General features: G+C 30.9%; 3 protein-coding genes and 2 non-coding genes across 5 annotated transcripts; 3 read left to right on the top strand and 2 right to left on the bottom strand.

Moving 5' to 3' along the window:
* The first annotated feature begins 7,540 nt into the window (after positions 1-7,540).
* LOC108904100 lies at positions 7,541-29,080 on the top strand. Its single transcript, XM_023454423.1, has 12 exons — positions 7,541-7,557; positions 17,179-17,227; positions 17,592-17,783; positions 20,333-20,489; positions 21,541-21,624; positions 23,702-23,835; positions 24,651-24,787; positions 25,043-25,197; positions 25,392-25,470; positions 25,598-25,760; positions 25,816-25,996; positions 28,878-29,080. Exons 1-12 carry the CDS (start codon positions 7,541-7,543, stop codon positions 29,078-29,080), a joined length of 1,551 nt encoding a protein of 516 aa, XP_023310191.1.
* Positions 12,438-12,509, bottom strand: Trnat-ugu. Its single transcript has one exon. It is a non-coding gene; the product is annotated as a tRNA-Thr (tRNA).
* Positions 20,583-20,654, bottom strand: Trnad-guc. The gene has a single exon. It is a non-coding gene; the product is annotated as a tRNA-Asp (tRNA).
* Positions 29,081-33,267: 4,187 nt separating the features above from the next.
* On the top strand, positions 33,268-34,276 carry LOC108904102 (vacuolar protein sorting-associated protein 28 homolog). Its single transcript, XM_018706520.1, has 4 exons — positions 33,268-33,391; positions 33,451-33,511; positions 33,584-33,779; positions 33,832-34,276. The coding sequence occupies exons 1-4, from the start codon at positions 33,376-33,378 to the stop codon at positions 34,201-34,203; spliced, it is 645 nt and encodes a 214-aa protein (XP_018562036.1). The 5' UTR covers positions 33,268-33,375; the 3' UTR covers positions 34,204-34,276.
* Positions 34,277-35,224: 948 nt separating this feature from the next.
* On the top strand, positions 35,225-61,130 carry LOC108904114. The gene is made up of 8 exons (XM_018706548.2): positions 35,225-35,563; positions 35,715-35,960; positions 38,565-38,757; positions 43,010-43,208; positions 48,446-48,555; positions 48,629-48,904; positions 53,894-54,248; positions 57,192-61,130. Exons 1-8 carry the CDS (start codon positions 35,358-35,360, stop codon positions 58,754-58,756), a joined length of 3,150 nt encoding a protein of 1,049 aa, XP_018562064.1. The 5' UTR covers positions 35,225-35,357; the 3' UTR covers positions 58,757-61,130.
* The last annotated feature ends 6,197 nt before the right edge of the window (positions 61,131-67,327 follow it).

Raw genomic sequence — 67,327 nt, 5'->3', positions numbered from 1 at the left:
GCTGAAATAAAGAAAATAAAGAATATTAGTACAAAAAAAAGGTGGCTAAGTGACTTGTACAGGCTTTTTGCTTGTAAAGCAATTATTGTTCATTTCTACACAGAAATCTAAAAATCTATTGCACTTTTGCGTATGTAATTTTGAATTAGTGAATATCAGTAAGATATACTTACCAAAAAAATAACGAAATCTAACATGTCTTACAATTGTTAGGTATTTTAAACTGCATTTATCTATGATGTAATTGATTTTTTTTTCAGAAAATCAAAAATTAAATTTTAGATTCATGTCAAAAAATGTTCATTATAGAATGATCTTCGAATAAATTCTGACAAATTGAACTTTACTTCTTAAAATAATAATGCAAAAGTGAGAAAATGAGATAGCACACTCTTCTGTAAATAAATTAAAAGCTATTAATTTTTTGCTAATTTAATCTGACGGATGGTTGCAAGATACCGGCGCGGCGTTTCATACTTTAAATAAAAATAATAAATCATCATTATTTTATGTGATTGTTGCCATTTTCCAGCTTTTAAATCAAAATTTCTTAACAAAATGTAATTTATAGTCGACTTTTCACACAATGTTTTAAATTTTCTGCTGTTCTATGATACCCAAGTTGCTAGGTGTCCAGTGTTTGATCAACAAGAGTAACAAAAACAACACCGTTCTTGATTACTATTACTAGACAGTGGCTATTCATTTAAAAATTTTATGTTGTTTCTTAAAACAATTCTTTTTTTACTAATGTTATATCATTATCATAAACGCCAGAATTTATTACATTACTGATCTGTAACCAATATGTTTTTATATATTTATTTATTTATTAAAATACACAGGGTGTCCGTGAAAAGGATGGACAACGCTTGACCACAGATTCCTTGGATGAAAATAAGACTATTTAACCTAACTTACCTATATACTAAAGTGCACGCTTACTGTGATATAGGCTTCTAAATATAAAATAGATAACCTAGTTTTTTTCCAATAATTTGAAAACTATTTTTCTTAGAAACTGAAATTTGGTGCACATATTTTTTTATATAAGGGCAATCTAAATAAAGAATTGGCTATCCCGTAACTTTTTTGTGTGTACGCCAGTGACGACAGAATTTATATTTTTAAACATAAATACTATTTTAAAAGATTTTTTGCCTCTTACATTTCGATATCGTTTATGGATTTCGAGTAAAATTGGCATTTTTTATACATTAAATATAGGCAAAAATACCGATTACCAAAAAATTATTTATAACTGCAGCCTCAAAGCAGTAAATAATAATGAAAAAACTTCACATTAAAAAAACAAAATTAACTACACATTATTGGTCTTAGTACTATCAATCAATAAAATAAAAAATCAACACTAATAATTTAAATAAACAATATCAACTAATAATATAAGAAAGTCAACATTAACATTTTAAATAAACCTAAATTAATATTTGTAATAATATTACAGTAAATGCTTAAAATTACTTCCTTGTTCTTGAACGCAGGTATTAATTCTTCTCAGGAAATTAAAATGAATTTTATCCAGTAATAGTGCATTACCTCTCATAACATTAATTTTATTTTGCATTCTTTCCCATAATCTGTATTTACTTAAAAGCTATAAATTGTGGTCCTCAATGCTCCCCAAAAGGAAATAATTGCATGAGTTTAAGTCCGGGGATCGAGGAGGCCATTTTAAAAGGGCATTATTTCCTCTACCTATCCACCTAGGATAGTGCTCATCTAAGTATTGCCTTGCCGATAAAGTAAAATGGGCAGGGTCCCATCGCATGCATGAAAATAAAGGGTAATCTTGTTTGGAGAAATTTTAAATAATTTTCTGCGTTCAATGTAACGAGTAATATAACAGGACCAATTAAAATACTACCAATAATATCAGCCCAAATATTAATCTTAAATTCATGTTGGAACCGGCTTTTACTGATTAGTGATTCCATGTGGAGTGTCATCACAATAAACATGTTCATTATGTGAATTAAAAATACCGCTTCTAGTAAAGCGGTTTCGTATGTAAATAGGATTTTCTTGTGGATATTATCGTCTCTATTTCTGAGTTCCTGAATACATTACCTGAACGCAAGACATAACGGAGGATCTCTTGGTAGGTAAAAGTTCTTAAACTGATTGAAGGTGGAATGTATGTAGGTAATAACTGGTCTTTTAATACTCTATTAAGGAAACTTTTTGAAAGCCAACCTCTCCGGCTAAATGCCTTGCGGAATTTCTTCGCTCCTTTCCAAAATTTGTTCCTCCAGCTGAATAGTTCTAGCCGTACTTTGTCCACGATTTAATGTTACGGATAAAAAACGTCCTGTTTCCCGAAGGCGTCTCTCCACATTAGCAAATGTTTTGTAATTTAGAATTGTTCGATTAGGAAATCTTTCAGCATATGTTCGAACACTAGCACAACAATTTCCTTCACAATAACCCAAAACTAGTAACATATCAGTTTGTTCAGCAAAAGTGTAAATTGCAGCCACAGTAAAGAAGATATTAAAAAACAAAGTAAGCTAAAGTTAAATGACACCTAGCTTGACATTGAAACTTTTAATTAATTATTGTTATGAATTTGTTTCTTTATTATGTGTCACCTCGTACTATACTGATCTAATTATCTTAAAATGATTTTATATGATTTAATGTGTAAAATATGCCAATTTTACTCGAAATCCATAAACGATATAAAAATTTTATAAGAGGCAAAAAATCTTCTAAAATAGCGCTTATTTTTACAAATATAAATTCTGTCGTCACTGACGTACACACAAAAAAGTTACGGGATAGCCAAAAATACACTTCTGCACGGCACTGGAAACTGGTCCACTGTAAAACCTGACCTCGCACAATGCGACCGGTATGGCGGCGTGAAAAAAACGGACAAAAACTTTCGCAAGGAAAGAAATATATGTAAATAGAATTTTATCGCACCTATTTTATATCGGCAAATTCAAATGCTTTTGCCTTTATTAATTATTAATAAAATTAATTTGTGTTTTTAAATAATAAAATCATTTGACATACCCGATGCTGCAACAGCAATTGTTCAAAATTTTATCCACTCACGTGTAAACACATTTGGGTCCGTCTTACTCACTTTCTACGAACTAACACAAATGANAAAAACTTCTAAAATAGTGCTGTCGTCATTGGCGTACATACAAAAAGTTACAGGATAGCCAGTGGCGCACAGGCACTAGAAAGAGAACATCCTGTATATGTATTCTCACCAAATTCTATATTTACATTGCCCTTATATAAAAAAATATGTGTACCAAATTTGAAGTTTCTAAGAAAAACAGTTTTCAAATTATTTGAAAAAAAAACTAGGTTATCTGTTCTATATTGAGAAGGCGTGCACTTTTGTATATACGTAAGTTAGGCTAAACAGTCTTATTTTCATCCAAGGAACCTGTGGTCAAGCGTTGTCCATCATTTTCAGGGACACCCTGTAAAATAGGAATACCAACAAAAATTGTCATTAGAAACACAATATAAGAATTTGATTTCTGAATAAAAATATGTATGCTACATTATTATTTATTATATTTATTACTTTTATTCGGCGACTTCTAAAACTGTGGGCAATGTCAACAATTAGACGGACTTGAAAATTTCACACTTTCATTTTATAGCCAACCAAATATGTCATTTTGAAACCGCGACGCAAAGAAAAGATTTGCAAAATTTTTGCTAGATTCCTTCGAAAAAATTACAGTTGGGAATTTTTTTTGACAAGAAAGATAATATAACTTTTCATTACAGAAGTCAAGAAACTATTTCCATATACTAATTTTAAAGTTTGAATATCAAATATTGGACTCATTTTCTAATTTGATTTTGTTTACCGAAATATATGTCAATGTGACAACAATAACAAATCAGCATTTCTGAGTCGGTGCATAGAGTAGAGCAAATTCGTTAAGATTTCTCTCGATTGGTTAAGAAATAAATAAAAAGTAATTAATTGTGTCTAGAATTTTACTAAAAAATTAATTGCTAAATTTCTGTATCCCTGTTGTTTGCTTAGCAGCTTTAATAGCAATAAAGTTTTTATGGACCTGTTAACAAAACTAATGAACAACATTATATTGTGGTTTAAGTATATGACGAATTATACAAATAATTATCTTGTTCATTTTAATCTTCTCCCCTACACAAAATAAAGTACGTGTTACCACTACAAATTAGGCTCCATTGTGGTACGATATAAACAATTATTTTCAACTGTAAATTATTTGCAGTTACATATGTCAGATTACGGTCAAAGCAAATATAATCGCATGAATGAATACTAACCTACACCTACCTAATAAAATTATTAAATATACAGGCTGTTACGAATTCGCTTCTCATTATAGGGATCTCGGAAACGGTAAGAGATACGAACTAGCTTAAATAGGGGCAAAATTGTGTAATCAGGGGACCAAGTTGTGCCTGTAAAAAATCAAAGCTAACATGATTAGAATAAATTCAGATTAGAATAAATAAATCATATTACGCTTATCTTCACTTTCAACATATGCCAAATCGGAAATGTTTTTGAAAATTACTGTAATTTTTGGAAATATATTCATTTGGTGTTTTGGTTGTTCGTATACATTTTTAAGAATTAATTTGTCATAATAAACACTTAGAGTGTATATATGATAATTAATTCAATAAACATAAAAATCTAAATAAAAAATTTAGATAAATTTGGAACTAATACATTGAATATGATTGGGGGTCATGAAGCCTTGCAAATGTAATAAAATTTCAAGGGCCGTATTTAAAAAAAATAAGTTGTTGATGGTTCTAGAAAGACGAAACTTTACATATAAAAATAAATTATGTCATTCGATAGAGGGCAAAAAGTTGCCATGAGAAAGTGTCTTTTTTCAATATCATTTCGGTTTTTTTTTTCAAATATTTTGAAAACTAATCATGTTAGCTTTGATATTTAAAGACATAATGTTGGTCCCCTGATATACGCAACTTTGCCCGCATTTAAGCTAGTTCGTATCTCTTACTGTTTCCCAGATCTCTGTAGTGAGAACCAAATTTGTAACAGCCTCTATAGACAGGTAGAAACACACACATGCACAAAAAAGCTTAGACATATTTTGAATAATTTTTCATGTTTCAAAAAATTTTTTAAAATATGCAGTTTGTTCTTTATATACCTACTTAGTACATACAGGGTGGTCTCGAGGTAATGGGCCAAAATTCATGGGTAGATTCTCCATGCAAAAATATTGCAATTTAGCCGAACTTACCTTAGTCCAAAAGTTGATAGTTAAAAAAATACAGGGTGTTAAATGTAAAATATTATTTCAGTTTTTTTTTCATTTATTCCTTAACAAATGCAAATATCTTCAACAAAATTTTGGGGTTTGGAGTTTTTTGGTTAGAGGAATTGAAGTATGTTCAGACTTTGGTTAAAGTTCATAGAGGGCGCTAGCTGCAGTAGATTGAATGTATTAAAACCGACATAACTTTTTTGTACTTTAAGGTATCTCATCTTTGGTATCAAATTCTTATTTTCCAACTTTTTTTACACAAAAAGTATACTTTATAAAAGTAGCTATCTCGCACTGCTTTCGAGATATTTGGCTTTGAAACTTTCAATGATGTTGCATTAAGTGACAATTAAGTACCTACAGGTATTATTAATTTACCGGTAAAGTTTCTTAAGTAGGATTTGGACGAAAATCAAATAATTGACGTTTTCCACTTGTCTTATTGCTGTCATTTATATGCTAATTTCTATGAAGTATTTTTCGTACCTAATTAATATTACATCTTAGCTCACAATTTAAATTGTATACTCGTATACATAAATCTGAGATAGAATGCCGAGATTTTCGTTTTTGGAGTTACATGAAATCAATTGTCTATGGAGAAACTATAAACACCCGAGAAGAACTTTAGCAGCAGATTTTAAATGCTGCAAAGTCATTTCGCGTTAAGGATTTATACTTTAAAATAAGACAATCTTTTAATAAGCGCTCTGATAAATGTATTGAAATTAGAATTTTGAGCAATTATTGTCAAAAGGCATATTTTTTACTAATCTTTACTATTTTTCTGTTCATTGCAATTTTTAATTATAAATAGACCCTTGTTTTTGACATTTCTAAATTATTTTAATTATTTCAATTACTAGCATTGGAGGTTGCAAAGCCAAATATCTCGGAAACGGTGCGAGACAGCTACTTTCAAAGTTTACCTTTTTTGTGTAAAAATAGTTGGAAAATAAGAAAGATGAGATACCTTAAAGTACAAAAAAGTTATGTCGTTTTCAACACATTCAATCTACGGCAATTGGCGCCCTCTATGAAGTATAACCAAAATGCGAACAAATTTCAATTCTTCTACCCAATAAACCCCAAACCCCAAAATTTTGTGTAGATATTTGCATTTATTAAGAAATAAATGAAAAGAAACTAAAATAATATTTTACATTTAACATGCTGTACCTATCTCTTTTCAACTTTTGGACTAAGGTAAGTTCAGCTAAATCGCAATATTTTTGCTTCGGGAATCTACCCATGAATTTTGGCCCATTACCTCGGGACCACCCTGTATATTATGACAAATTATGTATTGAAATACACCTAAAAATTGATTCAAAACTATGATCTCTCATTCCAAAAATATTTTCTGACAATGAAATTGCAAAATATGTGCTGCAAAAAAGGAAGAAAAGAGTTTGAAAATACTATGAAAATAAGCATTTTGAAACCTTTGGTATACTCAGGTAGTCATACTTATGGATTATATTTAATATAACAAAATAGTAAGTAGTAAATTCTTCAATTAAATAGAATAATTTAAAAATTTATCACTACCCCTTTTGAGTTTATCAATACTCAAACATGTTATCACCGCCCCATAGAATATGCACTGCATTTTGTTGTACTATAAAAGAATAGTATTCGCAAATTGTCGAAATATTCGAACATTAAGAAATACAAATTTATTACATAAAGGAAATATAAAATACCCTGTATACAAATAACTATGTAAATGGTCGTTTAAGTTACCACCTCCATTGACGGAGGAGAAAAAGCTTCATAATTTTTATCAAGCTCGGAAGAGTTGGAGGGGATCTAATATGTATCTCCCGGAAATTTGGGACCCACTATTGCCAGCCTCAGGAGTGCTCTTGCAAGAAGCACCATAACAGTTTCTTGCAGCAGTCCAGTACACAACGCGGTAAATAAATATTTGAGTACAGTGACTTTTCGTGTGTCGCACCAACCATAATTATTTTAATTGTTCGTCGGCAAGAGTGCGCACTGGAAAAGGAAGGAAAAGTGCGGACACGCAATTAACGAGGCAGGAACGTGCAAAAAAGTAAAATTTCGAAAATGTGTCGATAGCGCCAGAAACTCCATGTAAAGGATTCGCATTTATCTCGCATCAGATTACATGTTGTGTTGCTCTGTGTTGAAAACGGATATACAGCAAGAGGAAATATTAAAAACAATTTTGTAATTTTCCGACCAATGTCTTGTTGATATAACTGTTTGAAAACATGGATATTCTCATTAGGTAAGAAATGAGACATTTTTTACATAAAGTTAATTACATAAAATAGTTTATTGTAAACACCAACAATAAGTACTGTATGATATATAGTTTTATGAAAGGACTTCGAGAAATAGTCAGCAAACACTAAGCCTCTATTACACTTTTATATTTTTAGTAACTTTTCACTTAACAAATTCGGACTAATTTTGTTAATTCAAATATTTTCTTTTTAATAATGAGTGAACTTCAAGAAGTTACAGTTATTGATTTTTTTAGTGATCTATAATAAATTAAGTATAGTCTAGGGTCTAGGAACAATAAAATTGTCTTCAATTTCAGGATATTTTATGTTATAGGCGGTATTTTTTTTTTCATTTGGTATTTATTTAAATTTGCAAATAGAGCTTTTTTGTGATAATCTTCGACCTGACACATATATTTTGCCCATTTCACATGTACAAAATTTTTTAAAATAGATATCTTGAACCTTCTAGTTTGCTTCCTTTTTTATCGCATTTTTATTTTGAACTAAGAAATTTATCAACAAATGTGTCATCATTTAGTTTTTTGCCTTAGTTACCTTGTGACATTAATATTTTTTATAAAAACTCGGGTACCTATATTAAAATAATACAAAATATTCATTTGTATAAGTTATAAAATCAAAATCAAAAAGTAGGATTGTCTTAAGTTCTATAGAAAACACGTAAAATAAAAGTTTGTTGCATATGAAAATTAATTAATTTTATGTTCAATTGGAAATATAATAAATATCCCCTGACATTTAAAAAAGTAAAATTCAATTGTAAATTTGTGGAGGAAGGTGGTCTAATTTAATATACACGACACACAGTGGGAAATATTGGACAAAATTCTCGCCACTCGCTAATTTTCATCGTCTCATCGTGATTTTTTTTTAATAATCTCGTGATAATCTGAATTTTCATATTTCGGGATGTTCAGTTGTAGAAAAAAATGCTTAAAAAGTATCTGCTATTAATAAAATTGATGATTATGACCCTTGATGATATATCTGACGTTTTTTCTTCAAAAACTTAACCTCAAAATTATTAATCCTAACCTAAAAGCCTTACACGAAATTTACATTGGAAAAAAACAAACAAAAACAAAAACAAAAAAAAACAAAAAACAAAGCGGTAAAGGGGCTTCATTTTTAAAGATAACTAAAGCAGTCATTTTACTGTATAGGGTTTGAGGTTCTAGGATTTGAGAATCTAGTATTTGGTAGCATAGGGTTTAAGGGTCTAGAGTTTGCGAGTATAGGGTTTAAGAGTATGGTTTGGGAGTATAGGTATAAGAGTCTAGGGGAGTAAAGGGTTTGATGTTCTAGGCCTCTAGGCTTTAGGAATATTGAAGCCACAGGCCTACTAAAAAACTCTTTAACTTTATTTGCTGAAGCCGCTGAGGCTATAGCCTAAACGGACTATGGTGTAGTGTTCAAAAGTGTAGGGTATATAGTGCAGGTACGAGGGTATTGGGTTTGAGAGTATAGGGTTTCAAAGATCTAGGGTTCGGGTGTATTTGGCTTAGGGGTGTTTAGGTTCAGGAATGTGTGCATTTAGAATGACTGCATATCAAATCTATTGAATTTTTTTATTTTTTTTAGATAATATTTGATTCTTCTAACTCCTGAATTTGAGGTTAGGTTAGTCTATCAGGCTTCATTGCAAATTTAAATAATGGTTAGTAATAATAAGCCACAATAATGTTTTACAAACGTTTTATTGCTATGTAGATGTTTTTATGGAATTTCTTCTTCTTGAGTTACAAGTAATCCCTTCAATTTTTTCCGGATTTGTTATGATTATATAATACAAAATGATAAGAAAGGTATAAGCCAATAAAGTTCTGTTATCGGAACTACTTTAACAATTTACCGCGGCAGGGGCGTGCCTTGAAATTTTCCGTCAATATCTTTCTACCTCGGGTGTGGTATGTGGTTAATTCCAAGCGACGCAGAGGTATTCTTGGAATTCTATCTCATCAAATATCGTACTGACCGTTCTTGATTTTGTTTCTTTTGTAGAACATTAAATCATACAGTGCGTCTTATATATTTATGGCAAAGTGTAATAAATTAACTATTTAATACTCATGCTTAATTTAAAAAATTAAAGAGAAATGTATGGGTAGACACATTATAGGATAATTTGCAAAAACTGTGGCAGATATTATAAGAAGCACATTTTAAATGGTACTGGCAGTATTTTACCTATTATTCTTATTCCTTCTTATTCTTTAACCTATTTTCAAATCCTGGTGAAAGAAATTTCAAAATATATTTATATTTCAAGTCCTACGTTAAAAATTTGAGGTCAAAAGTCACTAGGTTGCCCCATAACAAAATCTATCGAATAATGAGCATTAAAAGAGAACATAACGTTTCTTAAGTAATGCATTGTTTCCATAATTGCAAATTTTAAACCCACAGCTGAATATAATAACCTGTAACATATAAGAAATTTATTATTAATTTAGTTGATTTAGATATCAGTAAGTCAACTGTAGTTCAAATTGTCTTACTGTATTCTTACAGTTACAAAGAAATTAAACTTTAATTTCGATTGTCATAAATCCAAATAAAACGTTTTATAGATGTTATAAAATAATGATAATTAATTTTATATGTGACTACCGTTCTACATCAGATATCATTAAAATATTATTATTGATGGATTACGTATGAAACAATGAAATATTGCATTTTTCTGTTGAAAATGTGGATTCTACACTGTATCGTACTTACCTAAGGTTATGAGCGCCCAGAGCAAGATTTCAATCAATGTTTAAGGAATAGTTAATATTATTTTATATGTTTTCTTTAATTGTAACTCTTAAACCTATTGCCACACTCTGTTAATTGTATTAACAATATCAATCAGAGCTAAAAATTAAAAAAGTTATAAAAGTAGTGAGATTTAAAGAAAATAAATAATTATATGTCGTATCTAAGTAAGCTTTACTATACCGTGACAAAAATAAAACAGATTTTAAAGGCTGATGGATACTGGTCACAATAAGAAAAATTACTAACTCATTTACTTATTCATTTGGCTGTAAGGTTTATTTCAGATTTTATATATGTATAAGAATATAATTTCTTTTTCTTTTCATGTGGTAAAATTCTAAGAGAACAGAACTTTTCTAAATGAAATTTTGCCAGATCTGTGCTACGCCTTGGATTGGATCTTTCGACACAAACAACTTTCTTTATCCAAAATATTTTAAAAAGTTTAAAAGATTAAAGTTCTATTTAAACACTTTTTACTTCCGCAAGACTTTCTCAATCATGTGTTCCATTTTTTTTATTAATCCAGCATCACCCAATATTAGATAAAAGTATTTACTTTTTAAATATGGCATTTTGTTGACAATTAAAACGAAATAAAAATTATTTTTTTTAATTATGCATCTAATGCGAGTTTATATCTCTACACATTAATTTTCATCTTCCTGTTCAAGCAACAATGATATTAAAGATATAAGTAATTATTGAAATTGGAATCACAATATCAACAACCAGACAAATCTCTTTGAATATCCATTTCTGATAAGTAAGCATTTAAAGATATACATATGTACAAAACACTTTCCTTTATTTAAAACAGTGTAGAGTTAAAAAGTGTAACGATATACTATAATGATCCACTAAGGAATTGAACATAATAATAGTATTTAAAATTGGAAATTTATACATAACATTAACTCACTCTCACTTTGTATGTTATTTTGTACTGCACACACAGCACATGTAAATTTACTACTACGCGTCATTAAACCGATATTGCAAATTTTACTATTAATATGTAATGTAATAATCGCATTGCTATAGGTAAAAGATTCTGATGCAAAAAATGTTTAGAAAATAAGAAAACTTGAAATAGTTGAAGTGGCTTCATTTTTAATATTACAAATTAGGAAACTAGGAACTTTAAAATTTAACCCTCATATTAATAATTATATCTTTAAGCAACAAATAAATTATTCAAACATCTTTACTTCTACACATAGGATTACCCAGAAGCTTTAAAATTACGAATTTCATATTTAAACTTTGATTACAATTCAAAAATATAAATCTTCTCCATTCCGGGCAATAATCTATGGATTTACTGCATGGATAAAAATACGGGCGTGTTTTCATGTGCCATAAGTCTCTTAGAAACCGAATTTTACCCGAAAATAAAATAATGATATTAACAATAATAGAAAATTAAAGGAAAGTATAATAAATTAAACAGTAAATAAATTTAGACTTACTACAAAATGACAAAATACAAGTACCTATCTTGAAATTAGATTTCGAGACAAATAAATAGCATAATACTCGTATATACAAAGGGACTAAACTTAACTTTGCACAATGACTGAACACAATATAGTAGAAATGTTAGTTCCAGTTATCATGTAATAATTAATAATTGGGGTAGTAAATATATTCGTTTGTTTTTGACAGGCACCAAAATACCTCTTTTACATAAAGGACATTTTGGTTTAAAGCATATACGCTACTTTTTTGCACTCTTGGCCTGAAGCAATCAGAATGAATTGTTAAATAAAATTTTTACGTACTGATTTGTCAAAACAAAGAAATGTCAAATCTAGACGTCATATCATAATACTTTGTAGGGCAGAGTACGTTGACAGTCATTTTATTCTCCTTTATAAACGTTCAATTGTTTTTGTTAGAGGTGTAAAAACACTTTACTCCGTGAATTAAGGTACAAAAAAGTACTTTAATTCACGGAGAATAAGTTTAAATGCCTCAAAAATTAAAACCGATATTCTACTCCTTGAAACTATAGAAGTACTAAAACAGCATATCTACTTCAAAAATATTTATCTTTGAAAAATAAAAATAAAAAATGCCCACACTATTCTGCCTCCTGTGAGGATTGAACTCACGACCCCTGGTTTACAAGACCAGTGCTCTGCCACTGAGCTAAAGAGGCTTCCGTTCGAAGCGTTACTTAATATGATTCTTAATTATCAGCCATTAAAACTGATCCGTATGCAAATAATTTAAAATAAATTGATATATCATTATGTAAATACTTTTTATACAAGGTAAATCAATTAATTGCCGCCAAAATGTTCCAGATGTATAATCAGTGTGGCAAAAATTCAACAAAATACTCAAAATATTCGGATTCTTGATTAATAAGTAGGTACTGAAAAATTCATAAAAATGCATTTGATTAAAATTTACATACATTCAGATCGGATATTAAGCTAGTGCAAACAAATTCAAAATATTTTTTTGTAAATCTTATCAAATGAAGTCAAATAATATTCTTCGATACCAGAAATTTAAATGTCTTTGTAATGCTCAACTAATACTGAATTATGATTTAATTTTCTTTTTTTAATTTAAGTTTGAAGCGAAAAAATATAAATAAGTGTAAGTTTTTTAATGGCCTCTTGAAATGATATTTCTTAATTAAAGATGTTTTCTGAAAAATACACGTTTAAATTACAGAGGAGAATAAAAATAATAACTTTGACACGTTCAATACTTTTACCTATCAATATTTCATTAGAAATAATTATTAATTAGCTATAAATATTGATAGTGTTACTCCTACTACCCACAGATAATTGACCATTACTTATTATTTACTATTATGTATCTACTTTCGTTAATTGTTTTATTTTCTGCATGTTATGTGTAATATTCTTCCCGTCTGGCTTATTCTTTTTCGAAACAAGAGCCTGTTGAATAACATCAGATCTACCTATATTCTTTCAGCGCCTGCAATGTCGTTAATTACCTATTAACAACAATAATAATTGTTAATGGTAACACAGTAACCGAATGAGGATTTTACCGGAATTTACTCCCGCGACCATAGATAACGGCTTTTTCAAAACTGTAAATTATATTAATGAAGTACCAACACGTGTAAATTTTATGGTAAATTAGCGATTCTTCTCGATGAAATTCAGAAATGACCATGCACTATTATTAGCAGTTGTTACAGTGTCAGAAAAAATATAAGAAAAAGACAGACATGGATAATTATATTTGCAGTATTTATTAGAGAATTATTCTATTTTCATAATATCTGGAATTTCAGGTACAACCGGAAATTTTCCCAGCTTTACATTTCCTTGTAAACAATTTTTTAACTTATGACGTTTTTGTGTCAAACATTTTATTTTTCTCCCAAATTCATCTATTTATTTATTTTTATTTGATTACCAAACAGACAACAAATTACAAGGTAAATAATTCAATATAAATAAGTACAAAGGAGAAATTAGTAGTAATACAGTAAAAAGTAAACAAAAGACAAAATGTAACGAATTCAGTAAAGAAAACATACACACAATACACAACAAATTAAAAAAGCGTCGAATGTTATAAAAGCAGCCAAAAAGTAAAAATTATTACCACATCGCCATCGGTCTGATATGTCATTGTATTTTCACTTTCACAGACAATATAGCTTATCGGTTCAAACCGCGCGTTAAATGCTGGAAATTGGCAACCCGAAAAAGATGCAGGCTCTTCTGAGCTGACATTCAACAATAAAATTTAGCGTGGTAACTCTTCTACTCGGAAATAGGTGGCAGCTCTAGCGGTTCCCAGATGTGCCAGTGTTACCCAGTAATAACTGGGCATACATATAAATTTAATGCAGATTGAAGAGTTGTATGAAACTTATCTTATGTTTGGTAATGACATTATTTGTGTTAAATGCTAAATAAAATAAATCAAGTTAGAATTAAAACTATAAATTTACCTAATTAATTACCTATATATTATGTTTTATATTTATATAAATATATGTTATATGAATCCGCCTTGGAATGGGAAAATACAAAAACTTAAAATTAACGTTTTTAAATTTGTACGTCGACGTCCAATTTGGTACGATACTGACGCCTATGTTAAAAATTGCATTATACAGGTTGTGTAAAAATGTAGCAAATCAAATATTTTTTATTGAATATTTTGTATTTTATCACGTAAAAGATTGCAGTCAACGTACCGGTAAATAAATATGGCTAACCAATAAATATACCGTGTATCCTTACATGGGTACTGCTCTCTTATTGTTCATCATGGATGCTTTGTAGGTACATACCACGACTTCATTGTAGAATTTGAACAGAGTATATTAATATTAATTTATATGTCTTGTTACGTAATAAATTTAATAAAAATGTATACAGACATTCTCCAGTGTTTAAAAGACTGGATATTATGATAAGATTCTTTGATCGTAACTTCTTACTGGATATTCTCCATAAAATTTGAAGTGAAATATTTTTAAAAATTTCACTGCACAAATTCCAAAGACGTCGAATGCGTTTTATATAATTGGAAAGAATATTAATCGAACCGGTGAGTAATATAGACTCTGAACGGTGTTTAAGTGTTTTTAAAGCATATTTAAGTGCATTTGAAATGTGAACTGCGTCAGCTGCATTATTTATTTACAGTTTACGTCTCAAATGTAGTTAAAGATATTTTAATCAAACCAAAGTCCTAGATCCTTAATAACTTTTTGTTTTGTTTTGTTAATAATTGTCAGTCATACACAAATAAAATTCTTTCGCAATCGATGTCTTTGATGTGATAAATGGCCAGGATTAGAGCCTTAGCATCAGCTTTAAAACCATTCCTAATATGCATATATGATCTGAAAAATTGCATTAATAAATAACTTATTATAATAGATTATTGTGATGTACCTATACGATTAAACGCTTTTGCGAAATTAGTTAATTAGAAATATATTGAATCATTGTTAATAAATTTGTTGTTGTGGATCTTTCTGACACAAAACTATGTTGATAATGCGATTTCATATTGTGTATTGGAAACTTTTGCTAAAGAAATAATTGTAATTGATTTATAAAACTCTAAAAAATTTCACTTAAATTTCACTAAATTTTAATCAGTAATGTATCAATTTCTGTCCACACCCGATTGAGTGAAATTTTCACTCTATTAGTATGAGTACAACTGAGTGAAACTATGGCATCAGAAATGAGTGAGTTTTATTCAAATCCGAGTTACTGCTATCAATTAAGCGACTTTTGACTCTATTCTGAGTATATAAAGACCTGTTTAGAGTTGACCCTTTCTCTAATATGATTTAAATTTAACTATTATTGAGTCATTTTTTACTCAGACTTAGTTTTTAATTAACTAAATATTGAGTGCAAAAATAAATCACTCATAAATGATTAATTAGGATATACAGTGTTGAAATTAATCCACTTTGCGGGGCCTCCTCCTGTCCTGGCTGAGACTTTCCAGTTGAGACCCGTCGGTGCTATCTTCACGGCGCCACTCAAATTACTCGAAATTAATATACATTTAAACTCACTCAGTATCGCATTTTGTTCAATATTATAAACATATTGCAGGCATGAGCAGCTTTGGTTTAATTAAAGCACATAAAATTGAAAATGTTGAAAATAAACATGTTAAGTATGCTATTACTACAGATAGCTATTACTTATACCTATAATTACATGTCTTTCATTCGTTACAATTATATTATACAGTGTGTTCCTGGGGTAAGCCGTGTTCCTTCAGATGGATACTAGTGGACATGAAAATAAACAATATTCATTTTATCTCTTGTAAACCAGCATTCATCAGTGAAGAATAATTTAATATCCGGACTTAACTTGACCTAGTCACTGCATTGTAAAAAGACGATTAGTTGATTAAGTGGGGTCGATGCAGGGTCGGCCTAAGTTTCGCGTAATAATTATGGATTAATTTTGAGGAATACATAAAAATTTAGACCACAGGTCGCTTATTGTTTACTTTCACGTCCTCTACCACCTTTTTAAATAAATACCACTTATAGCAAAAGTGAGAGTGTATTATTATATTGGATATTTAGTCCATGGATATTTTTTGGATACATACATCTTTGAGTAGGATTCTTAGAACCATTTTTTAATTTAGTTGAATTAACTTAATACGTAAGAATTAATTTAATTATTTTCCCAGAGAAAAATGGATAAACATTAACTTTTACACTACCCGTCCCGCCCATTTAAACTTTTCTGTGTATTCAATAGTTTCCAAGGTTCCTTAATAACACTGGAATCGTAATAATGAATTTACTTTCTCCTACATTCAGTTCTATTCATGTAGTATGTAGTCAAAATATATTCTACTATTTTTTGTATCACATGAGTAAGTACATAATTTTGAGATATTTTTTTGTGACTAATGGTGTATAAAACTACTGTTTTTTCTTATCATACCATACCTTGTCTCATCAAATATCTGCTTAGTTTCCCAAGTCTTTCTAACATCTTCAACATTGGAACAGACAGCTATTTACGAAACAGTAAAATCATTAATTTCTGAATACAAGCTCTACTTCTGAACACTGACATAAGTGTAAGTGTTATTAACGGATCCATACAATTTGCAAAATGGTTACAAACTACCAATTGACTCTTTCTCCATGGTGCTTCAGTGTCGGATTATAACGGATACAAATAAACAGCACTGTAAATGATGATTATATTATAGTTAACTAAGTATGAAGTCACAACTTAATGTTTCTAGTTCTATATAATTGTTTAGCGATGCAGAAAAGACATTTACTTTCAAACACTAACAAAAATATTCTATTTCAGGTGGCGGTACACGATAATCACAGGGATCCTCATTTTAACAGTGCCAGAAGTAAGTGTATTTTGTATACTGTGGATATAGTGTTACTCGTTTTAAGTGAATCAACCTCCGTATAAAGTTTATGTATGATCGAATTTCAGCAAGATCAATTAAAGATAATGCAAACATGACCTAGCACGATTTGAGTACGTTTTTTGAATTTAAAAAAGAAGAATTAATTAAAAAAAAGCCTCAACTTGGAAACATGATATTTGCCCAATTTAGGTAAAATCTTTTTTAAATGGAAATTGGGATTCAGTCAACTGATTTAAAAAATTATTGTGCTTATATCAATATAGTTTTATGGTGGTAATTTACATAAACCTTGATATGAAAGATATTATTTAGTACTTAACAAAATGTAATTTCTTTGTAGAATTGTCAAAGTCTCGATGTAGAAGAGACAACTTCGTCAATAGAATATAGCGTTAGTAGTAGTACTAGTATAATCACCAATCATGGTTCAACGGAGACTAGCGACAAAGGTTATCCTGAAGCGGCAGCTTTATTAGAAAATTCAAATCATACCAGGGAAGCTCTAACTCGCGATACCAGCGAAGTAGATTCGGTGAGTATTATAATTTCTAATTATAGTCCATTTATAGAAACTAAAGTATGTAGATATGTTCAGTTAATCAATCAACAATTGTCATAAACGCATAAAAAAATGGATACTGGATATTTGAAAATGTGTATTTGTCCAAATTGCTGAAGACAAGCAACACGAACTTATACCAAATTAGAAAGAGTACAACAATAGTCTATTTTTATCTTCAGCAGATACAATAATTCTGACGATGAAAAAAAAACACAATATTTACGGCTTCGTTTCAGGTAATTTAGTTTAATATGTATTTATGATACACTACCTTCATAAATGATTACAAGCCACGTTACCAGTAGGTAATTTTGTTTGGAACAGTGATTCTATTTCATTCTTGTAGGCAATTAAATTTCGTTAAAATTAAAAATTATTAAAACGATAAGATCATGATTACATTAAAACACAATGTTCTGTTTCTATTCAACTAATCAGTGATTGCATTATCTCGAGCGTAGGCGTAACGGTTTGTTACTGTTAACTGTAAACGAATTATTCATATTGGGCCAAGATTTAGGAATTTTTCGTTACCAGCACCAGTCATGCAATGTTCGGTTGCCTAAGTACGAGGGTCACGTGGCTTATAATCATTTATGAAAACTCTGTATAAGCCATCCATAAAAATAATTTTTGGCAATAACAATATTTTTATTAAAGAATATTTTTGTTTAACAAAGTTTTATAATAACTAAAATTGTTTATTTTATATGCTCCATGTCGGTTTCAATGTTTCGAGTGATCTAGGATAATCTAAATAGCCGAAAATTTAGCCAGTCTAGGTTTTTTGTGTACCCTCTAGAGGAAATGAATGATAAAAAAAGTAGACATTATTTGTAGAAGCACAATTTTGTACATAACAACGATAGTAAGTGAAAGAAACGAACATTTTTATTGATAATTTGAAGATCTAAATTAAATTACAAAAGTCGAACTAGAAACTATCTACGACTGGAGAAGAACAAAGGCCTGTTGCCTCTAATGGACGTATCTGATAGTTTATAGTGTGTAGATATTTTTATATTATTATTACATTTTAATTTCTCCCCCTTGATTTTATGATAATGGCGCTAATGTTTGTCATGCACAATGTTATTAATAGTAAGTGCTACCAAATGATAGTACGTTAATATTCTTCAAATACTTGACCAGATTTCTGGAGTACTTACTAAAGTAAGAAGGATATAATTTTTATAAATAAATTTTCCAAGAACTATCATAATTACATGTTTTTAATTTTACTAAACATGGGTATTGAGCGATAGCTGTATTTGCGAATCTATTGTACAGTAATAAAAGGGTTTAGATGTAATGTTTAACATTGGAAATAGGCCCTGTTCATTAATTACCAATATTTTTGCAAATATTCACAAACGCGTATTGTTTACGGTTTTATTGTAGTTACATTCAAAGATGTATCCGATATGTCAACAATGAATCACTCTTTCCTGCTTTTGTAAGTGTTGGTCAATATTAAAGAGATGGATCTGTGTGTGCACAAAATACTTTGCTTTCAGGCTTCACTTTTTATCAAAATATGTATCTGATAAAAATTAATGGATAAACATAAAAAGTTGTCCAAACTGTAGAAGAAAATAAAAATTTTCTATCAATAACGAAAAGGTAGATATGTATCATCATTGGCAATACATATTCCATACATAATTAAACACAATTAAAATCTCTCGATAGTTTCATGGTTTTGTTATCCATTATTGTTTTATAAACTATGTCTTCGAAGCTATTCATTTTTGCGAAGTATATTTCCACTATTTCTAATTTCTGCCCTATATATTAATTTCTCGATATTTAATTTTTTGGATTATCGTAATATTTAAGCACATGTTTATTACATCTAAAAGAAAGCAAATAATTTTAAGTTCTGCACTGTTTCCATCAGCATTTGGACTCTTTAACATACATTGAGGTTTTTATGTTAAATTCAAGCAAACAATTATTATCTAATCTGTAATCTAGGACATCACGTTTTCAGTTGTATGGGGTGGTGTCCTTGTAGAGAAAATTGTTTAGCACATTATGGAATCGGTTACTTTACTTGATACTACAAACAAAAATGAGTACCTACCTACAAAATAAATAATATAATATTTATGTGAGTATTCTGGTGCTTAGGTATCTATCTAACTAGATATTGAGGGTTGCTTTCGCTGTATAGCAAGAATAAAACGCTCTCTCAACGGTACAAATAAAGTATTTTTATTGAAAACTAAGCTTGTGAAAAAAAACCTGTTGTCGGTTCGAGCGTTTGCTGGGGAGCCCCTCTTGGCGTGGAGTCGCTCGCAGAAGTACCTGGTCCTTGGCGCCAATCTGCCGGGGTCGTCTTCCGGGAACCCTGGTGCGTCCGGGATGGCGTCAGGATGGCGCTATTGACGTTGTACTTAAAAATTAGTCACTTGCCACTTGTGTACCCACAATATTTTTTTTATAAGACCATACATATATTTGTCAAGAGGAAATATTCAAAAAACCATACAACATCTACTATTTACCTCTTTCAGGTTGTATTTATTGGTGATACTTCAGGATATGTGCCTGTTCCAGCACTTAGGCAAAGAAACCCAGCCATTGAATCAGACGATGTAGATTGGCAACAACCCGTGGACACTTGGGATAGGGAATACAGGAGATTTCGTTTTAACAATACTAGAGTTCAGCGTAAGTGTCGATATTATTTCGGTTCTATTATCCAAAAGCATGAAAAAAGGATAGAGGGTAGATTAATGGATTAAAAAAAAATGAAAAAAACTCCTCCCCGGCGGGGAATCGAACCCCGGTCTCCCGCGTGACAGGCGGGGATACTTACCACTATACTACCGAGGAATTGTGTTTCACCTCTCGTAAACTGAGTTATCAATGGTGTAATAAAGTACGTTTAACATGTATAAATATAATTTTATATTTTTATAATTTCTTCAATTATTCAATTATAATACATTATAAACTAAAGAAACATTTTCAACTTAACTTGCACCTCACGAGAGAGTACCTAGATCTAATTCTAAATCATTCATTTGGAAACGGACAGTTAAAAGTTTTTTTAATCTCCGTTACTTACACAGTTACATTGGTATTATTGTTTTCCAACTACCAAAACCAAAGTTATACAGATAATCACAAAAAGTACCTATCTACTTTAAATACTGTGTCACGTAAATACCTAACTGGGTTCATTTTATACATTCTCTCATGTTTGTTTGTGGTGAACGATCATAGTAAAAAATATTGTTAAATAATTAATACTTATTAAATTTTACTTAAGTCAAATAATAGGTAGTATAAGGGGTATAATTTAATGAAAAATATTTGTTCCTGATTGGCAAAAATATGTCATTAAAAAAATAGAAACAACGTTAGCTATAATTGTAATTATTTTAATTTAGATAATAATAAAATTCTTTACATTAAACGATTTAATTTAAAATAATTTAGAGAATGATGTTTTTCTTGGTATCACATCTCTTCTAGTCCCCCGAATTATTTGTAGGAAGGGCACTGATTGATAATTTTTTTAATCTTGAATTTTTATCGCCAATTTATTGATGACAATAATGACAATAAATTCATAAAGAAATTATAATTGAACTGGCTCAAATTTTTCCAAAAACTTGTTCACTGCTCTGTATCTTAAAACTTAAACTTTTTCAAAGGTAAAATGTATGAGATCATATTTAGCATAAGGATGGTACTAAATGTATTCAATTTTCAGATATCGAAGCTGAATGTCAAGATGATTTCATGAAAATTAGAATAGGTTTCAACGGAACATTTACTGGACTTGTGTACTCAGCAGGTAGGTTACTATAGAGCCACTATAAAGAACCTGGGTACTGTTAATTGAGTTAGGACCTAATTAACTAATCGGAGACGATAATATTTATTAAGTATACATTATGAGACCCAATTTATCCAAAAAAAGGTTTGGAGATATATGTTAATAAAATTGACATCGTGGAAGGGAAGAAGGTTGCAGGCGTCCGCATCATACTTTGTAACAACCGAGGAACAAATTTTAAATATTGTGGGAGAAATTTTTGAGGTCAGTCGTGTCCCTGGATTGTCCCAATCAAAAGTGTGACATACTGCATGAGGCTCAAATCCATCCGTGCTAGTCCATTAGTACCAGCGGATTATCCGTTACGGTTTAGATTTTGGGAATGGTTGACATAGAAAAATGCCTAAAGTCACCGATTTAGACCTGATGTTTTAGTTATAGAACAAGTTACACTGCACATATGTATGGAATCTTGAAAATCCGTTGCGATTCAGCGGGATTACTTCCAACGCCGTTTTTCTTAGAATGTTAGGGCAGGAATTGTCCACGATCACTTAATTGGATCGTTCATATTGCCAATCAAATGAATGGTTTTCAATATCCTGAATTTCTTGAAGATATACCTTCAGTTCATTCTTGCACGATAGTGCGCTCCCTCATTTCCAACAAAATGTCTGAGGTTGCTTTAATGAAGTTTAAGAAGTACAGCGAATTTAACGAGAACCAGCGATCTCCTGACTTAAATCTTCTACACATTTTTAATAGGACATTTATAAAATGAATGGATCGTACTAAAGTGGAAACTTTGATGATTTAGTTGAACGTATAACGTATTAGATGATACCAACAGTTGTATCAAATATTTTTTTCTTAATTACATTTAACAAAAGTAAGAATTAATGACAATAAAAGAACAGTAACTGAATTCGTTAAAACAAAATGATTGTGATAAAACTCTACTTATTTATTACCTCGTTAAATCTATTGACTGCGTTAATTCGCTTGGTCGGATATTAACATTAACAGGCGACCAAATTCCACTGACTTGTAGATAGATAAATATTTTAAAATAATTTTCGAAGTATATAATTTCTTTTTTTACACTATATCATTTGAAAGAATTTATTGTACAAACATAAGTTTTGATAAGTTGAATATTATGTAACAGTTCGGACCGGTAAGCTACAGGAAAGCTGCGTGGACGATCTAAGCATGAAAGAATCAATAATAAAAATAATATTCTAAAAAATTGACGTACTTGGATTTAATAGTCCAACTGCAACACTAAATAATCAGTCTAATCATTGTTACTAGTTAATCAGTTCTTAATCAGTACCAGTTCTCAAGATATCAGCCACTAATGTCCTGTAATAAAATGAAGAAAAGGTACCTATAAGTATAGTCTTTCCGAAGTCAGTTAATGGGTTTTCCTAAAAAAGTTTTCTGCTAAAGGTAAAAAATTATAAGTTGTATATGTGTAGAAAATTTCTATTATATGTTCATTTGGCCAACAACATATTTTAATTATTTATGTCCTCAACCAATTGTATTATTAAAAATTTCGTTTTGCTCCGTTTCAAAAGGTCTCCAAAATGCCATGATGTAATAATATTAGTAAACAAAATATCCTTCTTATCCTTTCGCAATTGTAATATGAATGATTAATAGAAGGTGCCTATAATAAATTAAAATTACCTGAATAACACCAAATTCCGCATTATTGCACTGCACTGCTCTGCTAGGCAATTTGTCAACCATTTGTCAACAACTGAGATTTATTGTCCAGTCGCCCAGTGCGGCTGTGTTATACGCCGTTTGCCCGCGCCCCCCATTTTTCAACTGGGCGTATACATTTCTACCACTTCCACGTTTAGTTTGACCAGACCTGTACATATGTGGGTATGGCTAAATAAATATGGGAACAAGTTTTTCAAAAATTTCAATGCTATGTTGCTGCGTCAGCGACCGAACCTGGTACATACTGCTAACCTCTTGGTTCTTCAATCGAGATCGGAAAGACTATACATATATCTATCCACTTATTTTTTATTCAATGTACATTCAAGGTATAGGTAACCCTTTTTTTATTTTATAGGTTATGCATACGATCCGGATTGCATGTATATAAATGGCACAGGAAGAGACTACTACGAATTTTACATTCAGTTAAACAGATGCGGTACGTTAGGGAAAAATACTCATAACGAGGACAACAGAAAAACACCAACGGTGAGTAATATTATACAGGGTATTACTTTAAGTGGCGGTCGGTTTTTTTGAAGGTAATAGTATGTGGTCCCCTGAATACGAATCTAAAATTCATAAATAATCGAAGTTATAATTAGTTTTTTAAACTGCACTTTAATTCTCGATAACGCCGCCACTGAACGGTGTAAAACTTTTTAATATTACTTGTTTTCATTTCCCTAAATGTGTCCCTCTCTACTTTATGTAGTGGCAGTAGTATAGTTCACCTAAACTAGATCAATGACAATGTTAGAGGCCACTGACAGTATGATTCGCCAATTAAATACCTACATACACTGCTTAAAAAAATAGTAACACATATTTGTTTATAAAAACTTGAATTGATTTTAAAAAAATATTTCATATCAACTAGATTAGGTACTACTTTTATTTATTTTATTTACAATTAGTAACGTATTTACGTTATTATTTAATATAGACTGCGTATTTTTTTTATAATAAAATGTTTTTTAGTTGATATCAAAAATAACCCGTACAAGTAAGCAATATGTTTTACTAAATTATCGTCTCTCTCTAAACTCTAAACAGTTGTTTTAAAAAGGTAACAACTGGCAACGCTGTTAATGTACTAATAGAACTTACCACGCTAATTCTGTATGGTTTGGTTTACGCCCCCCAGTGGCAGCGTAAACAAGAATTTATTTAATAAAAAAAAAATTCATATTCCGAGGAACACGTCCAATATACGTAGTATGTAATAACTCCTAAAAAAAAACTGACTGCCAATTAAAGTTACATCCGTATATAAATAAAACACAGATAATTATTTTTTATAGAAAAATTTTATGTGGAACACCGTCACCGTACAGTATAATCCCCTTATTGAAGAAGAATATGATGAACATTTTAAAGTTACTTGCGAATACGGATACGATTTTTGGAAAACAGTAACTTTTCCTTTTTTGGACGTTGAGTAAGACAATTTATTTAAAAATATACATATTATGTGTAATTTCTTTAAATAGATAAATATTTTTTAAATTTTCTATTCAAACTATCATCTTTTATGCTAAATTAGTCAGTAACTTGATTTTTAACACTATGCCTTTAAAAACAATTAAGTAAAACAGGTTTCTAGGTATATTATTGTTTCATTTTAAAGTATGCTAAGAAAACGAAGCATTTTGCCTATTTATTAAAAGTACAATAATTCTGTGTTTATTTGCAGAGTGGCAACAGGAAATCCTGTTGTCTTCACTTTAAGCCCTCCAGAATGCTACATGGAAATTAGGTATGGATATGGTACAACGGGAAACAGAGTTACAGGGCCAGTAAGGGTTGGTGATCCACTTACATTGATAATATATATGAGAAGTAAATATGGTAAGTTAGTATAAGCGCCTACTTTGTGTGTTAAATTATTTATTGAAAAACTGATTAAATTATCTTGTCTGTTATTACTACCCTTGGGTTATTTATTATAGCTGGCAATTACATAAAAACAGATTTCCATGAAATATTAATTAATTTATTTTTGCAACTATAAATGTTTGTATGTAATATGTATTTTATTTCAGATGGATTTGATATTGTAGTGAATGACTGTTATGCACACAACGGAGCAACAAAGAAAATTCAACTGATTGACGAATACGGGTGAGATATTACAATAAAAATGTACTAAATTAAGCAAGGAAATAAGAAAATTATACAAATTATTCACTCTACACCCAAGTTGTGCGTTATTTTATGATTAATAAATATGCCCTGTCCTATTTTGCAGTTGTCCAGTAGATGATAAACTAATTTCAAGATTTCGAGGATCTTGGTCTGAGGCTGGCGTATTTGAAACACAAGTGTTTGCATATATGAAAACATTCAGATTCACTGGCTCTCCGGCATTATATATTGAATGTGACGTTAGAATGTGTCATGGAAGATGTCCTGTAAGTAGTATGTGAAAATATTTTAAATAAATACCCAATGCATTATTTTGTATAGAGTCAACCATGCCATTGGAGAAATATAAAAACAGTACAGAAACGGTCAATTGAAGAAGAGGCCTCCTCAACTATAGGATCACAAAATACTTCATCGCTCTCAGAAAACATCAATCTGTTTCAATCACTTCGAGTATTACAAGAAGGTGAATCTGATGATGATCGAAATGTCACATTTGCAAGTAAGTTACCCGACGCATTAATAATAAAATATCATAAAACAATTTAAAAATAAATTGTCAAAGTTGAAGTTACATTTATGTATAAAATTTCAATAAACACAGTATGTTCCACTTTTAGCAACATCATACATGTATTTTAGATCTCATGATTTTCATAGATTTTCAATTTATTTTTAAACATATTTAATTTTTGTTTCTACTTCCTGGCCTGCTGCCTCAAAGTCTCTGCCAAAAATTATAAAATGGTATTAAGTACTTTTTTAAAGGAAAATCTAATAAGTTATTTGAATTGTAGGTGTCATAGGCTAATACCGAAAGTTCACTTTTATAGATCCATATACCGGTTCGGAAAGTCCGCATGGTACATCGGCCGTTACGTGAAAGCGATAAAGTAAGTCATAGAAATCCGTACGATAGACAAGGATGGTTACATTGAAGACGTTTCATAATCTGAATAGTCAGTCCCTTCTAACCCGAAACGGGCGGTGACTATTTAGATTATGAAACGTGTTCACTATAGCCATCCTTGTCTATCGCACGGATTTCTTTACTTTACTTTGTCGCTTTCATGTAAAGGCAAATGGACCATGTGGATTTTCCAGCCCTGTATAGGGATTTGCTTCAGTAAGTAAAATTTTTAAAAGGTAGATATTTGGAACGCCATGTAAAAAGTTAGTGATTCATAATGTTGGACCGTATTGGATTACTCGTAAGAAGAGATGATACTTTTATATACAGGGATGGCCAGAAGTACGGAATAAAATTCATATTTTTTTAAAAACGCCGAAACACGTTAATTGATTTTGATTTTTTCCCATCTTTCGGTTATATAATAATTAATTTTTCCTCAACCCCCTAACCCCCAGCTACCCCTACTTTTTTGTCAAATGGAAACATAAGGCATGAGGGGGCTCAAAACCAAATCCAGCCATACCAAATAAACAAGTTTTATTTTTTCAATAGCAAGTTTTTTTCATTTAGAAATTGAAACAACTAGATAATTTACAAAAATAAACTCAATGTCGCAAATGCTGGAAATGTCCTCCATTCACTATTTGGCATTCTCCAAGACGATAGTAAAAGCTGTCCACAGCATTCTGAATGACTTCAGCTGGTAAATTATGCATCTCCGCCCTAATCTTGTTCTTTAAATTCTCAATATTATCCGGTCTGTCCTGGTAGACTCTTTCTTTCAAATATCCCCAAAGAAAATAATCCAGGGGTGTTAAGTCGGGGGATCTTGGCGGCCATTCAACTGTACCCCGTCTACCAATCCAGCGATTTGGAAACATTTCATCTAAGTATCTTCGAACATCAATACCAAAATGTGGGGGAGCGCCATCTTGTTGGAACCAAATTCTTTCATTCGGTATATCTGGATCAATTTCATGAGGGAAAATCACAGCTAGAGCAGGTATCAGGTCAAATGTTAGGAAATCCAGGTAGCGTGCGGCAGTAAGATTTTCTTCAAAAAAGAATGGGCCCAAGATTCTGTTGTTGATGATACCTGCCCATACATTAACTTTTTGTGGATGCTGCGTATGCGATTCGCATGTCCAGTGTGGATTTTCCTGGGACCAAAAGCGATAGTTGTGCCTGTTAACCACTCCATTTAAATAAAACGTAGCTTCATCCGAAAAAAGTACGTCTCGTTGAAAACCATTATTGTCGTCACACCGTCTCATCATTTCCTCACAAAATTGTAATCGCCTATCATAATCGTCTTCCAAAAGCTCTTGGACAAGACATACCTTATAGGGGTGGTATTTCTCTTGTTTCAGAAACATTCGAATTGCAGTTCGAGAAGCATCGTGATTGCGGGCCAATGAAACAGTTGAAGTATGAGGATTTTCAACAAGTTCTAATGCAATGTCTAATTTCTTTTCTTCATTCAAAGCACGTGCCCGTCCAGTTTTGGGCAAAGTCTGTACTGTACCGTGTTCCTCAAATTTGTGAAATATTTTACTAACTGTCCCTTGCGAGATTTGGTTTTCGGGATATTTCGCATTAAATAAATCGCGCACTTCAGCCTGACTTCTTATTTTGTCTCCACATCCAAGCAATATCAAGATTTCGATGCGTTGCCTTTCCGACAATACCATTGCAATTCAGTAAATAACTTGATTTTGACACAATAGTAACGTTTCGAACTCCAATTTACAACTAAAGCGAAAAATTAACCAGAAAGCCTGGCAAGTAAGTGGTGCCAAAAAAACGCAACATAAAAAATATATCTTTTTTGCGTTAGCAGTGATAGGTACAGTTTCAAATTCTTTATTTTATTCTGTGCAAATTCATGGAGGATAACACTGAAGATAATTAAATTTTATTTCACTTGTTAAGTAGGTGTTTTATACAACCCTAAAAACCTTGCTATTGAAAAAATAAAACTTGTTTATTTGGTATGGCTGGATTCGGTTTTCTATAAGCTTTTCAACGAGCCCCCTCATGCCTTATGTTTCCATTTGAAAAAAAAAGTAGGGGTAGCTGGGGGTTAGGGGGTTGAAGAAAAATTAATTATTATATAACCGAAAGATGGGAAAAAATCAAAATCAGTTAACGTGTTTCGGCGTTTTAAAAAAAATTAACTCATTCAAAAGATATGAATTTTATTCCGTACTTCTGGCCATCCCTGTAGAGTATTAAATTTGGTCCCATATCTAAGTTAGTAGAAAATTGTCCCTTGCCATTTTAAAATACGACATATTTTGTACGATATATTGTAAGTACAAGGATAATTCTACTGAAAGTGTGCAATACACTGTATAATAAAAAAGCAGATTTACAGAAAGTTTGATTTAAAAAATTATCTTTCACATTTTGTAAATTTTATAAATAGGTATAAATTATATCTTAACAATTACCTATCGTTTATTTATAGGCCAGCAAATAGCGGATCCCAACAGCATATGCATGAAAACGGGGTGGTTTTCAGCGCTTCTTGCACTAGGAGGTGGGGCCATGTGTTTATTGGGTGGTGCCCTTTTAGCAACCTGTACCAAAATGAGGAAAGTTGCCATCGACAAAGTGCTTACCGGCACACATTTCAATGGATATATGAATCATAGAGGCAGTATTAATTGATAAGGCTGATCTGAGTGTCATGTTTGACAAGTGAAAGGCACATGAATTAGCGACTATAATTAAAATAATTTATTTTTTGCCAAGTTTTGTTTTACCTAGAGAAAATGAGACATGAACAATATCTTGTATGTTACAATTTATGTATTACTCAAAACGTTATTTACTAAGAAATGCAATTCTTAAGTATTTGTAGCTTTGTATGCCCTTGTTGTGATGAATTAATTGGAGAATAGACAATAAATTTTGAATAGATACCTATTTAAAAATTGTGGTTTTCAAATTTGGAATAGAAAAATCATCGTGAGTTCATCAATAATAAAAAAACAAGATTTATGAACCATTGAATATCGGACGTTACAGACAATTTTAATATGAGGAAAACAGTATTTTTCTTATTGCAATATTTGCAGTATTTTTTTATGTAATTCAAAATTTATTTTGGAGTTCTTGATACCGCTTCTGTAGAAATGATCACACTACTTAATATACCTATTTATTTCTCTACAAAAGTGTACAATATTCATCATGTAATTTTATAAACATCTTGTGTGTGATATTCTTATGAATTGACTTACTTAAGTATTGTGTAGTGTTCTACATTGTCTAGTTTTAGAACTATTTTAGCGTATCGTTTATTTCTTTAAAAGCTTACATACATGGAGAATTAGATCATTTATGCTTCGGAAAAGTTCCAAAAAAAAAACTATGAAACAATGGAAATAAAATTATCTCAGTGGCAGATTATAAAAATTAAGGTGGTTATACAATTTTGATAATGAAGTATGGAACCCTCTCTTAGGTTATAATTTCTATTCTCACATAGAAAACTTTTATAACGAATGAAATTGAATGAAAAATTAATGAAAAAGTTAATATAGAGGTTTTCAATCTTGAGAATTTAAAGGTTGCACATTCATGCAACATGTGTAAAATGTGTTTTTTTTTCATAACCAACTGACAGCACTTTTTTATCAAAATATAGCCACCCTTAAAATTTTCATCAACTGCCACTGAATTATTTGTAATATTATATCTTCTTCTCCTGTATGTCTGGAAATTATGAAATATTTTGTATAATAATTATGTATTAAGCTTAGTAATTATAACAATTTGTACAAAATATTTCCTTTGCATTAATAAATTATATTTTGTGCATTTTTTAAGGTTCGTTTGTAGATTTTGCATAATTATATATGAGAGAACAAAATAGTTAAATTGTTTTTCTGCCGTTTTTATAGAAATTTATTTGTCACCACTCATCATCGGTAAAACTACAACGCCACAATATCCAGGGCGATTCACAACTTATCCGAAAAAATTTGATAATAGATGCGTCATAAAAAATGGAGTTAATATTGTTAAACAAAATTTTGTAAAATCCTTATAGTTTCAGAGAAAAACTTGATTGAAGTTGTAGTATTTAAAACCCTTAAATCGCTGGGCTACTGTATTCTCTAGCATCATTCGCGTTGTAGTGTATTTTTAAATCATTTTAGAACTGTCCTTTTTGATTTTTTTTTTACAAAATTGTATTTGCATGAGAGTCCTCTGTAAATTTAATATGATATGTTCTGAATCACCCTGTATTTAACTTTGGTTCACAAACTAAACAAAACTGGACATTTTGTAATCACAATACAAGAACATGGGCGTAGCCAGGAATGTTCCTATAGGGGGGCCGAGAACTAGTTTATTAAACAAAGGGTATAATATGTGAAATCATGGTTTCAAAAATACCAAGAATATATGGTTAAACCGAGGAATTTGTGCAAAAGCCTTTCTACCCAACGGCTAAAAGCAAACAGTGGTCTAAAATGATTCAATCTGACTGTTTTACGCTTAACTTATTAAAACAAGTAATATAATTATTTTTGTTTAAAATTTTATATTAATTAAACTATACAGAACGAATGACCAGTAATAATAATGTAATTGTGAAACTTGCAACATGCAGCAAGAACTCTGGGTGGGGCGTGCCTCCCCGCGCCACCTAGCTGTGCCCTTGGACGCATATAAACGCACGTTAAATTTGCAAAAGTACTGCACGTTATCAAATTTCTCATTTGAACTACTGTAAAATTAAAGAATTGAAAAAATAAGGATTTTTTTTGCGACATACGTTTTAAGTCAGTTAAACTATGGCTGTTTATCCACGCCATCCACCATCCATCCACTATCATGTACAATAATGTACATAGTAATCATAGTAACAGTAACAATAATATTAGATATATACAGGGTGATTCACAACTTATCCAAAAAAATTTGGGAATAGATGCGGCATGAGAAATGGAGTCAATATTGTAAAAAAAAAATTGTAAAATCCTTATAGTTTCTGAGAAAAAAATTATTGAAGTTATAGCACATTAAACCACTACATAGCTGGACAACTGTAGTCTCTAGCATTATTGGCCACGTGGCCTCATCGAACCCGAATACTAAATTCGGATTTTGCAATCGTCGTTGCGATATTTACCTGTTATCTGTGGTTTTTATAATACGTTTTTAGTAGTTGGTGTCAAAAATGGGTAGTTAGTGTCAAAAATGGTTTGCGTGTACTCGGAGTTGATGGATATCGTTTTAATTTAATGGTGAAGCGTTTGTGTTATGGTGAAACAAGACATCATTTGTGTTAGTTCGTAAAAAGTGAGTAAGACGGACCCAAATGTGTTTACACGTGAGTGGATAAAATTTTGAACAATTGCTGTTGCAGCATCGGGTATGTCAAATGTATTTATTATTTAAAAACACAAATTAATTTTATTAATAATTAATAAAGGCAAAAGCATTTGAATTTGCCGATATAAAATAGGTGCGATAAAATTCTATTTACATATTTCTTTCCTTGCGAAAGTTTTTGTCCGTTTTTATCACGCCGCCATACCGGTCGCATTGTGCGCGGTCAGGTTTTACAGTGGACCAGTTTCTAGTGCCGTGCAGAAGTGTATTTTTAAATCAAATTTCGAACTGACATTTTTGATTTTTTCTTTACAAAATTGTATTTGTAAGAGTCCCCTGTACATCCAGAATTTTTTTTGGATAAGTTCTGAATCACCCTGTATAAGTAAATACTTACTTAATGCATTGACTAACGTAAGGTGCAACTTACCTTTCAAACGATTTCTTATATTCTTTCTTTTCGTTATGAAATTGATGTGAAGGTAAACTATTAATATAAATTTGAATATTAACAACAGAAAATATAGAACTCTAGTTAGTAAAATTCTCATAAACAATAATGAACACGGTAGACTTCCAGTGTATATATCCGCGAATGCAGCTAAGAGCTCGCCCTCTGGCGGTGACAAGTGATACTAGTGAAACAAGGTAATGATTTCTTGTTTGTGACATTTCGTTTTGTATTTTATTTAAAACTATGTGTTTGCTTTTGTTATATTAAAAAAATAGTGTGAGGAAATCTTCAGCAGTTATGGACATTATCTAGGGTTATGGATAAAAAGAAGAAATTGTCGAACTATTATTGTTCAGTTCATGGTTGTTCTTCATGGCCCAAGAAAAACCCAGAATTAAGTTTTTATTAAATTGAAGAAATTTTCAAAATATTATTGTCGATAGACAATACTCCCTGAATTTTAAGAGCGTTGTTGGTAAGGGCACTAGTTTGCAGACACAATGAATAAATTTCTAAATTTAAATCACTTTGCCCAATTTTCCCACATAGTACCACATGATCAGCGTTAAAAACTGCCTCTCCTTCTGATATACAACGAGTTTTCGTTGGCACTTAAATAGGAAATGTCGGTATTCCACAACGGATAACTTCATAGTTATAACCTCAAAATATGTACATTAAATTGTAATGCTAGAAACAAACAAGGCAGACATAAATACTTGCATTAAAATTTATTTATTAAATTTTTGAAACCTATAAAATATCATAAAAGTCAAATAACCGCAGTTTAATAACAAAATTACTAATAATAGTGGGAAATAAAACGAATGTTGTTCAAATGAATCTGTAAAGACTGTAAACACGAACGGCAATGTCAAAATTACCTTGTCTCGGAGCTTACTGCTTTCACCGCTTGATGCGCTTGCATCTTAAAAATTATCACGGGTTCATTGGATATTATGCGCTCTATGTTTTTCCTTATCTATGGTCTTTCTATTAATCATCATAGATATTTTATGTCATAGATGTCAATGTCAAATAGTCAGATGTCAATGATGTCATAGAATGTTTGTATGTGTATAATTATATTTTGCTGTGTATAATTTTTTTGATAAAGTTGTAATTTAACTATTTGAATCGTATAAATTTATTTTGTATTAAAATGTCTGTAAGCCAAGGTGAATACGTGTATACATCCATAATGATTCATTATGTACAATGTTTTTGTTTATTGCAGACAATCGTCCTGAATTGTACGAAGAAGTAAAGCTTTATCATAATGCTCGAGAGCGTGAAAAGTAAGATTTAAAATAATCTAACCATCCTAATGAATAAAAAAGTAAAATATATTAATATCGATAATCTTTTAGGTATGATAACCTGGCAGATTTATATGCTGTTATAAATACATTACAACAATTAGAGAAAGCATATATCAGAGATTGTGTTACCCCCAAGGAATACACTGGGGCTTGCAGCAAGTTATTAGTTCAATATAAGGCAGCTTTTCGACAAGTTAACAGTGATGAGTACCCAACAGTAGATGCATTTGTTCGCAAGTATAGGGTGAGAAAATATTTCTTGACATTGTTGATAATAACCACATATTCCTTTTTAGCTTGACTGTCCAGCTGCTTTAGAACGAATAAAAGAAGATCGTCCGATTACAATTAAAGATGATAAAGGTAATACCAGCAAATGTATTGCTGACATCGTTTCTTTATTTATTACCATTATGGATAAATTACGATTGGATATTAGAGCCATGGATGATTTGCATCCAGAATTGAGAGACTTGGTTGATACTATGAATAGGCTTAGTATTTTACCTTCTGATTTTGAAGGAAAACAAAAAGTGGCAGAATGGTTAGCTACTTTAAATTCCATGCAAGCATCGGATGAACTGTCTGAATCACAAGTAAGACAGTTGCTGTTTGATCTTGAGAGTGCTTATGCTTCATTTAATAAAGTTTTGCACAATGCAGCATAGATAATAACTATTCAACATAAAATGATAGAATATTTTATAATCATATAATCAAAATAAAAAAATTTTAAATTTAGTAATGTATTTTCCTGTATATAATTTTATATTATTATAACACAGATTTTGTTTTTTCATTTTCTTACATTAGATGAGTATGAAAATGGGTATGTAATTTAGATATGTGCTATTAGCAACTAATATCAGTTCAGAGTAACACTTAAGATGCTATTAGCTGCTGGTAGCTACTATTTTTGCCAAATCGAAAGGCCCTTATGGTACAATGTATATGTTTATTAACAATTATAGGTCAACTTTATTATTTTTAACTTTCCATTTTGTTTTATAATTTGATATTTTATATCAAATCTAAAAATTTCAATAACCGCAAAAAATCAATTTTAAAAATCTTGTTGCGTCTGGAAACTGGTGCAAAAATGTAAATAAACAGACCCTGTTTTCACTATTCGGTCATGACTCATGAATAAAAATATATAGGCGTATTCGCACGACCCGTGCCATGGCATGCGGATCAGTGATCAGATCAGTGTGAACTATAGTATCATTAGTATCTGTAGTAGTTAGGGATGTTCTGTGATCTGTAGCCTCTAGGACTACTCTTTACTATTATATGTTTTGTGCCTTTACTCTTTACTGGTTTGTATTATTTTGTGCCTTCTTGCCTACTATCTAACCAGAGTAGTTCATATTTCGAAAAAGCTATCGTGTAGCTCAAATAAATCAAGCCGCAGGTAAGGCATCTCTTCAGAAAAAAAAATATATACTTGTGATATAGTAATCTACATTACAAAATGCTATTACACTCATTTCAAACAATATTTTACTACGAAAACTTGTTTCCAATATGGACAAAGCAGTTTTATACGCTGAAAGGTAATTATAATTAATAATTTAAGTGGGCAAGTTGGCAGATCTTACGTGACGCTAAACAGTTAAATAACCTTACGTCATTTGACGATTTTATTAATAAAAATATAAAAAATAACTAGAAGAAGACCGTCGTCCATTGGGGACCAGCTGATTTGAGTTGACAATAAAATGTTCCGGTCTCAACAGCCCGTTTTGGCTGGTGAAGTGAAAAAATATAGTGCGGTTTTCGCTAGAAACAATTAAAAATTAACAAAAGATCGCAGGTGACGATGGAAAATGAACAATGGGCTGCAAAATATCAACAATCTGTGCCGACGGGTTTAGAAAGGACAGAGAATAATTTAAACAATGGCAACACAGAACACCTCTCAAAAGATAGTAAATCCTTGAAAAATACCGGCAAAGATGAGCCGGAAAATGATGTTAAATGTCCGGAGCCGAATCTGGATTGTAATCCACCTAATGTTACGATTAGGTTAGTAATAAATTATTTATTTATAACTTTGACTAATAAAAATGATTTTTACAATATCAACAGATTAATTTTCAACATCTGTTAATATAAATAAACATACAGTTTTTTATTTTCCACGAGCCGTAATTAATTTATTATATTTCATTTTTAGTGAGAAAGCTAAACAGACAATACAAGCTATTTTAGAACAAATTAAATCGCTTTCACAAATTGAAAAGTTTCTTTTATTTTTAAAATTACCATCTGAAGTGTCTCATGCTGTTGATCCATTCCGACAACCTTTGAATCCCTTAGGTAGCAGATCAGAAATTTACAGGACTATATCATGGATCAAAACACATTTGGAAGAAGATCCAGATATTTCATTACCAAAACAGGAAGTTTACAATGGATATTAGTAAGTACATTTTAATTCATAATTAAATTATTCAATCTACAATCTACATTTAGAAACTAAAGTGCAGAATGGCAGTAACAAAATAAGTAATTTATGCGTAACTCATTTTGCATTAACATCTTTGACTACTGCATACAATATTTCCTCTACCGGTAATTAATATGCAGATGATATAAATTTGCCCCTCTTATAAAACTCTTAAAATTGGATTGATCTAACATCAAATTGTTCTTTTTTACAAATGGTATAAAATAATAAATAAACATAGTTATTAGAACATTGACCAACCTTAAACCTACCTAAAAAGTATTGGTCTACTTCTTTACATAAAATTGTATGCACCTTACTAATATAGAGTATTTATTTACTTGACAGGATATATCAGAATTGAATTAAAAAAATAACATGTTTTTTCACAGAAAATTGCAATATCTTAATAATGGGCCACTATGCCGGTTTTTGACAATTTAGTAAATATTTTAACTTTAAGTCGCTACTTCATCAACAGTTCTTTACATTAGGTCAACTTGTTACGAATCTGAATAACAGTTATTCTAAAATTGTTAAATATAAATATAATTTTGTTACAATCTGAAGTTTGTAAACAAAAAATTAATTGAAAATTCATGTTTCAACTACCTGCTACTTGATTTCGACTACAAATATTCCCATTTTCGACAACCTTTTATATAAGATAATCTTAATCAGAAACAGTCGATACAGACACACATATAGCTTTTTGGAGAATATCTTTTGAGATATTGGTTTTATTTTTCCTAATTCTGTTGCCATTAATTTGGTTAGATTTTTTGGAAGGTATTCTACAACCTATAGAACATCTAAAATAATTAAGAAAAAAGATGTCTACAAAATAAATGAAAAACCCATTAAAATCTACTGGTCGAATAAGGATCCATTTTTCGGCTATCTAGTTAAAAATTATAGAAATAAATCAAAGCATGCCTATAAAGTGATCGAAAACTGGATTTTATATTACAATTACGCTTCCAAAGAGTAAGTTAGAATAGAACAGAAGATGTATGATCATAATTAAATAAAAAGTGAGAGAGAAATTTGAAGCTGGTTGTCTGATTTTCGACCAACTGGTTGAAATCCAATTGGAAACATTTCTCTAATATCTATTACTTGACTACTCGAATTTAAAAAAAAAAATTACAATATATGATTTAAAAGTACATTTATCGATCAAATTGATGATAGATATTAATGATAAAAATCAAATCTATTTAAGAGTAATTCAATATTTGCTTTCTCTTTTTTGAAGCAAGGTTCAGTTTAAATTTTTAATGGCTTTTGCCACGTAACAGACCATTTGACTGCTACTACAGGCATCTGTGCAACTTGGCGCCTTTAAATTGTACAAAAATATTAATAAGACCACAACAGTGGAACTGTGAAGGAAGTAATATGTATTCGTGCTTTATTTTTGCGCGAATTTGACAAAATTACAACAAAACTGATACCTACTGCTCGAATAACCAGCACAGTGACTATACTAAACTGGACAAATTGATACTTTTCTCGATATATCTATAGGAAATTCATCACTAATAAGCAATTTTAATCATTATGAAACTGAGAAAAAATTGTGATTACTAGTAAGTAAACTACATTTGTAGATAAACAAAAGATTACATTACATTTTTACAGACATTTTAAAAATTAAAGTTGTTTTACAACCTACTGATAAATTATTGGAGACTGTATTAATTTGCAATCAAATATATTAGCATGTTAGAGTCAAGTCTCAGTGGCAGCACATGGTCGGTTTGTATGGGAAGGTTGAATAAAAATTAACAATACTTACTCTTCCCAATTAATACATTATACTTTTTACAAGCAACATTAGAATGCAAATATAAACCAAGATGAAATAGAATAGAGAAAAGATGAATGTTATATATAAATAATTTCTTACAATTTCTCTTTATTACTGAATGAGATTCACAAGTCTACAATCATGGATAAATAAAATGAACAGAAAATTAATGTAATATAAATTAAATATGTAATTAAATAGAAGTTGTTATTAATAAATAATTAAGGAGTAAGTCTTGCCTAATAGAGTTTAAGATTTTGTTTCCTAAAAAATTTAAATTTCATCTATTACGTAGTAACATTGTGTTACTATTTATTACAAAATAATAGTAGATAATAATATTTAACCACAAAGGAGCCTTAGTTATGCTTGTTTAATAACTAAATTTTTAATGAGCTACGTTTATTTATGTACCCGCAACAAAATGAGTTACAGAAGCCTGCACAGTTTAAATCTAAGTAAATGCTGATCTTCATCCGAACGTTTATGAAGGGCAATGGAGCCTAGTCTGCACTGTTCCATTAGAAAGCCGAATGAATTTAGTGTGATAAAGCCACAGTAGAATTGAACTATGTGACCCTTAGGTATTTAGGATATACATAACCTCTACTGTGCTTTTAGTAGCCTATAAATAGGCTACTAAAATTTGTTATAGAAAAATTGTTTATATTTAAGTTATTAAGTATAACAAATAATCAAAATGTTTTGCTCCTCTGCTTCTTCTGAAAAACCACCACTGTTCAGTGTGTATATTTAATTTTTAGCAATTACTGTGAGAAAAATAGTGTTAAACCTCTATCACAAGCAGACTTTGGAAAGGTGATGAAACAAGTATATCCAAGAGTGAGAGCCAGAAGACTAGGAACTAGAGGGAATTCAAGATACTGTTATTCAGGATTGAGAAGATGCATTAAACTGAAACCTCCTATTTTGCCAGATTTAGCCGATAAGCCATTGGTAAGCACCTAGCTATTAAATTTTGTCTACTTTCGTAGTTATGATTTTTACCATGTCTGTTATATTCTTATTATATTTTTGAAAAAATTAAAAAATTGTACAAACAAACCATATTATTTTTGTTTATAAAATGTAAGTCTCAATGAGATAATGTTTTTAATAAACACTAAACTATTTCATATCAACTAAAGATAAAATCACAAAATGATAATATTGATAATTAATAGCTATTCAATGTCTGGGACCAGTACAGATTAATACTTCTATCTTTTAAATATTGTTTATCATTAATTTTAGGGAATGGTAACCTTGAAATTTTTTTAATGTTTATTTCATATTCTCTGTATTAACTACTTATGAGTAGTTACTGAGATGAAGACATGATATAGGTATAATGAATTTTAAAAAATACTTTTAAATTAGAATAGGTATTAAAGAATTAGGTATATCAGTATAATAAAAATTGTTTTTGTTTGTCAGGTTCAAACAATAATAATAACTATGTTATACAAAATTCGTTATAAATTTAATATTTATCTTTCAAAAACAGTGTAGAAGTCCAAATTGTAAAAGATTTCCATATACAGTGTCTTTTAAAAGTGTTAATGTAATTAGTAAAAACAAATCAATTTTAATTATATTTTATTAATCACGTTCTAGGGACATTTTGTTATTATATTTCCAGTAAAAAAAATGCATGCCTATACAGGGTGCCACAAAATTCATGCAACAAAATTTGGTCACAGATTCTTAAAACAAATTTAGGGGACCTGTATTTTTTATTTTTGCCAAGTGGCCCTCTCTTTCGGAGTTACAGCCCCCTGAAGTCCACCCCTAAGAATAATCTTTTTTTTTTTTTATATCTCAGAACCCTGTTGTACGAGAATCACTAAATTTGGTACACAGGGGTTTTATGACATGTGGAATCTGATGGTGCTACGTTTTTTGGCGGGGAACCCCCTTAAGACAATTTTTCGTGGACCCCCTTGTCTTTGGAGCCAAAAAAATTTGGTAGCATATTTAAATATCTTAAAAATTGTCAGTCTACTAGAAAGCCATTAAATTTAGAAACTTTTTGTCCCTTTATACTTTTTTCGTAAATCGCAACGTTTTCAAGAAAAACGTCAAAATGTGATCAAATGCATATCGTGATTCGCCATTTTCCTCAAAAACTTTGGGTTTTACGATACAAATATCAAGAGACAAAAAAGTTTCTAAATTCAATGGCTTTCTAACTAATAATTAAAAAAAAAAAATCAAATTTGAGACCAAATTTTTCTGGTTCCAAAGACAAGGGAGCCCACGAAAAGGTGTCCTAAGGGGGTTTCTCGCCAAAAAGCGTAGCACTGTGAGATTCCACACGTCATAAAACCCCGGTTTACCAAATTTAGTGATTCTCGTACAACATGGTTTTGAGATATAAAAAAGACTTCTTAGGGGTATATTTCAGGGGGCTGTAACTCCGAAAGAGGGGGCCAGTTGGCAAAAAGAAAAAATACGGGTCCCCTAAATTTGTCTTAAGAATCTATGACCAAATGTTGTTGCATGAATTTCGGGACACCTGTATAGTTTTCCAAAAATTTTCTAAATTAAAAGAAATCACAGCCTTAGGATCTTTTTCATACTTATGTCGATAACCTGTTCGCCTATAAATGGATATCGTGACAAATACTTGTTACATACCTGGTTCATATTCCAATTTATTATTTTTCTTTAAATTCTGATTTATTTCTTAACATTCATTTTTAACATTTAGGTAGAATATTTATTATAGGAGTAGAAAGAAATAATTTTATATAAAAGTTATTTTGCTTTTTCCCATACTATCTTTTCAACTCAGTAACTTAAACAACTAAATACCAAAACCTGTAAAAATATTTCGGTAGAGTGCATACTTAGAATCAGGCTTCAAAAGTGTACCTCTAATAGTAAAAGAGATTTGGCCAAAATAGTGTACCATAAGCATAATGTGTTGGACTACAGTCTAGCAAATTTTTTCTAATTCTTTACCTCTGTAATGACACTTTTGTTTATTATTACTTGTTTGTTTTAGCTTTTTTGTTTGTTTTCAACGAATTTCCCTGCCTTCCCTTCTCAGTTATCTGGAAAATTATCAGATTTATTAATGGACTATTTTTAAAAGTTATCTCCCTCATCGTTATCTAAATCAGTTAGTTGCCAATCCTTATAATTTGTTTATCATCAATTAGATTGCAAAAATTGCTTGTTCTACTTAAGAAAATTCTTCCATTCTTTTTATTCAAGTCATTGATACGTCAACTTCTAACTATTTTTTCAGTAGCAAGATTTTGAGAGATTAATTATCTTACTTCCTTTAGATATTTTATCAAATTGTGTTGGATTAAATTTTGAGAAACAAATATGCCAGTAGTATTTATCTAAGTATTGAACTTATAATTAAACACAAGAATATTAAGTATAATGTTTTTACAATCCTTTGTTAATCTTTGTTGTGATCATACGATCATTATATTCATATTGATTTAAAAAACATCTAAAATAAATATAAAATAAATATGGTTTTTCCAGATATTAAATATAAATAAATAATAAATCCAAAATTGATTTTTATAGATTAATTTTAAAATTTTATACATTTATAATTTGCTCAGTCATGTTAATAGCAAATAAATAATATTTGTCACTGACATTTTGATGAAGTCATAGAAACAAATAATTACATTGTTTATAGATTTATAAATAATCAATGTACTAGCGAGATGAACAAAATATTTTTATTTTTCCTAACATTGAAGTATTAATTCATGGCAAAAGTTTGATGTACACACAAAATCCCATTTTAATATATTCAATTGTTCATAAAATATTTAGAAATATAATTTTTTTGAGAACTTCTACACCTTGAATCTCACGAAGGTACGAAAGTTTACATAAGAAAGTATGTATTCTTAAATTTGATGGAGGAAAATGTTCTTTATTTTATATTATAATCTTACAGAAAAATATTTCTTGCAAAAAATGTTTTCACAAATTTTGTATAAATATTGAAGGTTAAACAATTTATCAATTTCCTTGATTATAAAGGTGTTATAAGTCCGTTTTTAGAAGACGACATTTGTTATGCAAAATTTGTGTACATATTTGTTGCAAAAAGTATTTTCCAGATATTGTATCTTGTAATACAGTCGTAACTTTTACTAGATTTGTTGCAACAAATGTATACACAAATTTTGTATAAAAAAATATTGCCATATAAGCAGTCCTAAAAAACATAAATTATCAATATAAAAAAAAAGTGGCAAAATCTTTTAATACACCTGAAAATGTGATTCAAATTGTGTCACTTTTTTCTATACAGGGTGTCCCGAAATTCATGCAACAAAATTTGGTCATAGATTCTTAAGACAAATTTAGGGGACCCGTATTTTTTCTTTTTGCCAACTGACCGCCTCTTTCGGAGTTACAGCCCCTTGAAATCTGCCCCTAAGAAGTCTTTTTTATATCTCAAAACCATGTACGAGAATCACTAAATTTTTTGGTAGACAGGGGTTTTATGACATGTGGAATCTCACAGTGCTACGCTGTTTGGCGAGAAACCCCCTTAAGACACTTTTTCGTAGGCCCCCCTTGTCTTTGGAACCAGAAAAATTTGGTTGCAAATTTGATTTTTTTTTAAATTATTGGATAGCTAGAAAGCCATCGAATTTAGACACTTTTTTTCCCTTGATATTTGTTTCGTAAAACGCAATGTTTTTGAGGAGAATGGCAAATCACCATATGCATTCGATTACATTTTGATATTTTTCGAATGCATATCGTGATTTGCCATTTTCCTCAAAAACCTTGCGCTTTACGAAAAAAGTATAAGAGACAAAAAGTTTTTAAATTTAATGGCTTTCTAGTGGACTGCTAATTTTTAGGAAATTTAAATATGCCACCAAATTTTTTTGGCTCCATAGACAAGGGAGCCCACAAAAAATTGTCTTAAGGGGATTCCCCGCCAAAAAACGTAGCACCATCAGATTCCACAGATATAAAAAGAAGATTATTTTTAGGGGCGGACATCAGGGGGCTGTAACTCCGAAAGAGGGGGCCACTTGGCAAAAATAAAAAATATGGGTCCCCTAAATTTGTCTTAAGAATCTGTGACCAAATTTTGTTGCATGAATTTCGGGACACCCTATATTACCTATTAGTTAACTCTAAATATATTTCTAAAACTTAAAGTATATTTTCAAAGATTTCAGTTCCATAAAATTATTGGTTTTAGTCTACTGAAGCTCCATTTACCCAGTCAAGTTTAACCTCAGCTGCCTGGCTAATTGTTAGGGACTGGTCAGAACAGCAGCTAGGCACACAGTTTTCCTCTATCCAAGCATTAGCCTATTATCTAATTTTGAATCAATCAATCGGCACTGGAACAGAAGCAGCTACAAAAATCACTAATGCGGCTGAATCATCGTTGAAATGTAAGTCCAATTTTATTTATATTATCTAATAGGCCAGTGTTAGCTTAACACCGTCATTACTGCTTTTTTTTTTAATAATTTGCGTAAAATGTTTAATACATATCTCGTCAGTTTTTAATCTTTACTGGTGTTATACAAAAAAAAAAGAATTACAAAAATTTATCATTACCGACTTTGTCGAATAGTGTAGCTTGCGAACAAATAATGTAGCTTGTGAATGTTTGTGCCTTAGAACTTCGTGCAACTATAAAAATAAATACACAATCGATACCATAATTTGGATTTATACTAGGTTTAATAAAAAAGTAACGGGAATTGTTAATTTTCTTAGAAAATATTTATTTAATCCTCAATTTTTATCCCATCCCCTTCAAAGTAGTCCCCTTGTGATATTATACACTCGTGCCAACATATAGTGTGTACAGATTTGATCCGGTACACCAGTGTAGAATTTTACAGGGTGGGGCGATTTTAATGTCAATTTTTTTCAGAGTAGGGAGGTCATAGCCACACGTATGGGACATATTGTTAAGAAGATAATGTTATCTCGTGGCACCCTATGATTTTTTTAATAATGATGTTTTTGGAAAATCGTACTAGGGATTTTTTTATTAGTAATTTGACAACACTGCGTTATTCAGCACCATTTAAAATCCAAATACCCAAAATTTCATTAATTTATGTCGTTGCATGGTTTTTTATAGTCTCAAAGTCCCAGAAACTGAAAATTCTTATTTTAGTTTGAAAATATAGAAGGCATTTAGAAATGAGTAAAAACAATAAAATACTATTTAAAAATATCATGTTAAGAAAGAAAAAACAATATAAACTACCATTAACAAGTTAACAGTGCTTGCACAAATTAATACCAGTCAAGGAAAACAAAATTGGAAAGAAACACCAAAATATTCTAAATAAGTATTCAAATTTAAAATTATGCTATAAAAAATTCAAATATTTCCTGTTTTCAACTAAACTAGTAGTTCTATACATTTTTCAATTCTTTTTTTATTTTGTTTAGATACGTTCAATACGTTTCTTCGTTAATCTGATTACAAGCTTCCGTAATTCGAGCACACAGTTCTTGAAGATTACGTGATCGATTCGTATGCACAATGTTTTTCAAATGTCCCCATAGAAAAAAATCTGCTGGTGTAAGATCAGGTATTCTTGGTGGCCAGTTAATTAAATTTAGAGCGTCTACCTATTCATCTGTTAGGAAAGTGTGTTTGAAGCCATTCTGTCACAGGTCTGGTGCAGTGGATAGAGGCACCATCTAGCTGTAGCATGGAATTTTGCCGTTCAAGCAAAGGAACATCATCAAATGAATCATAAAATTCAGTTCGCAGAAGTGTGTGAAAAATATTTCCATTTAAATTTCCATGGAAAAAGAATGGGTCGTATAATCTTTGATCAGAAATATCACAAAAAACATTAATTTTCTGAGTATTGACGCTTGCAGTTAATTACATAATGGGGGTTTTCAGACGACCAATAACGAGTATTTTGTGAACTTACTATCCCGTTAGTAGAAAATGTTGCTTTGTCCATGTAAATGATGTTTTTTAAAAAAATTGGATCGTGCAAATAGTTTCCTTGTGATCAGAGACAGAACTCCAACCTCCTCTCTGCATCACCTGCTTCTAACGTATGCAGGTATTTGACTTTAAATGACCTAATATTTCTTCTCTTTAAATGGTTTCAAACTGTCATCTTACTCACATTGGGTAAATCTCGAACTGTATTAGATAAACCATTTATAGGATTATTTCAGAAATATTCAATTATAATGTCTCCCTTTCCATTTGCTCGATGTCCTGAACCTCTTTTTACCGTAGATGAAATATTACCTAAAGAAATTTTGAACTGGTTAAAAAATACTACAAATTAGAACTTACATTTACCACTGACATCAAACATACGATTTATTCATGATACAGTAGAAATTGATAAGTTTGGATATTCAACATTAAAAATTCTAGCTACTTCTCTGTAATTTCTATCATTTCTGCCTGTTATTCCAATTATTTGCACTTTTTCGTTAATACTTAAGTCCATTTTTATTTTACTAGCAACATATTTCTTATACATAGTTGTTTTACATTGACAATTTATTGATCAATTAATTCATGAAGTCGCTTCATCAAGAAATTGGAGAAGNTATCCATCTGTTAGGAAAGTGTGTTTGAAGCCATTCTGTCACAGGTCTGGTGCAGTGGATAGAGGCACCATCTAGCTGTAGCATGGAATTTTGCCGTTCAAGCAAAGGAACATCATCAAATGAATCATAAAATTCAGTTCGCAGAAGTGTGTGAAACATATTTCCATTTAAATATCCATGAAAAAAGAATGGGCCGTATAATCTTTGACCAGAAATATCACAAAAAACATTAATTTTCTGAGTATTGACGCTTGCAGTTAATTACATAATGGGGGTTTTCAGGCGACCAATAATGAGTATTTTGTGAACTTACTATCCCGTTAGTAGAAAATGTTGCTTTGTCCATGTAAATGATGTTTTTTAAAAAATTTGGATCGTGCAAATAGTTTCCTTGTGCTCAGAGACAGAACTCCAACCTCCTCTCTGCATCACCTGCTTCTAACGTGTGCAGGTATTTGACTTTAAATGACCTAATATTTCTTCTCTTTAAATGGTTTCAAACTTACTCACATTGGGTAAATCTCGAACTGTATTAGATAAACCATTTGTAGGATTATTTCAGAAATATTCAATTATAATGTCCCCCTTTCCATTTGCTCGATGTCCTGAACCTCTTTTTACCGTAGATGAAATATTACCTAAAGAAAATTTGAACTGGTTAAAAAATACTACAAATTAGAACTTACATTTACTACTAACATCAAACATATGATTTATTCGTGATACATTAGAAATTGATAAGTTTGTATGTTCAACATTAAAAATTTTAACTACTTCTCTGTAACTTCTATCATTTCTGCCTGTTAGTCGAATTATTTGCACTTTTTCGTTAATACTTAAGTCCATTTTTATTTTACTAGCAACATATTTCTTATAGTTGTTTTACGTTGACAATTCATTGATCAATAATTAATTCATGAAGTCGCTTCATCAAGAAATTGGACAAGTGTAATGCACCAAATTTGCTGTCTAATAACTTCATGAATTTATTCATCAAGTTCTTGACGAATTAGAGCATGTTCTAATTTTTGTCAATTTCTTCGTGAAGTTCAGAAGTACCAACCCAACAGGTTTCCAACCTCAGATCAGTAATGAGGTCATGTTATTGGAATATGTAAATATTGTGTGGCGTCGTACTAGTTTTGCATTGTTTTTACTGATTTGTTACTTACAAACACTAATATTTATATAATATGTGTCAGAACGGTACTGCTGTTGTATCACTATAATTATGAGTGGAAAGGTGACATTTTTGAAATTTATTTGCTTCTTTGATTCATTAGTAGAACTGATTCATACATCAAAAAACTTGACAAAGTCTGTAGTAGTGTAAAACCACACTGTTTACCAATAAATTCGTGAATTAATTCATGAAGAACTTTGTCAATTTATTCATGAATAAATTGTCAATGTAAAACAGCTATTACAAAACAAAGCCGTAATTAAAGCGTTCTAATAGATGTCATGATTCACAATATTATTTGTTTTCACAGCAACTCTGATGAAACAAGAAAAAATAAATTTCTTTCCGAGTTATAAAAATTATGTCTAGAGGAATTACCTAATTTTAAAATGTAATGGTACTCATATTGTTTTCTCTTTCTTAACATGATATTTCAACCCTTTTAAATTGTATTTTACTATTTTTACTTATTTCTAAACGCTCCCTATATTTCAAACTAAAATAAGGATTTTCAGTTTTTGGGACTTTGAGGTTCTATAAAAAAAACATGTAACGACTTAAATTCATGAAATTTTGGCTATTTGGATTTTAAATGGTGCTGAATAACGCAGTGTTGTCAAATTTCTAATAAAAAAATCCCTAATACGATTTTTTAAATCATCATTATTAAAGAAATCATAGCATGCCACGAGATAACATCTCCTTAGAAATATGTCCCATACATGTGTCTATGCACTCCCTACTCTGAAAAAAATTGACATTAAAATCGCCCCAGCCAATTCTACATTGGTGTTCCGGATCAAATCTGTACACACTGTAGTTTCCAGTTTGAGAAATAGTGGTGGAACTTGGTATTCATAAACCAACAAACTTTATTGAACAGCTTTTTGTTTTTTAAAAATATTTTAATTTTGTAGCTGATGATACAAATGGTAAAAGTGGCAACAAACATAGAGAAATGCAACTTCAACTTCAAAGGAAAATTCAGCAAAAGNATCACTACAATTATGAGTGGAAAGGTGACATTTTTGAAATTTATTTGCTTCTTTGATTCATTAGTAGAACTGATTCATACATCAAAAAAACTTGACAAAGTCTGTAGTAGTGTAAAACCACACTGTTTACCAATAAATTCGTGAATTAATTCATGAAGAACTTCGTCAATTTATTCATGAATAAATTGTCAATGTAAAACAGCTATTACAAAACAAAGCCGTAATTAAAGCGTTCTAATAGATGTCATGATTTGCATTTCACAATATTATTTGTTTTCACAGCAACTCTGATGAAACAAGAAAAAATAAATTTCTTTCCGAGTTATAAAAATTATGCCTTTAGAGAAATTACCTAATTTTAAAATGTAATGGTACTCATATTGTGTTTTCTTTCTTAACATGATATTTCAACCCATTTAAATTGTATTTTACTATTTTTACTTATTTCTAATAGCTCCCTATATTTCAAACTAAAATAAGAATTTTCAGTTTTTGGGACTTTGTGGCTCTATAAAAAAAACTTGTAACGACATAAATTCATGAAATTTTGGCTATTTGGATTTTAAATGGTGCTGAATAACACAGTGTTGTCAAATTTCTAATAAAAAAAAATCCCTAATACGATTTTTTAAAAACATCATTATTAAAGAAATCATAGCATGCCACGAGATAACATCTCCTTAGAAATATATCCCATACATGTGTCTATGCACTCCCTACTCTGAAAAAAATTGACATTAAAATCGCCCCACCCTGCAAAATTCTACACTGGTGTTCCGGATCAAATCTGTACACACTGTAGTTTCCAGTTTGAGAAATACTGGTGGAACTTCGTTTCATAAACCGACAAACTTTATTGAACAGATGTTTGTTTTTTGAAAATATTTTAATTTTGTAGCTGATGATACAAATGGTAAAAGTGGCAACAAACATAGAGAAATGCAACTTCAACTTCAAAGGAAAATTCAGCAAAAGAATGAAGGAAAAGAAAGAAAAAGAAAACTTCAGGTGAGATATTTACCGTAATTGTTTAATGCCTAATATTTTAGCTGATGTTTAAAATCAAAATCTTTTCTTTCAGTCACCAAAATCTGAGCAAAAACCCAGTGGAAAAAAGTCACGTTCCCAGAGTGTCCCAGCACCACCCGCAGTTCCCACATCACCGACAGTACAGCTGGCTACAAGCAGTGGCACCACCAGCGGCGAGTGCAGTACGGCTAGCAGTAGCAGCACGAGTCCTACTCAGGGCAAACCTATCTGTGATAAATCACTAGATTTCACTCAACTACCAGCGTTACCTGACTTCAATAGTTTCCAAAAGCCGTCGACGGATGGATTACTGGGCAATGGTGGGCAGGTGAGTTGAAAATGTCAGTCCATTTAAGGAACCATCTTTTTTATTTTACTTGGTTTTACTTTTCACTTGTTAAGTAGGTTTCTTATCAGTGGCGTACCTAGAATTTTTGTCGCCCTTTCTGAGTCAATGAAATGGTGGTTTTTTACAAATTAGTAAACATAAATAAATAATTGTAATTGAGACTAACTGTAAGTGGGGAACTTTTTTACCATTGGATGCCATATTTGAATTAGGCAGTAATAAAGGAGGACACATAAGTTGATATATGAAATGCAACTTTTAAAGGCCAAAAGAAACTTATGAAGGTCATAGAAATCGAATAGTAAACTTATGAAGTGAATAAGTTGTTTTTTACAACTAAAACTAAATAAAAAATGCCACCCCAAAATATGTGCCCCCCCCCCAGGTACGCCACGGTTTGTTGTACTTTTCTCTGCATAGTGTGTCCTAAATGGTCCTTTCCAGTGAACAGTGTACACAGAAATACGTTCAAGTCATTTTTGCTTGTATATTAAAGTTCCTTCACTAAATTTAAAAAATGAACAAAGTTGTAACACTGAAAATAAGTTTTGAAATTTACTGCTGAAAGTGACGTGTAATACTGTACCTGTAGAGCAACAGTTCGATATTGAATAAATTAATTACACAGGTCAACAAGGGTCAAGAAGCAGACACACTAATATACATTTCCGAAGGATTTTGATACGCTGAATCCGAATCTGGCCGCAGAATTGCTCTGTCACGTCAGATTTTTCACATATCCTAACCTAAAAGTGCAAAAAACACTGTTTTTCGTCATATTTGAGGTTATGTAGTAATGCCATCTATTCTTTTTTAAAAAAATACATATAATTTAAAAGTACAAGGCTCCCTCTTTCGAATGCCGTTGAGTTTGCTCAAATATTTTTTTTTTTCGTTGAGATATCACATGTTGAAATTTCTAAGTTTATCAGTTTCTTAATATGCGAAAATCTACTAAGGATCCCTTAGACGTCAAACAGTTGATTGCAGTTCAGAAACTTCATACTCAGAAACCTTCAATACATACGAACTCAAACTCACAAACTCCAAATCCACAAACCCACAAACCCCAAACCCACAATCCCTAAACCCACAAACCCCAATCCCACAAAACCCGAACCTACAAACTCCAAGCTTACAAACCCCAAGCCCACCAACTCCAAACCCACAAACCGTATGGGTATGAAGTTTCTGAATTGCAATCGACTGCTTGATGTCTAAGGGATCCTTAGTAGATTTTCGCATATTAAGAAACTGAGAAACTTAAAAATTTCAACATGTGATATCTCAACGAAAAAAATAGATATTTGAGCAAACTCAACGGCATTCGAAGGAGGGAGCCTTGTACTTTTAGATTCAATGTACATGTTAGTTTTTTGAAAAAGAATAGATGGCATTACTACATAACCTCAAATATGACGAAAAACAGTGTTTTTTGCACTTTTAGGTTAGTAAATCTCAAAAACCTGACATGATAGAGCAATTCTGCTGCCAGATTCGGATTCAGCGCATTTAAATCCTTCAGAAATATATATTCAAGCTTCTGCTTCCAAAAAAAAGTTAAATTTTGTTGGTCTTTGTTATTGAGTAAATAGTTCAGTTGTTTTTATATTAAGAATAAAAATTGCCAACATACATTCTGTCAAAAAAGTATCCAGAATTTGTCATTTAAAAATTCCTCGTAAAGTAGATTTAAATTTCTTTTGATGGAAAGTTGGTAGCACTGTACTCTACTCGGACGCGAAGTTTGAGCGTGATCTGTCAAATAGTTTACAGCTTTGTTGGTCCATCTAAAGTATGTTCCGCGATTTTTACTATGGATATTGTTATTGAGCAAAAAATTTGCCTAAAATTTTGTGCTACCAATGGAATTTCTTGTGCTGGATTGTTGAAAATGTTGAGAAAGACATACGGTAATTCAGTTTGATTGAAAACTCAAGCATACGAATGGTACAAAGTATTTAAACATGGTCGAGAAGTGATTGATGATTTGTCATGTTCTGGTGGTCCTTCAACTTCTTCAACTGAAGAAAACGTCGATAAAATGAAAAATGGTGCTTGCAAACCGTCACTTTAGTTGATGTTTAGGGTAAGAAACGTGTCGTAACACAGCTTGTTTCAAAAGAGTTGAATTTTCTTCAAAGAAAGCATCACAACATGTTGCTGAAGACATGCTTGAACCAACTAATTCGGACTCTACATTCATGCAACCCATCAGAATGGGTGAGACATGGGTTTTTGAGTTTGACATGCAAACGAGCCAATAAGCTTTGAAATGTGGCACTTTTCTAATGAACTGAAACCAAAAAAACCATATCAAAGTCGATCAAAAATCAAATTCATGTTGACTGTTTTCTTTGTTTTCTATCGAATTCCTTCCGGATGGAGAAATAGTCAACAAAGAATATTATCTGGGCGTTATGAGATGTTTGAGAGTATCTGCTTAAAAAGAGCATATTTATGAGAGGACAATTCTTGGATTTTGCATCACAATATTGCACCATCACACAAAGTGGTAATTGTGAATGAATTTTTGACCAAAAACTCAATGATCGTCATCGAACAGTCACCTTTCCCACAAAAAGGAAGGAAGGAATTCAAATCCGTGCTGAAATATGTGTTTGAAAAGTTCTTTGACGACCAGGTTGTTCCTTGGAAAAAGTGTATTGCTTCAAATGGAGCCTATTTTGAAGGAGACGAAGTAAATTTTGATTAATTGATATAGTGTGTTTTATTGACAAATTCTGGATACTTTTATGACAGAATGTATGAATCAAGAAAGATGAGATTAGTAACAATGCATACCGTAGCTCCGAACTGGGTGGCTCGCAGCTGGTACGCATGGCTGTTTAATGTTACATAGTCCAAGAGCTGACGACGAATTTAGGGAATATATTTTAGGCAAGTTGAAATAATAAAAAAAATAGTATTACATCAATGGGTGAATCTGGAATCGTGAGTCAGGTAGAGCGTTTGCGGTTATTTCGCTACTGCGCAGCATGTGACATTTGCAAAAAAATAAGCCAAAAGAATATATTTTCGGCAACTTGGAATTTACTTTAGGCATTCTAAAATTTTTATAGCATTAATATTGAAAATACGGGTAAATTGCCAGGGGAATTGAACAGTGTTTAATAACCCCCTGAAGCAAATAAAGATTTTAAATGAATGCGACAAAAAAAGTCTTGTGCTTAGCCACAGGTACGAGAAAGATAATTTATCGAGACATGCCGGCAGCTGACGGGGCCCTTGGTCATCCGGCTGTGATTGATTGCTGAAAGACCATGTGACTCGAGTTTATCACATTTCTCGGGCTCTGTAGACACAACAGAGTATTTTCGAGTAGTTTATTTTTTTTGAAAAATTAACATAAATAATAAATTAATAAATAATAATGTTTGCAACAACTCTAATGAAATAGTAAAATTCAATAAATTTATAAATTTTATTTTAAAAAAAATCCCTCGAAAAATTAGATATTCTAAACAAAGCATTTTGTATCTTAACAGGAACAATAATTTAAAGATTGATATATTAAATTATTTAATAATTTTTTTTAAATCCATCTTTTATTAAAATAATATTAATTCCTACAAGTAAATTCTTAACGTCAATTGACATCAGGTTGATAGAAAATATCGATACAAATATATTAGACCATCTTCACTGTCTGATAGATCGTCTTCAATGTGTTCTGCTGCTGTTTTCCTCGATATTTTCTTTATTTGCTAAAAAATAATTTTTCATTAGTGTAATAAATAATTCATTTATATGAAATGTAATTATATGCTATTTACTTGTATTTTTTTTGTCTTTTCTTTATCTGCTTTCAAAGCATCCAAAACAGCTGCCGGCATGTCTCAATAAACTGTCTCTCTTGTACCTGTGGCTACGCAAAATACTTGTGTCGCATTCATTTAAAATCTTTATTTGCGTCAGGGAGTTATTAAAAATCGTTCAATTCGTCTGGCAATTTATACCTATTTTCAATATTAATTAATAAACATGCTATAAAAATTTTAGAATGCCTAAAGTATATCTGACAAAATAGTCTGGGATTTTTATTTCTGGGTATAAAGGCTAAAATAAAAGATTAAAAAATTTCCAAGTTGCCTAAAATATATTTTTTTGGTTTATTTTTTTTGCAAATGTCACATGCTGCGCAGTAGCGAAATAACCACAAATGCTCCACCTAACTCACGAGTCCAGATTCACCCACTGATAAAATACTGTTTTTTTATTATTTCAGCTCGCCTAAAATACATTCCCTAAATTCGTCGTCAGCTCTTGGACTAACACTTACCTAGACAGCGGCAGTCTACGAAAATTATGAAAAAAAATATTGAAAAAGTAATTCAGTTTTCACAATGGAATTTGGAAAACAGGCTTATGATGTCAGTTCATCAGAATTTAAATAATAATATGTATATAATATTCATTTTATTTTGGTGTTATTTATTCTATTTTATACTTGTGACAATACATTTTGGAAAAACTAAAAAAAAAAAATGCTTTTCTCATTTTGATGAAATTGTGATTTATGAAACCTTAAAGTATAAATATTGCGTCCACATTGAAATTCTTTGCAAAAATTGCGTCATAATAGTGTTTCAAAAATTTTAAAAAATAAAAAATTACACTAGATTTCTAACATTGCAGCATTTCTTTTTTTTTAATCTAAACCTAAACAATTAGAAATACTCTGCAAACTTCATTAAGTTAATAACAAAATGGTCTAAAACTTTTGCCATTTAACCATTTTTTATCTCTTATAGTTTCCGGGATTCCAATCCATCCATCACCAATTTAGGACACACTGTACATTTGGAAAGTTTTTTTATGTTACTGATATTTGAAATTTTGCTGCCACTAATGGGACTGCAAGTCAAATAAACCGACATATAATCTATAACTAATATCCTTGATTATGGTAACTTTTATTTTGTTAAAATTGGCGATGTATTGTAGCCCGTTACTATTCCATTAAAGGAAACGAGTGTGGGGGCCTCGACCAACAAGGTAGCCATACCAAGACTGCAAGCAGCCCCTATACAATTGACAACACCACCCAAGAAGCAACAGAAGCCAGCAAAGTACAAATCAATCCAGCCCAGACTGCAACAATGTGATATTGCGCCGTACAACCCACAGTCACTAAGCCAAGCGACTGAGGACAACAGATCTCAAGATTTACACAATACTGATAGAATTAAGGAAAGAAAAAGTAGTGATGATGATTGTGATGTTAATGATTTTCCGCTTACAAGAGAAAGACTTAATAGTGTGAGTAACATTGAGAAGGATGCTATGGATGAATACCTAGGTAAGTCACAGACTAATTATATAGTGGGTCCCAGAAGTAACGCAAAAAATTTGTATTTTATTTTATGTTGCGTTTTCACAAAAACACTAAAACATGTCAATTAGTATACAGGGTGTTCTCAAAGTTCAGTCATTTATTTTAACAGCTGGTAGAACTCATAAAAAAAGTCGAATTACAAAAAACTGTTTATATAAAAGTGGTCAAATAAAGCAATTACATATTAACAATTATTTTAAAAAAATTGAAATTTAAAAACTATAATACAAACCTGATTTATTGCCATTTTCGACTACTCTGTTGTAAAAACATAAATTGTTTGTTTAATACTGGTACTGGATATGTCTTTTTTTTCCGTAGTTGCACGGTTTTGAGTACGCTTTTCGATTTGACAGTGCTAAATAATTCGTACAATAGTGCGTGTTATTAATTTTAATTTGTGGGTGTTTTGTGCAATAAAAATGGCACATGTTTATGAACACAATGAACTAGTGGACATAATATTAACTTACAGGGTACATCAACAAAATGCAGCCGCAGCATGTCACTTGTATGCGGAAAGGTTTCCTTTACGAAATCATCCGGCTCCGTGGATGTTTGTAAATTTAGTTATAAGACCCCGCGACACAGGGTATTTAAAGGAGCAACGAGGAGGTTACTCTGGAAGATAAATTGTTTATTTACTAACATGGATCTAGTGTTCGTTGTTGGGTCGTTTTCGACAATTTCTAAAATTTCTTCCTTGATCTCCATCATTTCGCGTGGAGGAAGTCTTCCAGCGTGACCTCCTTGTTGTTCCTTTAAATATCCTGTGTCGCGGAGTCTTATAACTAAATTTGCGAACATCCACGGAGCCGAATGATTTTGTAAATGAAACCTTTCCGCGCACAAGCGACATGCTGCGGCTGCATTTTGTTGATACTCCCTGTAAGTTAATATTATGTCCACTAGTTTATTGTTTTCATAAACATGTGCCATTTTTATTGCACAAAACACCCACAAATCAAAAATTATATCATGCATTACTGTACGAATTATTTAGCACTGTCAAATCGTAAAGCGTACTCAAAATTGTGCAACTACAAAAAAAAGACATGCCCAGTATCAGTAGTAAACAAACAATTTATGTTTCTACAACGGAGTGGTCGATAATTACAATAAATCAGGTTTGTATTAGTAAATTTTTAAATTTCAATTTTTTAAAATAATTGTTAATAATTGCTTCTGCTATCTACAAATTCCCATTTTTTGCTTTGGCACTGTTCTCGTATCAGTTTGTGATACCTACTTTTGTTGTTATTTTAAACCATGTCCATTCCAATTGTTTTTTCGCACCTTTCAAAGTAAAGTAGGCCAAACCCTATATCGACGCATTTCCCTTTAAACGGGCTATCCTTTTATGCTTAAAAAATTAGGTAGTGCTATTCAAAAAAAAAGTCGATGACGTCATAGGTTTATGAAACATAGCGCAAAAAAGGTTTAAGGTTTAAGCAATGTGACAAAATGACAATTCCTATATACTAATTGACATGTTTTAGTGTTTTTGTGAAAACGTAACACAAAATAAATTACGAATTTTTTGCGTTACTCCTGAGCCGCACTGTATTAAATTTTATTAACAGTAGTATGGAACTGATTGCACCAGATATGACTTGACATGCTTGTCTCTGTAAACCAGAGTTTGGCTTTGATTGTCATTTGAAAACTTTTAGACCACCAAACTATTGAGACATGTGATCATAGGCTTGATGATTGTCATATACAGGCTGTTACAAATTCGCTTCTCACTACAGGGATCTCGGAAATATTATGCTCTAAAAAATCGAGGCTAACATGATTGGTTTTTGAAATATTAAAAAAAACCAAAATTTTGGAAATCCGTGTTTGTTTCATTTCAGCCTTGTTTGAGGTGGTATTGAAAAAAGAAGAACACTTTCTCATGGCTCTTTTTTGCCCTCTATCGAATGACATAATCAATTTTTATATGTAACGTTTCATCTCTCCAGGACCATCATCAACTTCATTTTTTTAAATTCAACCCAACAGTTTAAATAACTAGATGGATTTCACAGGGTCTATGGACACTTATAGTGTACGATAATTCAATAAACAAAGAAATCTAAATAAAAAATTTAGATAAATTTGGAACGAATACACTGAAGATGAATTTTTCGAGACAAGACGTCTGAATCTGGGTCGGGCTGAGGCAATACAGTATTGGGGGTCATGAAGGCTTGCAAAAAATGTAATAAAATTTCCATGGTCGTGTTTAAAAAAATGAAGTTGATGGATGGTCCTGGAGAGACCAAACGTTACATACAAAAATTGATTATGTCATTCGATAGAGGGCAAAAAGTGGCCAGAAAAAGTGTTTTTCTTTTTTCAATATCACCTCAAACGAGGCTGAAATGTGGAAAAAACGGATTTTCAAAATTTGTTTTTTTTTTTCAAATATTTCAAAAACCAATCGTGTTTGCCTTGATTTTTTAGAGGCATAATATTGGTCCCCTGATTACGCAACTTTGCCCCCATTTAAGCTAGTTTGTATCTCTTACCGTTTTCGAGATCCTTGTAGTGAGAAGCGAATTTGTAACAGCCTGTATAGCCAATATGGTACAAAGGGCATAAAACTGATTAAATTTTAAAAATTTTCAGGTTCATTGGTGAGAGTTTTCGGAATATTGCGAAAATTCTATATATTTTTTTTAATTTGACAACTCGTAGATTGAATAGCAGCTACACTGCTTTAAAGCATGTTCAACTCAGTCTTCCTACTTTTGACCTCAGAATCTCCCATTAAACTGTTTTTTTTACTGAAACACTACATTATATGATTCTTTACAAAAAATTGAATATTCCTTGCAGCTGTTATTATCTAGGATATTATATTTTTAATTTAATGCTGTAGTTTAGCTTGTATATCTACTTGTTATTATAAATTTTCAGGTACAAACAATAGTCAACATGAGGAGGAGTTGTCCAAATATTTCAGTAACAATAATGTAAGTGATACAACTGAATCTGAAAATACTTCTAAAATTTCGACGCTTAGACAACTACTTGAGCAAAATGGTATAGTAGAAAACAAGTCCAGTAATCATAATGTACTTGACAATACGGTCGTACAAGATAGGGTGCCGTTTCCAAATACAAACTTAAATCAGATTTCGACACAAAGCGGTATTACATATATAACTCCTATATCCCATCAGGGTAACATACCGAGTACCTCCACTAGTATAAAACGGAGAGTTAGTTTTGAAACTCCAGCACCTGAAGATTCAGTCCCACCTAGCCCAAATACGAGAAGAAAAAATTTTAGTTTCACGCCCATTTCTCCGGGCCCTCAGTCACCCAATGGTATGCAATCAAAGTGCTCCAGCACCAATGCCAGCCCGTTTGTTAGTCCTCGAAGTACTCCTATCTCACGAACTAAAAATACTGTGCATCCGGCTACTGGTATTGTGAAAAGCGAAACTCGAAAAACCTTCAAAATAAAAAAGGAAACAGATTTGAGCCTAGAAATTCCTAATGAAATTCAATTCTCTGGATCAAGTTATGTTCCTATGTCAGCTCCGGCCAGTCCTATGTTAAATAACAAATCTGTTCTGCAGAAATTACTTAATTCGAGCAGTAAAGTTTCGTACAGTCCGGGTTATGCCAATTCTCACAATGTCCCGCCATTGCAGCCTGATACATCCCGTGAAGTTAGCCAGTTGTTTGCTTCCAATATTCAGTCTAATCTGGATTCTTGTAGGTCTCAGTCTGTTCCTTTACATCAAATGGTCGTTAAAACATTTCCGATAGATCCCGGTTTTATATCGGAGCAGGATGTAGGTCCGGGAGAATTTTCTGAAATCGATCCAATACCTGAATCTGCAAGTGATAACGTAAAACGAATTTTGCATTCTCTTGATGAACAAGCTTGTGATAATAACAACATCGATATTTTTAATATAGACTTAACTAACAATCCATGTTTACCTGAGTTTGGCATTCAGATGATTAACAACAATTTAGAAATTAACGGCTTTCCTCAAAACAATATACCTTTTAACAATATACCGTCAGAGGTTCCTGTGGCTAGGAGCATGCGTTCCCAAAGTATGGACGTAAATATGACCTTCGAGAGCAAATGCAATCCATCTAGATCTGTTCCGAGCACTCCTCTGTCGTTTATGCAAAATGTCAAACCTCAAATGAAGTCGTCTTACGGCCACAATTCCCGATCCTACCCTTCTACACCCTTAAACTCAGAGGAAACTTTTACGTATAACCTAAATGGAGATTGTTTGTTAAACGGCCAACCCATTCGGTCAGACGGTATGACGGAAGAGATAGAATTCATACAGAACTATGATATAAATAGTGACAATAATATTGAACAATTACCACATGCGAAGAGTTTTAATATAGAAGGTCCGGATTTTTCAATTGTCGAAAATGATCCCTCGCTTATGGATGACAACTGTGTTTTACTAGAGCAGAGTTACAGCAGTAATATTAACTAGTTGTATTTTTTATTATTTTTCAGGGATAGTTTTTGTGTACTACGTTTCTACCATCAGACTTGAAAGTTGTGTGTAAAACAAATTGCTTTTAAAAAACTGAAACAGGGATATATATAGACTAATAGGTTTTTACTAATTTTATACATAAAGTATGAAACGTGAGTTTCTAACTGTCAGCTTTAGATTTATTGAGGAGAAAATTTTGTTCAATAAATCGCAAATGAGGTAAAAATTTAATTAAAATTAATGCATTTTAATAACGCAGATATTCAGTGTTACATAAAAGACATTAATAATAAATGTGAAACTGTTTATTCTGGAAGATTAAGGGGTAACACCACTGTACAGGTAGTTTTCAGGAATTTTAAAGGAAAAGTTGTTACAAGATATAGTTTATCAGGAACAAAAAGGCTTTACTGTACATGTTTTCAGGTAGTAATGAGAATGTATGGCTGGTAAGATTTCTTATCTTCAAACAAAAAAACACAAATTTCCGGGTATTATATACTAAAAGCTAGGGAATATGATAGGGAAATTAGAAAATATTAATAATTGTCGATTTAGTGGACATTCAGAAAAAATATCGGAAAAAGACGAAACGTTTTACATTAAATTGATAATAACAGTGAAAATTGTTAATCATTCGAAAAACCCTGAATTATGTTATTGTGAAGCTCTGTACAAAATTTCAAGTCGTTTCGTCGAAAACTTTTTATTATACTATATAAAAAATGAGAGAGAAAACAATACAAGTCTTTAAGTATGCACATGTATTCCTTTGTGTTCAAACGATCTCGCGAGCTTAATTTTCAGTGAATTGTTTTTGAATAGAGACTAGGCTTTTTTTCACGACCGAATATTGGTGAATAGCTGACTTGTAGTTACTATTTCCATCTCTTGTTGTTATATGGTAGTTTACATCCTTTCACTCACTCATACTACTAGAGATGGGCACTTTTCGGAAAAGTTTGTTACAGAAATGTCCATTGGACATGTCGATGAAATGTCCGGACATGTCGGGAAAAGTACTTTTGACCTTGAATCTAATCTACCTGTAAGTGACGTCATGTTTTCACAGGTAACTGCTTGAAGGTACGCAAAGCAAAATATTACTTTTATTCTAATGAATACGTGTCGATCTATTTTACATATTACCTACCTTTAGACTTTTTTATAAACTGGTTTCTAATTTTCCCCGGACAGCCAATACACTTATTTAAATGTTTTTCTATCCTACTGCATTTCATTAAAATTGTTTTTGAGGAGAAGTTATATTTATAATGATTTTCACTCAATTCAGAGAAATATAACCAAACTGTTGATTTTAGCGTCATACTTCATTTATATACTATTTGTGTATTAAATATTAAATTAAGAATCAACTAACCTCAAAAAATTTTTGCAGGAATTATGAATGCAACAAATTATTCCGCGCATGCGCATCAACTGTTCAATCTTGAAAAGTGTCCTCAGAACATGTCCAATTTTCACGACATGTCCGCGGCACATCTCTAGGCTACAACATTCGACTTCACTCACGAAAAAAAGCCTTTTATTTTATTTGTATCCTTGCAAATTGTTGAAATCGTAGTGTGACACACCACATTCTTTTGCTTGCTTGTATTAGTTTCTCCGTTTTTTAATCTCTATATTATGTATGATTTTTTTCTTTATTAAATACATTTCACTTCAACATCGTGACGAAAAGTGGTAATTAATACATATAATGTAGTATATGTAGATTTGTCATAATTTGTCCCAAACGGTGTCGTAGTAAACGATATTTTTGATATGGTATTTCAATAGGATTTAATCGGGACTTCCAAATTTCGTCGTTATATCCAATATGTCGTATAAAGCGATGTCATTATGACCAATTTTCACGGTATATTATATATAATAAATAATTATATATTATAATTAAAAAGTGATTTCTCGAAAAATGCTTTTAAAAGATTTTTTTTGACATTCAGCGTAATAAATTCGATATATACCTTCAATCAGCGATGCCTGAACCATATAATTGGCCTTCTATATTAATATTTTCTTCATCCTCTTCTTTCCGACTTGATCTTAGGCTCAATCTGTCCTCTATAATAGCTATCACATGCGTTCTCAGGAGTTACAATAAGCACTCTTGCAGTGCAGTACGAGTGGTTGCGCTCCACCTCAACTTGTGTTCCGGATTTTTCCACAAGCTAAAACTTTTGCTAAATTCTTCATGTAATAAAGCATTGTTTAAAAAAAATTTCCAAAAATCTTTTTCAAAATTCTAGAGTGACTTTACCCCTTAAAGGTACTTGCAATTAACTGTTTTATTTTACATTTTAAAAACCTAATTTGTTATTATTTATATATTTATATATATTTTTTAATTCTACTTATTATTTGCCTAATATTATTAGACATTTAGTTAATGTTTTAAACATTTTTAGTAATTTTCAAGGAAATTTCAATAATTTATATTTATTATTTGCTAATTTATAAATTATACGACTTTCAAATACATGAGAAATGTATTTCTAAAATAATAATCAAGAAAGGATAGGCCTAATAAAATTCAGAATTTTCTTATTTATGCTTAAATTTTTTCAACAGTTGTTGACAATTTTAATATTAATTTTGAAATTATTAAAAACAAAAAAATAATTACTTAAATATTTAATAATGTACTGATTGACACACAGAAAGGTATATATAGCAAATTTGATCTCTTAAAAAATTTTTTATCAAATAATATTTTAATAATAAAAAAGAGCTACATTTTAAACATCAATATTTATGTACTTGTATAAATATTTGAAATTGTGATAAAATATAAAGAAATCAAAAAATAAAATTCAGTAAAAACAGAATTTTTAAACAGTAAACTATTGCATGTCAATACAGCTTCTTATGATATTTACCGATTACTACCGCAGAAAAATTAGTTGATACCAATATTTGAAAATCATTTAATATTGACTATAATTCTCACAACTCATTTGTTAATGTTCCATATTGGAACTTGCCATTTTACTGACAATTTCTGTCGAATATTGCCTGATGTTTATCTTTCGTTAAGTTTGCAAAGGCAATATTTAATTTTTATTCAGGAAATGTGAATAGAATTAATAATATAGAATTATCAGCTTGTTACCGTAATCACAGAGCAGGATAAAGCATACTTTAACACTTAAAGCTACCTTTCTGAAGTAATGAAGAAAATATGGAATAAAGCAACTGTATCATATAATTATAATATTTTGAGTTTATAAAATTTTTGCATTGAGGAGGTTTATCGGTGTTTGTCTAAAGTCAAATGAGAGTTTCTGCAGATTCGCTAGTGACTAAAGTAGTAAGCATTTAGATTTGGCAACGTTGCACCTGGCTGGCGCGCTCGGCTCGGCATTCGCTTGCTCACGTTCGATTGTTCTGTTTGTTTGGATGCCTAAGCTTGAAATATACTTACATCAATTTCAAATAATATGCTACGTCGAGAACCGCGGCGTTGCCGCTATCACGCATAGTGGAGGTTAAGTTAGTCAACGACAGCAGTTTGAAGGAGAATTATTATATATTATGTATCTTACAAGTACCTAATCGATTTCTACGAGCTGTCATACGGTTCCTTAGATATAGGTTTCCTATTTATACAAGTTGCTGTGGAAACTGTTTGTCAATTGTTGCACATTCTAAGTGGAAAACCAAAAAATCTGCATTCTCATAAGACTACTAAATCCTGAAAAATTATTTTATTAATATCTCGACTTTTAGGTATCGAAACTAGTTATAAATTTTTTTTGACGATTTTCTTCATATTGATAAGCTTATATTAATTTTTTTATGAATATTTGTTTGTCAAATCCATATCAGATAAACCTCCTTAAATGTTTCATTGCTTTAACAAATTCTCCTTATATGTGAGAGAGAAATTTAAGTTAAAACATTTTGGTCTAGACATAGTGATCAGGCTTCAATTTTTAACTAATTTGGCTCTGCCACCTAAGCTCACCTAGTTTGTAGCAAACTTATTTGAGCTTAAATTAATTATTCATTGACCTAATTCTGGTCAGAAATTCTGAGTGTTATTTGATGAATCTCCAATTCTGTCTCTATTCAAAATTTATACTTACTGTGCCATTTTAATTAGAAAAATTGATATTGATCTACTTTTAACAGCAGTATTAGAGAATTTTATTTATATTAGGAAACAAAATTTTCATTTTTAAACTTATACAGAAATTAACATTCTTTAACAAAATTCATGTTAAAAGTATTAAAAGACTAATTGCATAGAGATTATTTTAGCTTATTTACAGCAAAATCTATTTTTTCAAATAACTTAATTCCTGTAATAAATATTTTAAAGTTGCACATCATCATGAACTTGATTTAAAATTTTAACCGAGATTTCTTTTACTTATAAGAAATACAAATTGTTTTTAAAGCAGACGTAATTTAAACGAAAATGTATTGCTTAATTGCAGTAAATTATAATTATACATAATTACAAAATTTTGTAATTTTTTAATGTGTAAAAGAATTTATTAAGATTTTTACATATCTTCAAATAAAAATACATATCTCATTTTTATTCGTCCGAAATAGTGGGAACATTTTGTCAATTATCTTTTAAACATTGTAGTATTTGTTAAATACTTTAAATTGACACAAAAAGTATCATGTTTTAAAGTAATTGTACTTAAAAATTTGTTAGGGCAATAGCCTGCTTTCAATTTGATGGTAGAAATGTGATATTGCTTTTAGTCAAGTAAAGTGATTTCCTTTAAAAACTATATTTGGTCTTTTTATGTTTTAAACAATAGGTAGGTTTTATGAAATTTTAAAATTTTCAAATTTTACAAGATCGTCTGTGATAAATTATATTTGGAATATTAGAGGCACTTATTTCTTTTAAATTATTTTTTTATTACAAACTTGATAAAATTATAATGTTATTTGGATGAGTGTGTAAGTGTGGTCTAAAATTGTTTAGTTCCTTTTTATTTTCAATGATTGTATATGTTTCTAATATTTAAAATATTGTAAGTAATTATTTTTAGACTACAGAAATTATATAAATTGTTATACTAATACATTTTTGTGATTTATGTTACATAATTTTAATTTTATGATGTATGCTTGAAAACCTGCAAATTGTTTTTTTTTTGAGATCACCTCATTGCATTTTATATTTAATAGGAGAGTTTTTTTTTATATTTTATTAAACTTGGAAAAGCATGGATTATATATACATAAAACAAATATCCGTAAAAACGCTTTTTCCATGTAGTGCACTTTTTTAAAAAGCTACAACAAAATTCCATGTATTACCCAAGTTTAAAAAAAGTATGTATTTCATCAGTGATGCTATATTTGCTACATAACTTTGTAAATATGAATTGAAACGATACAAGAATTTTCTTTTAAATTAATTTCAACACAAAACGCACATATCCACTGAAAGTATAGATTTTATTTTTTTATGTTCTATCACTATAGACACATCATGTACGAGGGGGGGATCCAAAAGTAACAGACGAAATTCGCTGCCTGCACCATTCGTGTAGTTCGGGCTTCTCCCACTAGATGGGTGTTACATAACCTCTCCTGAGTCAGTCTGCCACGTGGCATCATTTGAGACGGTCGTAACGAGCCCCGAGACAGTTTTCATGTGACGACTATTGTGACCTCTTCGATTTTTTTAAATAGTTGATATTCGAAAATACCATAACACAATTCATCCCCGGCGATGATTTTGTCGAAAATGTTCACAACAAGTCACTACAAGCAGCGATACGAGCCGCCGATTATCAATAGTAACACTCCTCGTACACGAGCCCCCAATTTTTTTCCATGTTTTCATCAGTTCTGGACGTGGAAGGCCGACCCGGGCATTCAATGTTTTCGTTTGTCATGTCGCCGCGTTTGAATTGCGAATACCACTCATACACTTGAGTTCTTTTGAAGGCATGTTTTTTATAAGCTGTCGACAACTTTTCAACCAAGCTCAACTTTTACTGAGCAGAAAACAAAATTTCAATGCCACATGCTGTTTTCGAATATCAATCATTTTAAGAAATCAAAGAACTCGTAATAGTCGTCTCGCGAAAACTGTCTCAGGGGCTCGTTACAACCATCTCAAGCGACGCCACTTCATTGATTGACTCAGAAGGGGTTACGTAACACTCGTGTAATGCCTAAACTACAAGAGCGGCAGACGGTTGTATTTGGATATCCCTTTTTAAGAGATGAATATAATATTTTGAAGCCAATGTACATTGTATCTTTTGTGATTTTATGAGTATTATAATGAAATAACTAGGCTCTTAGAAGAAAATTCCATCTTATCGGTAAATATTTTGAGAAACTCTTCTATTAAATCGTAAATAAGAAACTACTTTTTAGCCAGCTCTGTAAATTTTACTAATATGGTACAGTTTTGCACCGACGTATATAAAAAGGTGGTTTTCACCCCTCGCCTAATAACCTGTGCCTAGCTTTTTACACCATAGCTTGTAGAATTTTACATACATCCAAAAATAATAATAAATTCACTACGTTTTAGTAGCAAAGTTTTTTTCTGTTCTATTAGCCCTCAAATCAGTTTTGGGAGTGGTCAAGATTTTGTGTACAGAGAAATCAAAAGTGGTATTTAGTAGTTTATGAAGTTTTAGTATTATCTGTAATTGTTTATTTCTACTAAAAGTTCAGTTTTTCTCTAGCTTTATTTGCTTCAGCCGTGAAACAGTGTGTTACTTATAATTAGGAGAGTAAATATTAACCCATAATATTTTATACTGTTACTAGTACTACAAAAAATTTCAAGTACAAAGGTATGTCTGCTGTATGTAAAAGTAAGAAAACGAATGAAGTGATTGACAATCAGGAAAGTTTAAAAATATTTAGCACTTAAGAATATTTAAATTCCCAAAAGTTCAATCTACAAAATTACACAATGTCCCTTAGTTTGATTACCAAATTTTTGTCAAAATTGAGAACGCAAAAACTTCAAATGAATATAGCCTTCAATTTCAAGTCCTTATGACAATATAGCACTTTGAAGATGACATGTTCATTTTTTTTTTATCTACTGTACACCTTTTCGGCTAATGGTAAGTCCAATTTTTCATAGACACCGTGATAAAAAAATATCAAATTTTGTTATATATTGGAAAATGTAAGTTTTGACCTTGTCTAATAATAATTGAAAAAATTATTGATCTTGAAAATTTTGCTAAAGGACAGTTTTGGAGTAAAAATAAGTACATATATAATTATGCAATTATTACCAAAGAAAGTGATGTTCATCTTTACATACAAATCAACAGTTCTAAACCCACAAAATTATTACAATTATCAATGTATTCAAACTAAAAATATTTAATGTACATCTTAGTCATCCCTAGTGTTTAGAAATATTTATTTGTATTTTACATATATGACCATTAGAATTTTCTTAATATTAATAACAATTGTCATGATTATATATTTTTAAATTTTACTACAAAACTGTATCCTTCAGCAAAACTTTTGAAGGGCAATAATTTTTTTACCATCACTCTTTCAATCTACAGGGCCTAAACTTGTATTTTATGAGAGACAAAACAAGAATTCGACATTTTTTTGTACTCTATAAAAATGAACCATCAATAACGAAAAATTGTTAGCCAAATCTGGTACTCATACTTCAACTGGTTTAGAAGATCTTAAAAAAGCACGCTGCCAGCAGATTATCTTCAAGCTACTATATCTCTGCAAAGATTTGGAATTAACCTATAATTTATTTGAATTTTTACATTAATTTTGACATTAAGAATTTGGCAATTGAATTGAGGAACGATGAAGTCTATTTCTGTAGACTTCATGGTAAAAATCCTCATATTAGATGAAGCATAATGATACCTACCATGCTAGATGTTCACTCAGTTCTGTAAGTATAAACATTTTCACAAGCATTGTAACGTAAGTTGCAAAAGATTGTTACTTCTTGCATCTTACTTGTAATCTAATGTTCAGTGAATTCTGCAGTATGTAATTTTGTTATTAATACATTCATTTTTAGCCATTTCTTACTATTAGTGCATTTTTAGAAATATCCAAATAACATTACACTACGTTGGTTCACTTTACATCTTGTAAAGTGGTCGTAACAAAATCGCTTTTTTAATTGATTTAGACAAATTATTCTCCTTTAAACAGAGAATATTATTTTCGTCTCATTGTTAAATGTGTATTAATATTTTTTGCTCTTTTCAATTTGTAAGATTATTATATCCATAATGTGAAATTTACTGTGATTACGTCGATGTCGATTTTAAAAAAGAAAGGACTGCTAACCATATTTACCTCTCCCAATTATAGTTCGACACATGTGCTTCTTTTTTGGTCTTTAAAATGCTAATTTTGTTCTAAATGGCAGCTACGCGCTTTACTTGCCCCTTTACTCTCCCCTTAATAGCATCACAAGTATCTGCCCTTAAATAACATGACTGCCTACTCTTTAATATTATGTTTTGTTACAATATTGATCTCTTCACTGTAGAACGTTATCTTTTGCCAAATGAAAATATACATGTGTTGCTGTTT

Source organism: Anoplophora glabripennis, unplaced genomic scaffold, assembly GCF_000390285.2.
Source record: "Anoplophora glabripennis isolate ALB-LARVAE unplaced genomic scaffold, Agla_2.0 scaffold106, whole genome shotgun sequence".
Lineage (NCBI taxonomy): Eukaryota > Metazoa > Arthropoda > Insecta > Coleoptera > Cerambycidae > Anoplophora > Anoplophora glabripennis.
Note: the sequence above shows the minus strand (reverse complement) of the source record. Positions and strands in the feature narration are given on the sequence as shown.

Excerpts from the sequence above, each read along its gene's own strand:
- LOC108904114 (XM_018706548.2), top strand. The coding sequence starts at position 35,358 with ATGGAAAATGAACAATGGGCTGCAAAATATCAACAATCTGTGCCGACG. Across the intron at positions 35,564-35,714 it reads CCACCTAATGTTACGATTAG|TGAGAAAGCTAAACAGACAA; the intron begins GTTAGTAATAAA and ends TTTCATTTTTAG. Across the intron at positions 48,905-53,893 it reads TACTGGGCAATGGTGGGCAG|CCCGTTACTATTCCATTAAA; the intron begins GTGAGTTGAAAA and ends GATGTATTGTAG.
- LOC108904102 (XM_018706520.1), top strand. Across the intron at positions 33,512-33,583 it reads AATGCTCGAGAGCGTGAAAA|GTATGATAACCTGGCAGATT; the intron begins GTAAGATTTAAA and ends ATAATCTTTTAG. Across the intron at positions 33,780-33,831 it reads CATTTGTTCGCAAGTATAGG|CTTGACTGTCCAGCTGCTTT; the intron begins GTGAGAAAATAT and ends ATTCCTTTTTAG.
- LOC108904100 (XM_023454423.1), top strand. Across the intron at positions 23,836-24,650 it reads ACAACAGAAAAACACCAACG|AAAAATTTTATGTGGAACAC; the intron begins GTGAGTAATATT and ends TATTTTTTATAG. Across the intron at positions 25,471-25,597 it reads CAACTGATTGACGAATACGG|TTGTCCAGTAGATGATAAAC; the intron begins GTGAGATATTAC and ends CCTATTTTGCAG.